General features: G+C 37.1%; 1 protein-coding gene and 1 long non-coding RNA gene across 7 annotated transcripts; one reads left to right on the forward strand and one right to left on the reverse strand.

The window, feature by feature from the left end:
- The first annotated feature begins 10,654 nt into the window (after positions 1-10,654).
- On the forward strand, positions 10,655-60,715 carry LOC139044378 (centromere-associated protein E-like). 6 transcript variants are annotated; one of them, XM_070503870.1, is made up of 27 exons: positions 10,655-10,754; positions 11,937-12,028; positions 14,057-14,146; positions 14,267-14,385; positions 15,295-15,414; positions 15,850-15,931; positions 16,100-16,167; positions 16,245-16,310; positions 26,807-26,858; positions 28,374-28,461; positions 28,810-28,939; positions 30,019-30,138; positions 31,268-31,426; positions 39,029-39,176; positions 40,057-40,145; positions 41,450-41,617; positions 45,962-46,081; positions 47,696-47,818; positions 47,901-48,066; positions 48,448-48,602; positions 49,781-50,095; positions 50,208-50,480; positions 50,634-50,792; positions 56,136-56,222; positions 57,820-57,978; positions 59,526-59,816; positions 60,278-60,714. In XM_070503870.1, the coding sequence occupies exons 1-27, from the start codon at positions 10,699-10,701 to the stop codon at positions 60,632-60,634; spliced, it is 3,852 nt and encodes a 1,283-aa protein (XP_070359971.1). In that variant the 5' UTR covers positions 10,655-10,698; the 3' UTR covers positions 60,635-60,714. The 6 variants fall into 6 exon arrangements, with proteins under 6 accessions (XP_070359971.1, XP_070359970.1, XP_070359973.1 ...); XM_070503869.1 differs by having other exon boundaries at positions 56,022-56,222; positions 60,278-60,697; XM_070503872.1 differs by lacking the exon at positions 57,820-57,978 and having other exon boundaries at positions 56,022-56,222; positions 60,278-60,715.
- Positions 47,666-49,781, reverse strand: LOC139044379 (uncharacterized). The gene is made up of 3 exons (XR_011501332.1): positions 49,648-49,781; positions 48,842-49,015; positions 47,666-47,803 (listed from the first exon to the last, which is right to left on the reverse strand). It is a non-coding gene; the product is annotated as an uncharacterized lncRNA (long non-coding RNA).
- Positions 60,716-64,369: the final 3,654 nt, after the last annotated feature.

Here is a 64,369-nt window from a genome sequence, read left to right on the forward strand (position 1 = left end):
GGGAAATAAATGAAATAGAGACTAAAAAAATCAGTGAAATTAAGAGTTGGTTCTCTGAAAATATAAACTAAACTGACAAACTTTTAGCTAGACTCACTAAGAAGAAAAGAAGACTCAAATACATAAAAACAGAAATAAGAGAAGCCGTAACTGATACCACAGAAATAGAAGTGATCATAAGAGACTACTACAAACGGCTATACACCAACAAATTAGAAAATCTAGAAGAAATGGATAAATTCTTGGACCATACAACCTTCTGTGACTGAACTATGAAAAAAATAGAAAATCTGAATAAACAGAACACCAGTAAGGAAACTGAAACGGTAATGAAAAACTTCACAAAAAATAAAAGTCCAGGACCAGATGGCTTCACTGGTAAATTCTACCAAACATTCATGGAAGATTTAATGCTTATCCTTCTCAAACTCTTCCAAAAAATTGAGGAGGAGGGAATGCTTCCTAACTCATTTTAAAGGCCAACATTACCCTGAAACCAAAACCAGACAGGGACACCACCAAAAAAGAATATTACAGGCCAGTATCTCTGATGAACATACATGCAAAAATTCTTACCAAAATATTAGCAAACTGAATACAACAATACATTAAAAGGATCATACAGCTCAATCAAGTGGGATTTATTCCAGGAATGCAGGGATGGTTCAAAATCTGCAGATCAATCAACATGAAAGACCACATTAATAAATTAAGGGATAAAAGTCCTTGATCATCTCAACAGATGCAGAGAAAACATTTGACAAGATTCAGCATCCATTTATGATAAAAAAAAATTCTGAATAAAATGGGTACAGAAGGAAGTACCTCAACATAATAAAGACCATATATGACAAACCCACAGCTAACATCATACCCAATGGTGAAAACTGAAAGATATCCTTTTAAGAAAAGGAACAAGACAAGGATGCCCACTCTCACCACTTTTATTCTTTTTTATTGCGATAACATTGGTTTATAACATTGTATAGGTTTCAGGTGTACAACATAATAATTTCACATCTGTATATACTACAGCGTGCTCACCACCAAAAGTGTAGTTTCCATTCATCACCATATAATTGACCCCCTTTGCCCATTTTGCCCCCACATCCTTCCCCTCTGATAATCACTAATCTGTTGTCTGCTTCTAAGAGTTTGTTTCTGTGTCGTTTGTTTTGTTTTGGTTAATCAGCTGTGGGCTAATATAGACAAATTTTTCATAGCTAAATTGCGAAGATACTATGCTGTATCTAATGAGATAATACAGAGTTCAGGAAGCTATACTTTAATTTAAATTGAGTGGTCAGGGAAGGCAAAGATATTTGTTAAAAGATAAACTGAGGCACATTAACATTTTTTAGTTTATTTGTGCAAAAATTGATTTGAATCAAGCATCATCTAATTTAGACTGGATTGCAATATCTTCAAGAGTTAAGGAGAGCTTCCTGAACATAGCCTCATTTGCACTTACTCCTAGCCAGGGGAGTAGAGATCTGCTGAAGGAAGTGAACTTTTTAAATCATGGATGCCTCCTGGCAATTCCAATTTTTGTCTGTGGCTCAGGACTGGAAAGTTGACAGCCATGGAGGTGAGTAAAACTTAAGGGACTGTAGACTGCATGGGTGGTTTTATTCTGGTTGCCTTTATCTTGTGTCCCTTTCTTTGTACAGAGCCTAGAAGCAAGGTCCCCTGGGTTTGGAGCTGTTAACCAGAAGCGGGGAAATGGACCCCCAGGTTTGGAGAGTCTGGCATGATAGAGAAAGGAGTCAGATTGTCCCGAGAAATGGAGGCATTGGAAATCAGGGAGAAGTTTGTGAGGGCAGGGTCAACACCACTGTGGCAAATCCAACAGCCATGTTGAGGTGGGAGTACCCTCCTCTGCAGTGGCCTGAGATGTGTGAACAATGATATTATTTTTCCAGGCCAGAGCAAGACAAAATGTGAACAACCGCAACAACAAAAATAAAGACATTCATGGTGTAAAAATTAGGAAAAGGAAGGTCAGAGAGGGGAGGAGGACTGGAAAGAGACGTTCTCGATCTGACATCTTGGGAGGAAGCATCTACCTCGATGTTGGCCACTGCTCTTCCTACTTAGTTTGATTTCGATGTCTCCAGCATTTGCACAGGACCAGATGTCAGGTGGAGCTTTCTTCGGTTGTGAAATGTGCACCCAAGTTTTGACACTTTGTAATTTGGCAGCAGAGTCATGGTCCAAGAGTACTTGGTAGGGTCCTTTCCATGAATCTTCCTTTTGCAAAAGCATTAGAGTAAAATAATATCTGTTTGGAAATGACAAAAGACTTAAAAATCCCCATGGTTAAAGATCTGATCAGAGTTCATTATAATGGAATTGACAAGGAAATTTTGTTATGTCTGTGACCTACGACATTTTAAGACAATTAGTGGAATTACAACTGATAACATTATACCAGGACATATCAGATTTTTAGGAATTTCATATGGCTTCTAGAACACATATTAATAACATGTGTCATACGAATATAATCTAAGAGTGTTTATCATCTGTTATTTGACAATGCTTCTGCTGTAATTTTTTTTTTTTAAAGATTTTATTATTTCCTTTTTCTCCCCAAAGCCCCCCGGTACATAGTTGTATATTCTTCGTTGTGGGTTCTTCTAGTTGTGGCATGTGGGACACTGCCTCAGCGTGGTCTGATGAGCAGTGCCATGTCCGCGCCCAGGATTCGAACCAACGAAACACTGGGCTGCCTGCAGCAGAGTGCGCGAACTTAACCACTCGGCCATGGGGCCAGCCCCTCTTCTGCTGTAATTTAACATACCAAATAAGCCTATTAGTTTAATATCTCTCTTTTACAAAGTGAAAGACAAATCTTTTGAGATTTTTCCAGGGGCCATCTGAGAAATTTCAAAGTTATGTTGCATTCAAAAAGATTCCACTTAGAGTCTGATTTGGGGAAGTTGTCAAAACATCTAAAAGTTTGAACCATTGACTTGGGATCACAAACCATTATGAAATAACACTTCATTATCCATTTAACCAAAGTGACAATAGAAAAATTTAAAGTCTAATACAGAAGGTTACATAGTTGTAAACAAAACTTAGCTTTTTTAATATTGAGAAGATTGGGTTTTCTTAAGTAATCAAAAACCTAATAAAGACAATGTGAAGCACAGTAAATCATTTTGGTAAGACACAAAATCTTTGCTTTCAAGCTTTCCAGTTAGATTTAACCAAAAGGTAAAACAAACAAACAAAAAAAACCCAAAAAACAAAAACTTTCACAACCTCTTATCAAGGGCAGACCATAGTCTAAGAAAACTTTGTTCTCTTAACAGAGTGAAACCAAATTCTAGTTTTGCACCAGTGCACTTTTGATATTAAAATTCATTGTTAAAAAACTTAAATAAATCCATGCCGAACACATAAAATTTCTTTCCCAAGATTCCTTTTTCTACAAACCTATAGCTTTTGATATCCATTCAGATTTTATCCTATGCTGTTTCCTCTTTCTCGTTCTGGAACAATCAGTCATTTTGCTTTCCTTACCTACTTTTCATATGCATTGTTTTCTTCCACTCTTGTTATTTCTAAATAGTTTTAATTAAATGTATTTATTAGAATTCTTGGCCTTTAGAATCCTTTATTCCTAGTGATAACTTAGAAGTAAGCAATTGTGGACTATTACACAAGCATTCTGTGAGTCGGCAAATTTGTAAACACATTTCATAATTTCTGGAAGTTTATCCTCCTCACAATGAATTTTTCAATGTGGCACAAAACATTGTGACACATTCCTTGCTAATAGACCACAATATCTTTAGTTACTTTGTAAAAGGAAGCCAAAAGTGGATAAACCTATGTTCAGTAATTAATGTTTCAGTATTTTATTTCATTTGGAAATGATCTAGACGTTCAATTAATACCCATTATTTAACATATTTCAGTATAACTTTAAGGTTTCAAGTTACCAAAAAAGATTTTGGAAACTATTTTTAAATAGATATACTATAAAGAATAATTATTGTTGAAAAGTTCACTTATAAACTTTTATCTTATTACATTTATTTAATTCATTTGCTTCCTAAAAATTATGCTTAGATTAGTCATTAAAACTTCACAAGATATTACACAGCTAATCATCATCTTAAGTTATCTTTCTTGCTGACAAATTCTGTAACAGAGAGCACATGAGCTTATTTGACTTTTGCTAAACCTAGGTAGAATAAAAGTTTTATATTTAATGCTGATAACTCTCAAGACATACCTGTTTTAATTAAACCAAAAAACTTAAACTAGCTTTTATTTACTGAAGATTATTCTAGATCACATGAAATTGAAAAACATTTGGGTTAGTTTCTATATTTTTGAGAGTACACTTGATTTATATAAACTCTTGTTTGCCTTTAAGCCAACTAAATAGAGCTCTTTACAAATTAATTTTGGCAATACCGATGCAGGGTTGGTGAGCCGAGGAGTCGAAAGAAAGATTTCTTGGATTCTCAAGGTCTGGCAGTAGTGTTCTTTTATTTAGAGAATAGTGTGGAATAGCATGGGGACAGGATCCATGGGCAGTCAGAGCTGCTGTGTGGGGACAGGACCCATGGGCAAGAGGAGCTGCTGCTGCCACTTCTGCTACAAACATGGGTGGAGAGTAAGGCTAAATTTAAGGCATAGGTATGTGAGCCATCTCTTTACAAGACAAAGGAAAGAACATGTAAAAAAGTTAAAATGTTATCAGTGCAGGTGGGGTCTGGCCATTGGGTGGTCCCACAACTTTTAGATAAGAATCAAATCGGATTCAGTAAAGGCCAGAAGCCACCACCCTAAATCAGTTACATGAGGTTGCCAAACAGTAACCAACTTAAGTCCTTGCCTTCCCCATTAAGAGTTCCCAGAGATAAGGCCATCCTGCCTTCTTCCTGACACAGAGAGGAGGCATCTTTACAGATGGAGGTTTCCCTTACAAATGTAAATGTTTCCCAACAAAGGGCAAGCAAACTCCTCTCCTGCTCCTCGGAGCCTGCTTCTCATCTTCAGTTTTAAAATTAACCAGCCTAAAACCCTCATTAATACCATCTGGAGGTAGAAAAAAATACAGATTTATAACATACATACATAGACAAACATAAACACGCAAACAGATCAAACAAAGATCTCCTAGCTTTTATTTTAAAATTTTAGCTGAGAGACAGGTATGGTAATGCAAGACTCACTAGTTTATAAAAAAAATCAGTTTCATCCAAGTTGTGTTTCTGGCAGAGGGAGTAAATTAACTGCTCAGATGGCTAAAGCTTTTTACTATTATTTGTGGAAGAGATTTTCAATAAGCCTAGTTTTCAAAATTGCCTTTTCTTTTTCTTTCTTCTGATATGAATGACCTTGGTTCCTAGAGAAGACCAGGTAGAATATTTACATTTCAAAAGGCACAGAGAAAGAATACAAGTTCCACTTAGAAGGACTTTTGTTTCTGAAGCCCAGATCCTTTAGAATATCTGCAAGCCTTCTGAGATGAATATCGGAGGTTTTGGATTGGTAAAAAAGAGAGATGGGCTTTGAATTGTTTCTAGATCCACATTTCTGTTCTTGTAAAGACTCAATTTGTAAGACAAGTATGGTTGTTTTTAATTTCTCAGAGAATGGGATTGCAACCAGATTAATATCAAGGAGGGACCCCATCTACCAAGCACATTATCCTCAGTTTGCTTCTTTATATCAGGGAGAAGATCATCAACTAAGATGGAAAACAAAAGATCCCTATGTTCTAGAGTTAGAGCTGTGTGTCTTTGGAATATTTTAGTAAATTCTTCCACAAAGATTTCAGAATGTTCTTCTTTCCCTCTGGGTATATAGTTTCATTCTAGCTTAGGGGAGAAGGCCTAAAAAAATTGTTTTCTATCAGGCTCTAAATATCAGCTTCTTATTGGGCCAACTTTTGACCATAGAGATACTTAAAAAAATCCTTTTGAATATCTTGTCAGATTTCAGCCAGGGCAAATAGTAAATATTCCTGGCAGTACTGAACAACTCCATGGACACAAGAGGTGTCCTCAAAGAGGAAAAAAAGATACTACCTTCTCAGGATCTCTCCTGATAATCACTCTCCAAGATAATCAAAGCAAGAAAGAAATAATTCCCCTGAGAGCTGGCAACAGTGGGTAGAATCCCAGCTGCAAGTGGAGTGCAACCCACATTTCTGTCCAGCCATGTCCAGCTGCAGATGGGGTGCAACCCACATTTCTGTCCAGCCATATCTAGCTGCAGATGGGGTGCAACCCATATTTCTATCCAGCCATATCTAGCTGCAGATGGAGTGCAACCTACATTTCTGTCTTGCCTTATTGTAGGGGTCCACAACCCGATGATTGCCAGGCCAATTTCTCTGGCCACTAAAGGAGACAAACAATAAGGCAATAGTTATCCCTAGGAGGGAAAGGATCAACAACCAATGGGTACCTGAAAGCAGATTCATACTTTCAGTCAAGATCTAATTCTTACAAATGTTTTGTCCTGCCAATCTGAGTTTGGAATAGAAGGAATAATGTGAAATTTTACCTTCCTCTCTCAACCAGGCACCACAGATAGAGATCTGGAGGGTGACTTTGGTAAGAATTCTCACCCTTTGGCAGCTTCTACCAGTTTTCCTGGATCCTGTCTGCAGGCTCTGGAGCGAGTGGGGTGTCCCAGCAGGCCTCATCCTGGTACCAGACACAGTAGAGGAGGAAAAATAATTTTCCCTCTTCGTGTTTTGTGTTTGGCTGAGACCCCTTTTTCACCAGGGCATCTTCTAAATGGATAATCTTAGCTAGGTTAAAAGTTCTCCACCATGGCCACTATAATTCAAGACTGTCTTTGGCAAGGTTAACTTACTTGCCCATCCTTGAAAGAAAATTTTATCCACTCAAGGCCTCACACTGGACCCAGTCCAGCTTAAGTCACGTCCAGTCCAGACCCAGACCCAGCCCAGGTTTTTTTTTTTTTTAGATTTTATTTTCCCTTTTTCTTCCCAAAGCCCCCCGGTACATACTTGTATACCTTCAGCTGCAGGTCCCTCCAGCTGTGGCATGTGGGACGCCACCTCAGCATGGCCCTACCAGCAGTGCCACCGCCGTGCCCAGGATCAGAACCGAGAAACCCTGGGCTGCCAAAGCGGAGGCGTGAACCCAACCACTGGACAACAGGGCCAGCCACCCCCTCCCCCGCCCCTGTACCGCCCAGCTTGTAAGTCGGACCCAATCTGACTCCCGTCAGTTTCCAGACCCAGTCTGGAAAAAGAAATGTTCAAATAAAGTTTGAAAACTCATAATGCAAGAGCTGCAGAGCTAGGATCCCAGAAGGACTTAACAACCACCTCCAGAGGCAGCGAGAAAGCAGTGAGCTCAAGGGGCTCCACACACACCCACCTGGTTGCTCATTTCTCGGGGGCAGGCACCTTCAGGGTCTCCCTCAGTTCCCTCATTTAACACCAGGACTGTCAACAGGTACAGAACTGTTAAAAGACAAACTTAGGGATACTTAAAAATTTTAAGAGTTTATTTGAGCAAAAATCAATTTGAATTGGGCAGCATCCAATGTAGCACGTAGAAAGGAGCCCCGAGAGGCTGTACAAGATGAAAAACCTTTATAGGCTGAAGGGAGTGGGGACAAGGAAGTTATACTAGGCAAGCAAATTAGTTATTGAAAAGTCACTTTCCTTTAGAGGATGGAAGGGGCCTATCAGGCAGATTACCTAACTAGTGCTGGTGGGGTGATTCCTGGTTGACTGGTGTAAAGTTCCTTCTCTGGGAAAGCTGAACCTGTAATTAAGTTAAGTCTTGGTTTGATGACGTGGGGCTTAGTATAAGTGACTCCATTTTGGGCCTGTTGTCTTGTTTTGAACAGATTAAAGAACTTCAGTTATGGAACTTCTGGAGAGGGAGGCTTGAAATTTGGATGCAAGCTATTGCTCTAAGTGGTAATTAAAATTTTTGTTGATTTACTTTTTTCTTGCCTGAAAGATTAATACATGCATATGATAAAAAATTTAAGTAGTACAAGAAGAAGCACAGTGAAAAGTAAATATTCCCACATCTGATCCCTGAGTGCCAGTTTGTCTCGCCAAAGGCAACTGTGCCATTTCCTAGAGTGTTACCCTCAAATTAATCTGTAGATATGGACCTATATGTATCTTTTTCTGTATTGCATATCTTTTTATATAAATAGGTACCTGCTATACAGGCTGTAGTATACTTTGCTTAAAATATGATCTTTACATAAATATCTTCATTCAATTCAAGAAGGTAAAGTGAATTTCTGAGGCATGTTAATTGCACATACTTGCATGTTGGTGTTCTCATTATTTTTTCCCCCAAACTGTATTCATTTCTGCTAAAGCTGCAGAGGGCACCGTGGTCCTTCCAGAGGGAGGCATGGCCTCACATAGTGTTTGGCAGTTCTTGATTATGGTGCAAATTTTAGGGGTCAGAGAGCTCCTGGTATTACAAATATACATGAATTTGAAATACTTACCTGTGCTCACTTACTTTATGAATTTCATATAAAATTAATTGCAATGTATATTTATATCATTCCATCCCCTTCAACAGGAGTAATTTTTGTTTAATAGATAAACAGTGTTTAATTTCAAAAGCACAAGTCTTTAATCTTGCAACAATTATCTGCAATGATTACAGACATAGTGTCCCTTTCCTTTTAGTCATGGTTACACAGGAGTTCAGTGGCAGATGGAAACTGTACTGGCTTGGGTCAGTCCAACTCCACCATTTATAAGCTATGCCACACTAGAAAATCATTTATCTTGTAATTCACCATTGTCCCATCCACAAAATGAGAAAATTGTATGAGAATATTTCTAAGGTTCCTTTCAGCTTCAATAAGTCTATGACATCTTCATAAAAAAAGAAACTTGCTAAAATTGAGTATGGATGAGTGTCAAATAGAATACAGATGTATGAGAGGAAGGGAAAAGCAACCTAGGTTACAGAGAAAATCTAAGGTAGTCAGAGTGTTGCAGAGGCTGATGGCAGTCCACCAAAATCCACTCTCCTCTTTCCAACCAGAAAGCGAGACTACATTCCCAGCTTGTGTTTGACAAATAAAAATGGCAAGCAATAGGATATATTGGAGTATATGAGCAAGCCATTTGGTATAAACCTAATTCGGCCTGACCTTGTTTTTTCCAAAAGGGCCTGACTGTGGCTGTTGAGCACGCATTGCATATCTGCTTAGACATTTCCTGTGGCAAGAACAAAGGCCCTCGAGATAAAGGTGCAACTTCCCCCCACATTGGCATTTCCTTAGGGATAAGCATCTTTCCTTAGGCTAGGAACTGATTGCTGCACTCACCTTTGACCACCCAGCTCACCTGTGACCACTCAGCTGGAGACAACAGACTGCCGCCCTGCTGCGTTCACTGAGACAGAAGACCTACCTGCTGTTTCCATCAATCGCTGTGCGGACAGAGCAGTCTCGCGACTACGGTAAAAGGGACATTTCAATCCTATGTGAAACATCCTCTCTGGGGGTATATAACCACTCTGTGCACCCCACTTCTTTGGTGCCCTTTCTTCCTTTGGGAAGAAAGGCCCTGGGTTATAATCCTCAGATTTAAGCTCAGAATAAACTCACCCAAATTTTCATTTATAGATTGATTATGGATTATTTTCCTTGACAATGTCAACCACTTAACATATTTATTGGCATTTAATGTGTTTTCAGTCATTTGCTACTGTCAACAATGCCACAACTGATAGCCTGATATACATGTCCTTGCACAGTCATTCAAATATATGTATACATTCTTAAAAGCAGAATTGCTCGCATAAAGGGTACATGCGCCTTCCAATTTTTGATATTGCCGAATTACCTTCCAAAATAGTTTTATTAAATCAATAGTGTTTTCTACTCCTAAACAACGAACAATTATTAGCAACTGCAGGTCATGTTTTTGGTGAGAGAAAGGAGATAATTCTTGATGCTTCTTAAATCAACTAAGAAAAGGACTGAAAGGAAATGAAATTGCCTAAAGAAAATGTTAATACTTTACTGGGATACATATTTAAAACAAAGGAAAACCAAGCACTATTTCTGGGAAAGAATTCAGAATCACTTTTCCACTTTCGCTAATAAAAGTTTGAGCTCATTACTAAGTGAGTTTTTCCACTCTTCAATAATTCTTTTCCTAAGTCAACCTTTTAGGAACTTACAGCCAATGGGAACAGGAGTTCAAACAAAAAGAAAGAGGAAAAACCTAAAACTCACAGTTTCTAAGGAGCACAAGATTCTTTTGTTTCTGGGCTGGGTAGTAACTTTCAACTCTTGTCGTTTTAAGGGTTTTTAGATTAAAACAGGAAAAAGTATGACTGTTTAAAGGTGGTAATTCTCTTTTGATTGTGGAAAAAAATTTCTCTGCCGTGTTTTCCCACCGATTGCGAAGTCTTCAAGGATGGGCGACGGACGGCGTTCGTACCGGCTGCCCGCCCTCCAGAGGCTTCCAGCAGACGGCCGTCGTCTCCGCTGCCGCCAGGACAGCCGCCCTCCGCGCCCCGTGGCCGCCTCTGCTCCAGACGCTGGAAACGCGCCTCCCCCGCGGCGAGCGTCCGGGGACGCAGGGGACGACGCGTGACGCCACGGGGCCGCCGCCCAATCAGACGCGGCGTCGCGGAAATTTTGACCTTTAAGGCGGCGCGGGCGTCGAGCCGGCCGGCGCTCGGCGGGATGGCGGAGGAGGCGGCGGTGGCCGTGTGCGTGCGCCTGCGGCCGCTCAACAGCAGGTAGGCCGTCGGCAGCTCGGCCGCTCGCCCTTGGTGCGCGGTCCCGGCCCGGGCGAGAGACGGGCCGGCCGGGGCTTCTCTCGACGCTGCGCAGCCGGCTCCCTGCGCGCTGGCCGCTGGCCCGGCCGCCCGGTGTCCCGGGGCGCGAGGCCCAGGCTGCTCGCTGCGCCCAGGCTTCGCTCCGGCGGCGGCTGGCTCAGCGTTCAGGACGCTGCGAGCCTGATATTCGCCCATTTGGAATTCTTTCCTTTTGGTACAGTGTAGACACTACCGTCGTTGCCCCGTGGATCTTACATTCTAGAGGAGGAGACACAGAGGTCATGAACCCTATAGAGAGAGCAGGAAGGGCAAGAAATGATGTCTGTTTGCTTCTCTAGTCTCTGCCCCTCCCTCAGAATACTAACACATTTTTGCATTTGAGAAATATGTGTTAAATGTTACTGTGTTAAATAAAGGGGAATATCAAGACGAGGACTTCCCTCTTGTCTAGGAGCTCATTATCTAATGCGTTAGAAGACAGCTCCGGAACAAAACCATCACGACACTGTGACAGGTGCTGTGACGGGCAGGTGGGGAGTGTGCCGGAGGGGTCATTAGCCCCACAGCGAGATGACGGCGTGGGAGACGGGCAGGGCTGGTGTCAGGAAAGTCCTGACACTTTTCAGGGAGAAAGAATAGTTACGTTACTTGATGGAAACGGAAGTCGGGGTATTCCAGGCACAGAGGGATTAAATCTCTTCTCTTGGGGGAACCTTCAGATAGTTGATTTGTCTTGAGTTAGGGTGTATATAGGAAGTCAGAGGAAGCAAAGGTTGAAGAGAGAAATAAACATGATCGAAGTCTCACGTGCCGTGTGTTGAGGATTTCGGATGGTTTTGAAAGATGTTAAGCAAGAAGGATAATCGGAGTTGCGTTTGAATGTATCTTTTCAGCATACAGTGCTGGGTGGGGGAAGGGCGTGAAGACCTTCCCAGGGACGCTCCGGTGAGAGGGCAGGAGGTCAGGGAAGCCCCATTGAAGAGTGGTGACCCCTTAAAGGTGGACTTTCCACATTTCTCCCAATTATAGTATAGGTCATTACCATCCTTTAAAATATTCTTCAGAAGACGAAATCTTTTAAATTATCTTTCATATAACAGACTTCAAAACTAGTTATAAAATGCACTGTTTTTATTCTTTTAGAGAAGAAGCTCTTGGAGAAGATACGCAAGTTTACTGGAAAACTGACAATAATGCTATTTATCAAGTTGATGGAAGTAAATCCTTCAATTTTGGTAAGCTTATAATAGCATCAAAAGTAAACATATTATCCTTTTCCTTTTAAGAGTACAAAAGGCTTATCCAGAATACTGGATTTGACATTAAAGATAAGACTAAGCCGTCTGTAAACTGCTTCAGTGGAAGATTTGAAAAATTGCTCATCCATCCTTTATGATAAGTAAGATAATGAATTGATGTTTAAAACACAGTTATAGTCATAATGCCTTATGACTGAAACTAACATTTTTCCTCTTATTCATTAGTGTATTTGTGGCCTAAGACTCCGTAAGCCCAAAATATGTTGCTTAATGTCAAGTCATCTTTAAGATCTTTCAGTTAGGTATATTCTTTCCACAATTATTTTCAAGAAAACTCTTTAAAGAATAAATAGTGAAGATATTCCTTCTTGGCTAGAATACAGCGGGTACCTACTGCCCCTTTTGTGGAGCTTGTCATATGGTGGGAAGAAAGACTTTAGACTACTAATTACACTTATGATGACATGGCTTTGTGGGAGTTTCTAGCAGGGGATCTAACTAGCTTAGGTACCCGGCACCTGTAGGATGAGCGAGAGCTAGCTAGGGCAAAAGGACTTGGAGGCCCTCAAGGTTGGCCAGGCTGATTTGTGTATTGATTTAGCACATTCTGTATAGTGCTGACCATGTGCCGGACACTGTTCTAAGCACCTCATATATATTAACTCATTTAATCCTCCTAACAAGCCCATGTGATAGGTACCTTCCCATTTTAATGAGGAACTGAAACGCAAATCACACAGCCAGCAAATGGAGGAGTCAGATCTGTGTTCCAGCCACACTGCCATGCTGCCACGTAGGCACCACAAAGCACAGTAAGGTCCCCTCAACAACCTTAGGAGTGAGAGTGATTAGGTTGTTGACTTAGTGTTATGCTAGAAAGCCAATATCTAAGCCTTTAGAGTAAAGATGTATAGAATAGAAAATGATTCCTGGTAAAGGACTATTTGATAGTATCAACATAAATTTTTAAAAGGTAGAACAGTATGTTCCAGAGATGATAAAACCAAGAACAAGGGATACACAGGCATTCTGACTCAAGTGCTGCAGGTTCTCAGTAGCTGTGTATGCTCACAAGGGGTTTGGACTCACCTACCTGTCTGAAGCAGCTGGTATTAAGATTTGAATCATCCTGCCATCTCTCCTTGCCCTGAACTCCTGACCCCTGGCAGCATTCAGATGGCACTTTGGTTTTCCATAGGGTTCTACCTGCAAGTGCAGATGTTGGTCATGGTGCAAGCCGTGTGAGCACTGAATTTCTCAAGACAGTTGATACATTTCCCTCCTGACTGACAAATCCATTTCTTGGGGGCTTTCTAATGTGAGCCCACCACTGAGAGAGTGGTCCATTTTTGATGCACCAACAAATGAGAGACCACATCCTGGACTGGTGGATTCATCATGGCAAGTGCTACCTAACCCCAGCCCTCAGCAGCCAGCCAACCAGCTGTTCTCTGTAACACTTCAGCTTGGCTCGGTGCTTTTCTTCCAATTGTCTGTGTTTCTTGGTTTAGTTTGAGCCAGGCCTTCTTGCTAGATATGTTATAAACACTAAAATTTCTCAAAGAATAGTAATAGTTTGCATTTCCTAAGTATTAACCATATGTTCACAGTAATTCTCTAAGGAAGATAATATATATTCACTTTACAGGTTAGGGAAGTGAGGCACAGAGACATCATCCACGTTGCCCGAGGTCACATAGCTTGTAAGTGACAGAACCAGGATTTGCAGGCAGTCTGATTCCAGATCCCCAGGTTCAGCCACTATGCCTCACTGCCTCTTGAAAGCACATAAGATAGCTGACTTGTGTTTTTTTGTGTGAGAACCAGCACATTTTACTTTATAGAGAAGTGTATTTTCAGAGGACCAATAAGTTGAAGAAAATATTGTGAGTTAAATATTTTATCATACCATATCCTGACAATTTTATTTCTTTGGGCAGCTACTAATTCAAAGTGAAAACACAGTTGATTTGTTTAGTTTAACTTGTGTGTTTTTTTTTTTAGATCGTGTCTTTGACAGTGATGAATCTACTAAAAATGTGTATGAGGAAATCGCAGTACCAATCATAGATTCTGCCATACAAGGCTACAATGGTTTGTATCCACTGCAGAAACGTTTTATTTAGTCTTGGGTGTGTGTTCAACAGTATTGATAGTTTTACATACTCTCGATGCTTTTTCAATCTTTGTGTGTGTGTGTTTTTGTGTCCCCAGGTACTGTATTTGCCTATGGGCAGACTGCTTCAGGAAAAACATATACCATGATGGGTTCAAAAGATTATTTGGGAGTAATACCCAGGGCAATTCATGACATTTTCCAAAAAATTAAGAAGGTAAATAGCCAAATTTCCGGTACATACGGGTAAAAGCAGTCACCTCTTGTCATGGTGGAAGGAAGCAGGTTTACAGTTCTCTTTCGATTATCCACGGGGAAGGAAGAAAGGCATAGCGTACATTTGCTTTCCCCACAGCCTTGCTTTAGAGCTTAGAGTCCTTTCATTCTTTCCCTTGAATCCTGAAGCAGTGCTGCTCCTGTCACAAAGCAGGCATTGAGGAACAAGAAATCTTAACCCTGCCTTTGAGGAGCTGTCCGTGATCGTTCAGGAGCAGGAGAGGGTAGATGTGGTGAGAAGACCAGGATAGGCAACCTAATCAGTTAAGGCGGGTTTTCAATTTGTTTTTTCCTTACTGTTTTAATGATTTTTAATGTTCTTATTTGAACATCTGTTTGTAGGGTTTTATTTTAAGCTTAGAGAGTTGGACTGGGCACCCTCTTCTTCGAATTTTATGATGCCATACTTTTCATTATTTCTGAAACAATGCTTTTATATTTCTTTTTTTTTTTTTAAAGATTTTATTTTTTCCTTTTTCTCCCCAAAGCCCCCCGGTACATAGTTGTGTATTCTTCGTTGTGGGTTCTTCTAGTTGTGGCATGTGGGATGCTGCCTCAGCGTGGTCTGATGAGCAGTGCCATGTCCGCGCCCAGGATTCGAACTAACGAAACACTGGGCCGCCTGAAGCGGAGCACGCGAACTTAACCACTCAGCCACGGGGCCAGCCCCAATGCTTTTATATTTTTGTGTTTACTTTTGTCAATATAGAACCATAGGATTTTTTTTGTTTGTTTTACAAAGATAACTTCTCAAAGAATATTTTAATGTTTATTATGAGCACATCAACATTCAGTATTAGGTTTTCATAACTGGGTGATCTCTGATGTTTTTACATATGTTTTCCCCTAGTTTCCTGATAGGGAATTTCTCTTACGTGTGTCCTACATGGAGATATACAATGAAACCATTACAGACTTACTCTGTGACACTCAAAAAATGAAGCCTTTGATAATTCGGGAAGACTTCAATGTGAGTAACAGTGGCTCAAACAATACAGTTACTTATTGGGATTATAGTTCATGAACATTAACCTTTACTTTCCATTATTTTTTAAAATGTCTCCTGTTTCTGTGATTTGTTTTTTGTTTTCTTTCTTAAATGTTTATGAGATCATCTTTTAAGTGATGTGTATCATTTTGAAATGTTGACAGTTGTAATATTTTTGTGTAAGGGCCTCAAAAGAACAAGATGGAAGTATCAGGTTAGAATTTGGTGTGCTTTGGTATAGGATATAAATTGTAAATATCATAGATTTACTTCTTATTTTTATACAGAGTAATATTCTCCATTTTCTACTTTTAACTTCTACAAATTAATTCTGTAATAGTTTGCACCTTCTCTTGAGATGCACACTTTTAAGTGACTTCTATTTCTCTACTCTTCCCATCATTAACCTTGTTTCAGAGGAATGTATATGTGGCTGATCTCACAGAAGAAGTTGTTTATACACCAGAAATGGCTTTGAAGTGGATCACAAAGGGAGAAAGTAAGACTTTATGCTGTATTTCCTCAAAACACTTGTAGAATAGTAAAAACTATTCACTTGAATGTATTTAGGCTTCAAATCACACTTTTCACTTTTAAGCTACAGTAAAAGTTAATGTTTTTCTTTGGATTTTAATATATGCCGCTGAAATATGACTCATTTTTACAGAGAACAGACACTATGGAATCACAAAGATGAATCAAAGGAGCAGTCGTTCTCATACCATTTTTAGGATGGTGGGTAATTCTCTCTCTACTTGGTCTTTCCAATTAAGAAGACACTAATTTTTCTACAAGTTGCCTTTTCTGTCTAGATTTTGGAAAGTAGAGAGAAAGGTGAACCCTCTAATTGTGAAGGATCTGTCAAGGTGTCCCATTTGGTGAGTATTGGTAAACCCTGCTAATGTACTCTATGGGCCAAAGCAAAATTTAATTCAGCTGCTGGATGTTTGGTTTCATAAGAACTGTTAACTAAATAGGGAAAAACATCTATAAATTGGTAGTTTATTCTTATCGGTAGCATGAGATAACTAGTTAAAATATAGGAAAAATTCGGGGGTCTTTCTTCCTGTTATGTTATGGCTGCCATCTCCTAAAATTTAGATGTAATGGTTGTAGGAGTTGAGGCCTTTCCTAACCAGTAACGAAAGAGGATTTGGGTTTTTTTTTCCAATCTACATTTAAAACTTAAAGTAATCTTGGAATTTGGTGATTTTTTTTTAACTTAGTCTCAGCCAGTAGAATTGAGACTTGTGAGATCAACAGAAACCTAGATGGGATGGTTAAAAAATAAATCACATATTCAAGTTCGTTCTTAAGTACAATAAAAAAATACGTTTTATATTATGAGCACAATGTTTTATGGTTTTTATTTTTTTTAATGAAAAAAAATTACATTTATTTAACCGATGGAAATGTTGCCACTGTTGACGATGTATTCAAAGTATGCATTCTGTAGATGGCACTCTCTTTGGTTTACAGCACAGGCCTTCCCATGCATCCTCCAAGTTGTGTTGGATCATATGCTGATTCACCCAGAGTTTCTTTTTGTTTTCAAATGGAGTGTTTCTTCCAATAAACTTTATTTTTCCCCCAAGGTAGTTTCTTTCTTTCTTTTTCTTTTTTCTTACTGTTCTGTTGGACATGCGTGTCAGTGAAAGCAAATTAAAATGAATTGAGGGGGTTTGCGGCATTCTACAGATCTGAAGAATTTATTGCAACAGGAGAAACCATTGTGGTCTTTCTTATCATTTAATTTTAACAGTCCGTAGATACTGGGACTTTTTGTTCCCCCTTAATTGCAATTTTTCTCCCAAATGGTGGGTTGAATTTATTTATTTATTTATTTATTTTTTATTGAGTTAATGATAGGTTACAATCTTGTGAAATTTCAGTTGTACATTACTGTTTGTCATTCGTGTTGTAGGTGCACCACTTCAGCCTTTGTGCCCACCCCCCACCCCACCTTTCCCCTGGTGGCCACTAATCTGGTCTCTTTGTCTACATTTTTAAATTCCTCATGTGAGTGGAGTGAATCAGAGATTATCCTTCTCTAACTGGCTTATTTCACTTAACATAATTCCCTCAAGGTCCATCCATGTTGTTGCAAATGGGATGATTTTGTTCTGTTTTGCATCTGAGTAGTATTCCATTGTATATATATATACCGCATCTTCTTTATCCATTCATCTGTTGATGGGCACTTAGGTTGCTTCCATATCTTGGCTATTGTAAATAATGCTGCAGTGAACATTGGGGTGCATAGGACTTTTGGAATTGCTGACTTCAAGCTCTTTGGATAGATATCCAGTAGTGGAATGGCTGGATCGTATGGTAGTTCTATTTTTAATTTTTTGAGGAATCTCCATACTGTTTTCCATAGTGGCTGCACTAGTTTGCATTCCCACCAGCAGTGTATGAGGGTTCCATTCTCTCCACAACCTCTCCAACATTTGTTAATATTAGATTTAGATATTTTTGTCATTCTAATGGGTGTAAGGTGATATCTTAGTGTAGTTTTGATTTGCATTTCCCTGATGATCAGTGATGATGAGCATCTTTTCATGTGCCTATTGGCCATCCGTATATCTTCTTTGGAGAAATGTCTGTTCATGTCTCCAGCCCATTTTTTGATCGGGTTGTTTGATTTTTTGTTGTTGAGTTGTGAGAGTTCTTTATATATTATGGATATTAAGCCTTTGTCAGGTATATGACTTGCAAATATTTTTTCCCAGTTAGTGGGTTGTTTTTTTGTTTCAATCCTGTTTTCATTTGCCTTGAAGAAGCTCTTTAGTCTAATGAAGTCCCATTTGTTTATTCTTTCTATTGTTTCCCTTCTCTGAGTAGACATGGTGTCCGAAAAGATCCTTTTAATACTGATGTCAAAGAGCGTACTGCCTACGTTTTCTTCCAGAAGCCTTCTGGTTTCAGGTGTCACCTTTAGGTCTTTGATCCATTTTGAGTTTATTTTGGTGAATGGTGAAAAAGAATGGTCAATTTTCATTCTTTTACATATGGCTTTCCAGTTTTCCCAGCACCATTTGTTGAAAAGACTTTCTTTTCTCCATTGTATGCACTCTGCTCCTTTGTCGAAGATAAGCTGTCCATAGGTGTATGGTTTTATTTCTGGGCTTTCAATTCTGTTCCATTGATCTGTGCACCTGTTTTTGTACCAGTACCATGCTGTTTTGATTACTGTAGCTTTGTGGTAAGTTTTGAAGTCAGGGATTGTAATGCCTCCCGTTTTGTTCTTTTTTCTCAGGATTGCTTGAGCAATTTGGGGTCTTTTGTTGCCCCATATAAATTTTAGGATTCTTTGTTCTAATTCTGTAAAGAATGTCATTGGGATTCTGATTGGGATGGTGTTGAATCTGTAGATTGCTTTAGGTAGAACGGACATTCTAACGATGTTTATTCTTCCAATCCATGTACATGGAATGTCTTTCCATCTCCTTATGTCGTCATCCAATTCTCTCAAAAAGGCCTTGTAATTTTCATTATATAGGTCCTTCACTTCCTTAGTTAAATTTACCCTAAGGTATTTTATTCTTTTTGTTGCTTTTGTGAATGGTATTGTGTTCTTGAGTTCTTTTTCTGTTAGTTCGTTGTTAGAATATGGAAATGCTACTGATTTATGCAAATTGGTTTTATACCCTGCAACTTTGCTGTAGTTGTTGATTACTTCTAAGAGTTTTCCAATGGATTCTTTGGGGTTTTCTATATATAAGATCATGTCATCTGCAAACAGCGAGAGTTTCACTTCTTCCCTCCCTATTTGGATTCCTTTTATTCCTTTGTCTTGCCTGATTGCTCTGGCCAGGACTTCCAGTACTGTGTTAAATAAGTGTGTACAGTACTGTGTTAAATAAGTGATGATACATGTCTCGTCCTGTTTTCATGGGGATGGTGCTCAGTTTTTGCCCATTGAGTATGATGTTGGCTGTGGGTTTGTCATATATGGCCTTTATTATGTTGAGATAGTTCCCTTCTATGCCCATTTTGTTCAGAGTTTTTATCATAAATGGCTGTTGGATCTTGTCAAATGCCTTCTCTGCATCTATTGAGATGATCATGTGGTTTTTATTCCTCAGTTTGTTGATGTGGTGTATCACGTTGATTGATTTGCGGATGTTGAACCATCCCTGTGTCCCTGGTATGAATCCCACCTGATCATGATGTATGATCCTTTTGATGAATTGCTGAATTCGGGTTGCCAAAATTTTGTTTAGAATTTTTGCATCTATGTTCATCAGTGATATTGGCCTGCAGTTCTCTTTTTTCGTGGTGTCCTTGTCAGGCTTTGGTATCAGCGTGATATTGGCCTCATAGAATGTGTTAGGAAGTGTTCCATCCTCCCTAATTTTTTGGAATAGCTTGAAAAGGATAGGTATTAAATCCTCTCTGAAAGTTTGGTAGAATTCCCCAGGAAAGCCATCTGGTCCTGGGGTTTTATTCTTTGGGATGTTTTTGATTGCTGTTTCAATCTCTTGCCTTGTGATTGGTCTGTTCAAATTGTCTGCTTCTTCTTGAGTGAGCTTTGGGAGATTGTAGGAGTCTAAGAATTTATCCATTTCCTCTAGGTTATCCATTCTGTTAGCATAGAGTTTTTCATAGTATTCTCTTATAATCCATTGTATTTCTGCAGAGTCTGTTGTTATTTCTCCTCTTTCATTTCTGCTTTTGTTTATTTGAGCTTTCTCCCGTTTTTTATTTGTAAGTCTGGCTAGGGGTTTGTCAATTTTATTTATCTTCTCAAAGAACCAACTCTTTGTTTCGTTGATCCTTTCTACTGCCTTTTTTGTTTCAATAGTATTTATTTCTGCTCTGATTTGTATTATTTCTCTCCTTCTGCTGACTTTGGGCTTTGTTTGTTCTTCTTTCTCTAGTTCAGTTAGGTGTAGTTTAAGATTGCTTATTTGGGATTTTTCTTGTTTGTTAAGATGTGCCTGTATTGCAGTGAATTTTCCTCTTAACACAGCTTTTGCTGTATCCCATATGAGTTTGTATGGCATGTTATCATTTTCATTTGTTTCTAGGTATTTTTTCTTCTTTAATTTCTTCAACGATCCATTGCTTGTTCAGTAGTGTATTGTTTAGGCTCCACATCTTTGTGCCTTTCTCAGCTTTTTTCTTCTAATTAATTTCTAGCCTTATAGCATTATGATCGGAGAAGATGCTTGTTATTATTTCAATTTTTTTTAAATTTGTAGAGGCTTGCCTTGTTTGGCAACATATGGTCTATCCTTGAGAATATTCCATTTGCACTTGAGAAGAATGTGTATTCTGCTGTTTTAGGATGAAGTGATCTATATATGTCTATTAAGCCCAATTGTTTTTTCATTTAGCTCCACTATTTCCTTGTTGATTTTCTGTCTGGATGATCTGTCCATTGATGTGAGTGGGGTGTTGAGGTCCCCTACTATTATTGTGTTGTTTTTAACATCTTCCTTTAGGTCTGTTAATAGTTGCTTTATGAATCTTGGTGCTCCTGTGTTGGGTGCATAGATATTTATAAGTGTTATTTCTTCTTCATGAAGTGTCCCTTTGATCATTATATATTGTCCCTCTGTGTCTCTCTTTACCTGTCTTATTTTGAAATCTGCTTTGTCTGATATAGGAATTGCAACACCTGGTTTTTTTTTGCTTGCTATTAGCTTGAAGTATTGTCCTCCACCCTTTCACTCTGAACCTGTGTTTGTCCTTGAGGCTGAGGTGTGTTTCCTGGAGGCAACAAATTGTTGGATCTTGTTCTTTAATTCATTTTGCCACTCTGTGTCTTTTTATTGGAGAGTTCAGTCCATTTACATTGAGAGTGATTATTGATTCATGTGGACTTAATGCTGTCAATCTGTTGCTTGTTATCTGGTTTTCCTGTGTTTGTCTTCCTGTGTGCTTTAGCCTACCCATTTAATACTGCACTTTCTTATGCTGGGTTTCTTAGCTTTTTCCTTATTTATGTTTTGTGGCTTTGTTGTGTTTTTTAGTTTAGTGTCTACCCTGAAGTTTGTATTTTGAATCTCGTGTATAATATAGTCTATTCTCTGGTGGTCTCTTACTTACTTGGCCTAGACTAATTTAGTCCCTTTGCTCTTCCCCTCCTAAATTATTATTTTCATTTCTTTTTTTTTTAAGATTTTATTTTTTTCCTTTTTCTCCCCAAAGCCCCCCAGTACATAGTTGTATATTCTTCGTTGTGGGTCCTTCTAGTTGTGGCATGTGGGACGCTGCCTCAGCGTGATTTGATGAGCAGTGCCATGTCTGCGCCCAGAATTTGAACCAACAAAACACTGGGCCGCCTGCAGCAGAGCGCGCGAACTTAACCACTTGGCCATAGGGCCAGCCCCGTTATTTTCATTTCTTATTCCAACTCGTGTTATGAGTTTGTAGTTAGAGTGATAAGATCCACTTTGCTTTGGTAGTTTCCTTACCTTTGTCCTAATGCTATAGGTGAATATTTGCTATCCTATTCTGGTTCTATTTATCTGTCTCCCTACTCTGTGGATTGTGTCCCCTTTCTCCCTTTTTTCTTTTTTCAGGTATGAGAGCCTTCTTGAGGATTTCTTGTAGTGGAGGACTTTTGGTTACAAATTCCCTTAACTTTTGTTTGTCTGGAAAAGATTTAATTTCTCCCTCACATCTGAAGGATATTCTTGCTGGATAGAGTATTCTTGGCTAAAGATTTTTATCTTTTAAAGTTTTGAATATGTCACTCCATTCTCTCCTAGCTTGTAAATTTTCTGCAGAGAAATCTGCTGAAAGTCTGATAGGAGTTCCTTTGTAGGTTATTTACTTCTGTCTTGCTGCCCTGAGTATTCTTTCTTTGTCTTTCATTTTTGCCATTTGTACTACTATATGCCTTGCAGTAGGTCTTTTCACATTGACAAATCTAGGAGATCTGAAAGCTTCCTCTACACACATTTCTCCCTCAATCCCTAGATTTGGGTAGTTCTCTTCTATAATTTCATTAAGAACACTTTCTGCTCCATTTTCCTTTTCCACGTTCTTGGGAATTCCTATTATCCATAAATTCTTTCTTCTCATTGAATCCGCTATCTCTCAGAGATTTTCCTCATTTTTTTTAACTCTTAGTTCTCTTTCTTCCTCTGTCTGGAGCCATTCGGCCTGTATATCTTCAATTATGCTAATTTGCTCCTCTCTGGTGTCTACACAGGCATTCAGGGAGTCCGTATTCTGTTTCATCTGGTCCATTGTGTTTTTCATCTCTAGTTATTCTGTTTGATTCTTCTTTATAATTTCAATCTCTTTTGTGAAGTAACTCCAGAACTCGTTGGCTTGTTTCTCTATCTTTCTCTCTATCTCATTGGGTTTTTTGATTATAGCTGCTCTGAACTCATTTTCACTTAGTTTACCTATTTCTAAGTTCTCAGGACTTAATTCTGTGTTTTTATTGTTTTCCTTCTGGTCTGGAGCTTTTATAAATTGCTGGATGGTAGAGGAGCGGTTTTTTCACATGGTGGTAGAATTGAGTTGCAGTTACAGCCTGTTGCCACTATATGGGGGTTGAGAGCCGCGTGTTTTGAGCTCTCCGCCTTCGGACAAGATGGCAGCACCCAGCATTGTTTGCCAGGGGGAGGGGCTGTTTTTCTGGCTCGCCGATCTGGATTTGGATCAGTTCTGTTTTCTGGTCTCCTGAGGCCCTGGGTTTATGGGGTCCCCACACACGGAAGCTTTCCCCCATCAGCGGGTTTCCACTATACCGGCGGCAGGAGTCCTGGGCAATCCCCCGGTCACGTGGCCCCTCCCCCACTCCTTCCCTCACCTGCGGCAGTGATCCCAGACTCTAGGGGAGGGAGCGAAGTTCTCTCCTACCCTGTTCCAGCTCCTCTGAGGCCAGCAGCAGGGTCTCTGTCCTCCGTCTTTTTGATACTCTAGGTCTCTGATCTCCTGGCATTAGGTTTATTAGCTGAAATTCAGTTTTTTTTCAGTCCTTTGTTGTAGTTTGGAGGGGAGAGAGTCCCAGGTCACCTCACCCCGCCATTTTGCTCCACCCACCCCGTCCATGAGCACAATGTTTTAGACTGTAAATCGCTTGAAGGGAAGAGTAATGTCTAATTCATCTTTATAGCCCCAACACATCGTATGTAGTTTATATTCAATACCTGTTTGTTGAATGAGTGAACATAAGCATTATGCAAACACTCCTTACCACATAAGTAAACCTCCCATTTCCTTCTTGCTGCGCTGTATCAATTCTCTCTGTTTTTGTGCTTCCTTCCTATTCCTTACCATTATTACTTTATTCTCTGTCTTCAGGACCTAAATTCTTTAGCTTGATGTGGGATACGATTTAAGATTATTCTGTTTGGGAGCTGGCCCCGTGGCCAAGAGGTTGAGTTCTCATGCTGCTTTGGAGGCCTGGGGTTTCGCCACTTTGGATCCTGGGTGCGGACCCAGCACTGCTCATCAGGCCACGCTGAGGTGGTGTCCCACATAGCACAGCCAGAAGGACCTACTACAACTAGAATATACAACTGTGTGCTGGGGGGCTTTGGGGAAAAGAAGAAGTGGGGGGGAAGATTGGTAACAGATGTTAGCTCAGATGCCAATCTTTAAAAAATAAAGATTATTTTATTTGAAAACTTCAGGGAAAAAACGAGTAAATCTATAATATGTTTATTCACTTTGAGATTTTGAAAAATCACTCAAGTATCTAATTCTAGTTCACCCCAGTTATTTTACTACACAGTATAATGTCTATTATAATAGCCTATTCTTTCTTCAGTTTAACAATAAAAAACCCCACAAAACCTAACTTCTGTTTTGTTTTCCAAACCTGGCCTGTGATATTTCACTGCAATTTTTAACTTTTCTCTTAATAATGTAGCTTTAATACTCTTGACATATTCAGTGATCCATTTGGTGACTTTTCTTGTGTTCTTTGATGTTCTATTATCTGGCGACCTTAGATATCATCAAGTCCAGCCCTCCAGCCTCCCGCTCACTCTAAGTATCTTCTTGGAAAGAAGTCTTCCCCAGAGTCATTTTCTGGCTCTTTGGAGGGAGTCTCTGAGTGTCTCCTGGCCTTTCTGGGAGAATAATATCCAGGTTCTCTTAGCTCTGCTCCGTCTCTGTTCCCTTCTGTGGCTTCTTTTCCCTACCTTTCTAACAAAAACTCAGGCGTGTTCTGTGGCCTTTCTTACTTCCCCGTTGCCCTCTGACATTTGGTTCACATTTGTCTTTTGATGACAGCCATATATTTATTTTGTCTAGAGCTCTGAGTTCTAATTCATATCTTCCTAAAGATTGTTATAATGGTGTGTCTCACTGATATCTCAAATTTTAGTGTGTCTAAAACCAAGTTATTTCTTCCTACCATGATGAATATTCCTTTTTCCAGTATTATCAGTGTTATCCTGGTCACCTAGGCTGGAAACCCAAGTCAGTTTCACCTCATCTTTTTCTGCCTTCTCTTTTGTCCCGTCATCCCCGTTTTTTATTGATGCTACCCTTTAGCATTCCATGGGTGTCATACTCAAGTCCTCATCTCTTGAATTACTGTATCATTCCCCTGGACCTGGCCCCCATGACCTGGTTTTGCTTCTTCAGTCTGTTATGCAGATTTCTGATGTCACTAAGCTTGTGTCGTGTCACTTCCTTGGACAAGATCTGGCCACTCTTAACCAGTCTAACTTGACGTCCTTCTGCTCCATGTGCGCTCCTCTCTTAAGGATAGGTTGGGCCACTTGGTATCTTTGAACACTAATGCTTATTCCCATCTTTATACCTAAGTTCATGCTGCCTTCACCACCACTTCACCCCTTTATTATGTATCTAGGCCATCTGTGGTAGATACTACACAGGAAAGGTGAGACTTCTTTGAATGTTTTAAAGAAAGAAGTATCTGAGACAGGACTCCAAAGCAGAAGTGTGTAATCACCTGCTCATCACTGGAGGTCTCCACAGAGACAAATAATTTAAATCTTTGACTTTCTTTTAATGCATTAAGAATATTTGCGGAGGCTTTACAGTGTTCTGAGCCCAGGACTGGGCTCTGAGATTAAAAGAGTAAAGAAGACATCCCTCCATACTTACTGTCTCCATGGCAACCTCCCTAGTCCAGGCCGCCTTGTCTCCATTCACATTCCTGCCCCAGCCTCCTAACTGGGCTCCTGGCTACGGTCTTGCCCCTCTCCAATCTGTTTGCCCCCCAGGGGCCCAGGTGACCCTTGAGGAAGTTCAGTCAAGCATGTCACTCTTGTCAAAGCCGTCCAATGGCTTCCCATTGCATCCCAAAAACCCGCTTCTGTACCCTATCTTGTCCCATCTCTCCTTCACCAACTCTGCCACACTGCCCTTTCCATTTCTTGAACACACCAAGCTCATTTCTGCTTTGTGACTGGTGTGCTGGTTGTTCTTTAATCTGGAGTATGGTTCCCTTGGTCTTTGCAGGGCTGGCTCCCTCTTCTCCGTCCTTCCAGATCTTAGCTGAATTGGGGGACTTCCCCTGCCATCCTGCCCAAAGAGCCTGTCCTGTCCTTTCCTCTTCCCACTTCTAACACTCTGTTTAAATTGTCTGTATTACGCTTAACATGCTATGTTTCTTATTTGTTTGTCTTTTTCTCTCCTCTCACTAACTTCCTCCTCCCCGAGTCCCACCCTGTGCAGAACATAAGCTGAGAGCAGGGTCCTCATTTGCCTGTTGCGCTGCCATATCCCTAGCACCTAACGTGCTGCCTGCAGCACGACAGGCAGTCAGTTCTTTCCAACAATATTTGTGAAATGGAAGAGAGGCCCATGGTTTTAAAGATGCTACAGTGTGGTCAGAGACGCAAATAACTAGCTCAACACAGTAAGTGCTATAATAACCAGTCATATCTATAAAGACCTCTGGGTACACCGTTGAAAGGTCAATTCATTCACGGTATAGGGAAGGAAGGATCAAGTTGACAAAGCTACACTGGGAAGGTGGCAGTTGCCTTTGGTCGTGAAGGAAGAGTAGGGGCAGACTAGAACATCAGAATCAGTGAAACACAGGGAATGGCAAAGGGTAGCTGTGCATGGTGTGGAGGGCATAGTCCGTAGTTCAGCCAGAGTTAAGAGTAACTGATGGACAGAAATGAGGCTAGAGCAACACAAGTGCCGGATTATAAAGAATCGTATTCACCATGGTAAGATTTCGAACTTTGTGTAGGAAAGTGAACCTATTCTGGCAGCATTATGGAGGAGGTATTATAAAGAAGGAACAAGATGTTGAGCTCAGTTTGACTCAGACAAGGGAAGGCTTAAATAGTGAGGTGAGAAACAAGGAAACAGATGGGGTGTTCAGATAAACCATGGGTTAAAAATGTTCTTCCAGTACTTTGGATTTTATTATTTCAAGTTACACTTCCTAAAGGTTTATTTTCATCTCCTGCAGAATTTGGTTGATCTTGCAGGCAGTGAAAGAGCTGCTCAAACAGGTGCTGAAGGTAATGAAAACTCATGAAATATTTTGGTCTGAAAGTCCTCCTGTTCTTTAACAGAGTAAAAGTGCCACCATGCATTTTAGAGACTAATAAAGTAATGATAATTTTGTGATAAAAGTCTTTAACAGAAAAAGCAGCTTCCTTATCTGGCTTATTATCTGCTTTGTGCTGCTGTAGCGTTAGTTAAAAAGATGAAACTCTGTCGTTGACAGGATTTATAGTTGGAAAGCTCCTGAGAGTCCCATGAACACCATAATCAGTAAGGAAATTCAGAAAAGTGGCAGGATACAAAATTAATCTATAGACATGAGCACCTCCTAACACAACAGCCGGTTGGAATATTTAATGTACGAAAAGACCCCCTTTGCAATAATGACTTAAAAGGCATAATACCTAGGAAGAAACTCAACAAAAATTGTATAAGACCAAAATAAGGAAAACATTAAAACAGACCTGAAAGAGGTAACCAAACACTGAGACAAATGAAAACGCATACTTAGATGGGAAGTTTCAGAACCATAAAGATGTCAGGCCTCTCTCTGTGTTAGTTTCCTGCAGCCTGACATAGAGACACTCAGCTGAGTGTGGCCTGTACCCACCACACCAGTGGATCCTCAGACCTGTGAACAAGAAATAAATGCCTGTTGCTTTAAGCTGGCTTGTTAAACAGCAGTATTCCAGCAATAGCTGAATAACGCACCTGTGCAATAACTGCTGTTCAGAAGGATTTGTTGCAGTATTTTTTGTGTACATGGCAGATTGAACACCTGCATGTCCCTCAGCAGGGTGCTAGGTCAATAAATTCTGATACATCCATACAATGGAATTCTATGCTGTAAAAAAGAGTGAAAAAGACCAATGTTTACCAATAAGATAGATGATATATTGCCAAGTGAAAAAAGCAAAGTGCAAAATAGTGTGTATAGTATGTTACTATTTATGTAAAGAAGAAAGGGGAAAAATTAATACGTATGAACTTGTATTTCTAAAAATCTCTAGAAGAATAAACTAATAATAGTTCTTGGTTAGAGCGATAGGAACTGGTTGAAAGGAGAATAAAGTGAGAGAAACCTTTTTCAGTAGACTTCCGTTTAAGACATGTGAGCATATTAACAGTTTAAAAATAAGGACTTTTGGTTGTGAACCTCTAGGAACTAACTTGGTTGCACGTCATTAGTTGCCTGTATTGGAGGTTTGGAAAAATAGATTTGAATTGAGGAGTTCGAGGAGCTCTTTTAGGACGTGGTGCAGACATGGGCTTTCCTGCATTCTTATTCTTTTCTTAGTCGTCTTTTTCGAGCTGTTTCTCTTGGGTGAGAGCCTTTCTGCTTCACGTGATGGGTGGGAGGAAGGGAAGGGCGCCTGTCAGCAGTGGGAGGAAAGGTGGGCGCAGATCTAATTTGAAGCACAGACTGTAGCATCTGACCCTGCAATTTCTAATTTCTCCCATAAATTACTAATAAGTTCATCATCTAGTACAGGGGCCAATTTGTTTTCTTATTTATTTAATAAATGCAGGTGTGCGACTCAAGGAAGGCTGTAATATAAATCGTAGCTTATTTATTTTGGGACAAGTGATCAAGAAACTTAGTGATGGACAAGTTGGGTAAGTTTGTCCCATTGTACATTTACCTATTAATGCTTACGTTTTTCATTAGGTTGAAAATTATGATATTTCAGTGACACTCAAATAAATGTACTGATACCCCTGTATGTTCAAAAGCTTCTGTGATTCTATGAGCATGCGTTGCTTCTTATATGTATGACCGTGACCTACTAAATTTACTTTATATTTTAAATATTTTCTAGTTAGTAGTTTTGCTCTGCCTCAAGTAACCAGTAAAGAATGAATTTTTTAAACTGTAGCAAATTTAAGGTTCTGCGTTAAAAATAAACCACTTTTGTTATATAAAAAGTTTTACTCTTTTTCTCCCCAAACTCATCTCTCACTAAGTGGTTTCATAAATTATCGAGATAGCAAATTAACACGAATTCTCCAGAATTCCTTGGGAGGAAATGCAAAAACACGCATTATCTGCACAATTACTCCAGTGTCTTTGGATGAAACCCTGACTACTCTCCAGGTGAGTTTGATTTTTATCTCGAATCAATATGGGGGAAATCATCTTTCAGAAGGAAAAATTAGCTACTAAAATTAGGTGTAATTTTTTGTAATTGACATAACATACCTGTTAAAATAAAATTGGTGTGTCTACTAAATAGCATTCCTTAATCTTCCCAAACTTCAATCATTCATATCCTGCCTCCCCAATTTTTGCCACATCCAACAATATTTTATTGAAATTGACTTGATTTTTTCTTAAATAACTCACTTTTTAAATTTAACTTATTATAAAAGGAAACTTTCTATCAGTCCCATAAATGAAAAACTGGTTATCACTTGGAACAAACAGAAGGTGACCCAAAAAATGGGTGTGCGTGTTTATAACAAAATAATTCTTAAGTTCCTGCTAACAAATTGTTGCCTGCCTTTGCTCTGAGCCTAAGGCCTGTATTTTCTGTTTTCAAAAGAAAAGAAGAATGAGAACTGTCAGTAGAATAGCTGTCTCAATGAAGGGTTCAGTGTTATTTAATGGGCACCCTCACGTACCCAGTTAAAGTTACTTTTGACACTCATGCTCTAAGAAACATCACTTTAAGTAGCTATTGAGCGCTGGATCAAGGTTCTGTCAGAGAAACAAAGGTAGGAGATAGCGTTCCTGGCTTCACAGAATTTATAGTCTTATAGTGAAGATAAGACCTGTCTTCCAGCGTGATTTCCTTGGATTAAAAGTTAAGTGGCTAATAAGTAGGACAGAGTTCAAAGGAAGGAGAGGTGCTTTTGACTGGAAGTGAAGCTTCAGCGCAGAGGGAGCATTTGCCCTGGACTTTGAGGAGTAGATGGATTCCAGTGAGCCAGGGTGTGTAGGCTCTCTGTTGGCATCTGTCTTCAAGATATTTCTCTGACCCTCCTGAAGACTAGTGGCAAAGGTAAGTTATGGACATTGTTACAGGGACGTAGAATGCTGTGTGTTCAGAAGCTGTAAGCCACCTGGGAAGCTTTTACTGATGTTTCTTTACAAAAGAAAATTACAAGAAACCTAAATATTAATTAAACTAATCTTTTGGTGTCAACGTTTAACACTCTTGTATTTTTTCCCAGTTTGCCAGCACTGCTAAATATATGAAGAATACTCCTTATGTCAATGAGGTGTCTAGTGATGAAGCTCTCCTGAAAAGATATAGAAAAGAAATAATGGATCTTAAAAAACAATTAGAGGAGGTATGTATGAACTGTGTATTTCAGTAAAGAATAGAGATGGATTTAGAATTGAGATCTGCCTACATGCCCAGAGACTCTTAAATCCTCAATATCTGAGTTCTACAATCTAAATTTAAAACAAATAGTTTTTAACTAAGGAGAAATCAACCCGTAAAAACTTTACTATAAACTGCAAGATTTGGTTTCTTGAAATTATTTTAGATTTTGTTTTTCATTTCCAAAGGGCAAAATTTGAGATTTTCAAATGGGCCAAGTAGAGATACGTTTTTTTAAGAGATAAAAACTGTCACAAATACAGAGAATTAGGTTAAAAAGAGAGACCATGAATAGTGTTTAAAACTACTTTGTTTCATTTTACATTATCTTGAATTCCTCTTCTAGCCCTAAGATAGCAATCTAATAAGATAGCATAATTGCTTGTCATTACCATTTGTTTGTTTAAACCATCATGGTCCCCAGTCTGTAAAAAACTTACATTTTACTGATCTTTTTAAAAATGACCTAAAATGTCAAATGGCGGTCTTAGAAGGATCTCTCTTCCTTTGCTATAGGTATTCAAGTCTCTGCTTTATGATTTCTCTGCCTATTTATATATTTTTAGTCAATTAATAGAATTGCTTTAACAGCATTGATATAATCTTATACATGGCATATAGAATAGTGACATGAGGAGAAATGTATATTTTACCCTATTATAAGTTTGAGAAATTATTGATTATGGTAACTGCATATTGGTGTTCTGCAGGTAGGGCATATTTTATTTCAATAAAATTAAAATTCTCAGGCCAGCCCTGTGGCCTAGTGGTTAAGTTTGTTGCACTCCACTTTGGCAGCCCGGGTTCAGTTGCCGTCCGCAGACCTACACCACTTGGCGGCCATGCTGTCCTGTTGTCCCATGTACAAAATGGAGGAAGATAGGCACAGATGTTAGCTCAGGGCAAATCCCTTTCAAGCAGAAAGAGAAAGATAGGTACAGATGTTAGCTCAAGGTGAATCTTCTTCAGCAAAAAAAAAAAGAAAAGAAAAATTCTCAAAACTCACATACAAATTTATATTTTTTTAAACTATACTTTCAAGGTTTTAAAACCTACCTACATTTATTAACGTAACCCAATATTACATTCTTTAGGTTTCTTTAGAGACTCGGGCCCAGGCAATGGAAAAAGACCAATTGGCCCAACTTTTGGAAGAAAAAGATTTGCTTCAAAAAGTGCAGATTGAGAAAATTCAAAACTTAACACGAATGCTAGTGACCTCTTCTTCCCTCACATCACAACAGGAATTAAAAGTAAAATTTAAAAGACAACAGCTTCTTTTCTTCTTCTTTTTTATTATTGTTTTTTTTAATTGCAGTAACTTTGGTTTATAACAGTATATAAATTTCAGGTGTATATCGTTATATTTCAATTCCTATGTAGATTATATCATGCTGACCACCAAAAGACTAATTACCATCACCACACATGTGCCTAATCATGCCTTTCAACCTCTTCTCTCCCCCTTTCCCCTCTGGTAACCACCAATCCAATCTCTGTTGCTATGGGATTGTCTTTTGTTGTTTTTATCTTCTATTTGTGAGTGAGATCATACAATGTTTGACTTTCTCCCTCTGACTTTTTACTCTCAGCAGCAATACCCTCAAGGTCCATCCTTGTTGTCACAATTAGCCAGATTTCATCCTTTTTTATGGCTGAGTAGTATTCCCTTGTGTATATATACCACATCTTCTTCATCCATTCATCCCTTGACGGGCACCTAAGTTGCTTCCAAGTCTTGGCTATTGTGAATAAGCCTACAGTGAACATAGGAGTGCATGTATCTTTACGCATTCACGTTTTGACGTTCTTTGGATAAATACCCAAGAGTGGAATAGCTGGATCATATGGTAGGTCTAGTCTTAATTTTTTGAGCCATCTCCATACTGTTTTCCATAGTGACTGCAGCAGTTTGCACTCCCACCAGCAGTGTATGAGGGTTCCCTTCTCTCTACATCCTCTCCAACACTTATTGTTTCCAGTCTTGTTAATTATAGCCATTCTGACAAGAGTGAGGTGATATCTCATTATAGCTTTGATTTGCATTTCTCTGATAGTGACGTTGAACATCTTTTCATGTGCCTGTTGGCCATCCGTATATCTTCTTTGGAGAAATCTCCATTCAGATCTTTTGCACATTTTTGAACTGGGTTTTTGGTTTTTTTGTTGTTGAGATGTATGAGTTCTTTGTATATTTTGGATATTCACCCCTTTTTTGATATATGGTTTACAAACATCTTCTCCCAATTGTTAGGCTGTCTTTTCCTTTTCTTGATGGCTTCCTTTGCTGTGCAGAAGCTTTTTAGTTTGATGTAGTCCCATTTGTTTATTTTTTATATTGTTTCTCTTGCCCAGTCAGGCATGGTATTTGAAAATATGCTGCTAAGACCGATGTCAAAGAGTGTACTGCCTATGTTTTCTACTAGAAGTTTCGTGGTTTCAGGTCTTACATTCAAGTCTTAAATCCATTTTGAGTTGATTTTTGTGCATGGTGTAAGGTAATGGTCTACTTTCATTCTTGGGCATGTGGCTGTCCAGGTTTCCCAACACCATTTATTGAAGAGACTCTACTTTCTCCATTGTATGCTCTTGGCTCCCCTGTCAAAAATTAGCTGTCCATAGATGTGTGGGTTGATTTCTGGACTCCTGGACTCTGGATTCTGTTCCATTGATCTGTGTGTCTGTTTTTATGCCATACCATGCTGTTTTGGTTACTATAGCTTTGTAGTATATTTTGAAATCAGGGAGTGTGACGCCTCCAGCTTTGTTCTTTTTTCTCAGGGTTCCTTTGGCTATTCTGCGTCTTTTGTTGTTCCATATAAATTGTAGGATTCTTTGTTCTATTTCTGTGAAAAATGTTGTTGGAAATTTGATTGGGATTGCACTGAATCTGTAGATTACTTTAGGAAGTATGGACATTTTAACTATGTTTATTCTTCCAATCCAAGAGCATGGAATAGCCTTCCATTTCTTTACATCTTCTTCAATTTCTTTCAACAATGTTTTATAGTTTTCAGTGTACAAACCTTTCACCTCCTTGGTTAAGTTTATTCCTAGATATTTTATTCTTTTTTGTTGCAACTGTAAATGGGATTATATTCTTAATTTCTCTTTCTGCCACTTCCTTGTTAGTGTATAGAAACGCAACTGATTTTTGTATGTTGATTTTGCATCCTGAAACTTTGCCGTATTTGTTTATTAGTTCGAGAAGTTTTTGGTGGGTTCTTAAGGGTCTTCTATATATAAAATCATGTCATCTGCAGCTAGTGACAGTTTCACTTCTTCCTTTCCAATCTGACCGCTGTTTATTTCGTTTTCTTTCCTGATTGCTCTGGCTAGGACTTCCAATACTATGTTAAATAAGAGTGGTGACAGTGGGCATCCTTGTCTGGTTTCTGTTCTTAGAGGGATAGCTTTCAGTTTTTCTCCATTGAGAATGATATTAGCTGTGGGTTTGTCATATATCAGCTTTATTATGTTGAGGTACTTTCCTTCTATACCCAATTTATTTAGAGTTTTTATCATAAATGGATGCTATATCTTGTCAAACGCTGTCTCTGCATCTATTGAGATGATCATGGGATTTTTATTTTTCATTTTTGTTAATGTGGTGTATCACGTTAATAGATTTGCAGATGTTGAACCATCCCTGCATCCCTGGAATAAATCCCACTTGATCATGGTGTATGAAATTTTTAATGTATTGTTGTAGTTGATTTGCTAGTATTTTGTTGAGGATTTTTGCATCGATGTTCATCAGTGATATGAGCCTGTAATTTTCTTCTTTTGTGTTGTCCTTGTCTGCTTTTGGTATCAGGATGATGTTGACTTCGTAAAATGAATTTGGAAGCTTCCTCTCTTCTTCAATTTTTTGGAAGAGTTTGAGAAGGATAGGATTAAGTCTTTGAATGTTTGGTATAATTCACCAGGGAAGCCGTCTGGTCCTGGACTTTTATCTTTTGGGAGGTTTTTGATAACTGTTTCAATCTCCTTACTGGTGATCGGTCTATTCACATTCTCTACTTCTTCTTGATTCAGTTTTGGAAGGTTGTATTAGTCTAAGAATTTATCCATTTCTTCTAGATTATCCAGTTTGTTAGCGTATAGCTTTTCATAGTATTCTTTTATAATCTTTTGTATTTCTGAGGTATCTGTTGTAATTTCTCCTCTTTGATTTCTGATTTTATTTATCTGAGCCTTCTCTTTTTTTCTTGGTGAGTCTAGCTAAAGGTTCGTCGATGTTGTTTATCTTTTCAAAGAATCAGCGCTGAGTTTCATTGATTTTTTTTCCTGGTTTTTTTTAGTCTCTATTTCATTTATTTCTGCTCTGATTTTTATTACTTCCTTCCTTCTACTGATTTTGGGCTTTGTTCTTCTTTTTCCAGTTCCTTTAGGTGCACTGTTAGACTGTTTATTTGGGATTTTTCTTCTTTGTTGAGGTAGGCCTGTATTGATATAAACTTCCCTCTTAAAACCGCTTTTGCTGTATCACATAGACTTTGGCCTGTCGTAGTTTCATTTTCATTTGTCTCCAGATATTCTTGATTTCTCATTTGATTTCTTCTTTGACTCAATTGTTGTTCAATAGCATTTTGTTTAAGCTCCATCCATTTGTGGCTTTTCTGATTTTCTTCCTGTAGTTGATTTCTAGTTTCATACCATTGTGGTCAGAAAAGATGCTGGGTATTTTTTCAGTCTTCTTAAATTTATTGAGACTTGTTTTGTGGTCTAATATGTGATCTGTCCTGGAGAATGTTCCATGTCCGTTTGAAAAGAATGTGTATTCTGCAGGTTTGGGATGGAATGTTCTATACATGTGTACTAAGTCCATCTGGTCTAATATGTCATTTAAGGCCAACGTTTCCTTATTGATCTTTTGTTTTGATGATCTCTCCTTTGGTGTAAGTGGATTGTTAAAGTCCTCTACTATTATTGTGTTGCTATTTCTCCTTTTATGTCTGTTAATAATTGCTTTATATGTCGAGGTGCTGTTATGTTGGGTGCATAGATATTTGTAAATGTTAAATATTCTTGTTGGATCATTCCCTTTATCATTATGTAGTGCCCTTTGTCTGTTGTTACAGTTTTTATTTTAAAGTCTATGTTTTCTGATATGAATATTGCTACCTCAGCTTTCTTTTCATTGCCATTTTCATGGAGTATCTTTTTCCATTCCTTCTCTTTCAGTTTGTGAGTGTCTTTCAGTCTGAAATGCATCTCTTGTATGCAGCACATATATGGGTCTTATTTTTTTTATGAAAGATGACAGCTTAAACTTGATATATAGGGAATAGAATTGGTATTCTTATATGCTTATTATATAGCTATGTGTTTCTTATCCTTTGATACAGTATATTTTAGGAAAGAACCTTTTGTGTATTTGCCTATACCTCAACAACACCTAGAACGTTCATTAAAAATACTTAACCCTGATTCCCATATGAAGAGATCCTAATTCAGAAAGTCTGGGATGTAGTCAAGGAATCTATTTGCACTATACTTCTTATGAAATTCTAATGAAATTGATTAGGTGATTGGAAACCACAGGTGTCTAGAGTATGTGGTAATATTTTCTATTTAATGAAACAGAAATAGTAATCTCAGGAAAATTTATCTAGACTATAAATCAACATAGTAATCAAAATTCTGGCTTCCAGTCTGTGTGCTTTTGTTTTTACCAGAGTAGGGGTTTATTTATCCAGCAGATGTTTTGGGGAGTGATAGTGTCATGGTTAAGAGAATGGCCTCTGGAGCTGGACTTTCTGGATTTGAATCCCAGTTCTGTCAATTCCTAACTCTCGACCTTGGGCCCTTTCTTAAATACTTTTTGCTGCAGTTTCCTTATCTGTGAGAAAGCTTGATCCTCACCTCATAGGACTGATGTGACAATTAAGTGAAGTGATATATAGAATGTGCTTAACACTATACTCTCCATACAGCAAATCCTCAATAAGTGTATGCTGTTAAGATTATTATTAATAGACGCTACCTTTAAGTCCACCATACCAGGTAAATGGAAGGCATCAAAACCATCTGTTGGCTCAGCCATGAGTAGGAAACAGCCCAAGGAAAGGGGTAGGGAAAAGTATGCTGGTTAGACATCTACATGTACAAAAGCTTGGAGTCGTGAGAAAACATATTTCTTGGACTTAAAATATTCTGGTGGCAGGGGCATTTAAACCACATTGTAGGATTCGAACATTGCATTATGCTAAGGATATGGGAAAGCCTTGTAGGTAACATGATTGGAATTGCTGTTTAGAAAGATGTGGCTACTGTGTACCTACAATTGATTGGGCCTCCACAAGGCTTGTGGCTCTGGAGATGGAAAAAAAATGGGTAAATTGGAGAGCTATTTGGGAGACAGACTCGACAGAACTTTGTGATTGTTTCAACATGGGGACATGGAAAGGGAGAAGGAAGCATCTAGAATGACATGCACACATTACTGGGCTTGCTGGATAGCTGGTAGCAGTATTTGTTGAGTTAAGGAACATTGAGTGAAGAGCAGTGGAGCTGTCCAGTGTTTTATTTGGGTCAGCTCTAGTTTAAGGTGTCAGGCAGTTGAAAATGCAAATATATGAAAATCAAGTGAAAGATCTGGGATGGAGATATCAATTTGGGCATTAACTACTGCAAATCCAAATTAAAGTCGTGAGAATGGATGAGCTTGCTCTGGGAGCATGTTGAGAATGAAAAGAACAGAGGGCCAAAGATAAGATCCTCCCAAACAACTTTTTAGGTAAAAGCAAAAAAGAGGAATGCCTAAAGGAGCCCAGGTTTAGCTCTAGAGTTAAGAAAGAAACCAGGTGAACGTGGTAAACTAAAAGAAGAGAATGTTGCATAGCGAGGTCACATTCTATGTCAGTGATGTCACGTTCTGCTGAGAAGTTAAATAAGACAAATATAGACTAAAACTTTTTGGATTTAGAAACAAGAAGCTCCTTTGCAAAAACAATTTGAGTTATGTATTGGGAATGAAAGCCACCTTGCAGTAGGCTGAGATGGCCCAAAGGCGTAGGATCTTGAATACAGTAGAAGGGTCTGGCCTTAGATAGAAGGAGAAACACTCCTTCATTATAACAAGGACAGAGGAAAAGGGTAGGAATCAATGCAAGTAATGCTTTTGTAAGTTTAGGCTTGTATTTTCTTTGTGAAATAGGAGGTTTAATTTTTCTTCTGTGGTGGCTGGAGATGGTAGAGACACAGTTTGTAGACCTGCTAAGGGTTTGAAATAGTCTCGCCTTTGTAGGGAATGGAAAAGAAAGCCAACGAGGGGGCAAGGAGTCTTGCCAGGCAGCCTTAAGGGCCCAGGTGATGTTGGTAGCCAGTCTTCTGGCTGTCCACACAGTGTTCAGGAGGCTAATAAAAGCTCAGATGGCAGTGTAATTCATCTGAGTGTACATTGTGATAGGATAGGTGTGGGGAACACAGAATGGGTCTAATAGTTTGAGACCATTGACCCAAAAATGTGATTGAACTGGTGATCTATAGAATCTAAGATGATGGGATGAGAGCCCAAAGGTAGCTGGCAGAAAGAAAACAGTGGATCAAGAGACTAGATGTCCCTCTTAAGCTAACTAGCTATAATGGGATTAACTGAATCACTGGGGTGGAAGGAGTTCTAGGTTTATGAGTTTCAGATGACAGGGTCCAGTGGCTTTGGGAGCGAATGGAGTTGAGCTGAAGGTCATGGGAATCAAGGATTTATATATGAATGTGCTTTTGCAGAGCAGGCTGTGGAAAGGGCTGGCCATTTCAAGCAGAAGCCATATATTCTGGGGACAACAGATAATCTTGACAGGCAACGCAGTGGAATGGGTGGTGGATAAGGTCTGAAGTTACAAGCATGGGCTCAGCCACCAATTGGCTGTATGACTGTACACAACTCATGTAAACTTTTTGGACACTCAGGCATCTATAAAGTGGATGTAGTAAGAGAGGATTGTTGAGAGGATCAAAAAAGATGAGATAATGCTTGTTCTAGTAAAGGGACAAGAGAGGAATATACCTGTAAAATATGGAAAAACACTTAGGCGGTGGTCAGAGAAAGAGAAAGCAGTAAAGCCAAGTGAGTGATGAGGACAGCTAGCTGGGTGGGACAAGAACCAGGAGACAGAGGTATCCCAGGAGGGATGAGGAAGAAGTAGAGAGACGAGGAAGAAGAGAACATAGAAACTAAAAGAAAATGTTGGCTAGAGAGAAGGAAGGAGTGAAGGGTTTGTTTTTGAAAAAATCAAAAGCAGAAAACAGAGGCTTGAGCATTCTTAAAGCCCAGTGGAAGAAGGTAGTGAAGACGACAGATGAACAGATACCTGAGGGAACAGAGTCCCAAGGGAGAACGGAAGGAACAAGATTAGGAGCGCTGGTTGGATCGTGAGCTTTATAAACTGGCAAAGAATTGGCATGGGAATGGCCCTGTGGAAGATTTACTTGCTGAGGGAAGTTCAAATGGGCTGCCTGTCTGTTCCTTCCCAGTTAAGGCTGGGTTCCCAGAAGTGCTTTTGGTCACTATGTTGGTGGCTGTGCTGTCTTCTGTAACACCAGATTACTTGAAGGATTGATACTTAACTAATTCCTTTCAGTAAATTTGCAGAAATTCTTGTAAGTAAGCCTTCAAATACAAAATGAAATTTAAATAATAGTTTCATCAAATTTATTATGAAGTTAACACTAATTTGAAAAGTTTGAATATGTTTTCTTATCTCAGGATGTCCTTAGACTGATAAGATATTAAACTAGGCTGAATAAGAATTCTACCAAGTCAATGGTTGTTAAAAATGGAAACTAGTTCCCTTGTTTTATGATGTTTGAGCCAGATGTGTGTGAGGTAATTTTGATTTCTTCTTCTTTAGGCTAAAAAAAAACGAAGAGTCACTTGGTGTGTTGGCAAAATTAACAAAATGAAGGATTCAAACTATGTAAATGAGTTTAATGTACCAGAGAATGTAACAACAAAGACACATAAGTCTGCTCTAACTTTAGGAGGAGAAATTGATGAATGTGAGTTCTTCTTCAACTACTTTTAATTATAAAAGTATCCCTATAAAGAGAGACTTTATTTATAACTCAGTTAATGTGATAAACACAGTTAAATAAAATGTATGTATTTTAGATGTGATTACGATGATAAAAATAAGTAATTTTAAGAAAGTGAACATTGATGAAGTTCTCTATTTTTTCCAGATCTCTTAAGAATGATGTGCTGTAGTTGAAACATTTGAGACAGATATTTTTATTTTTTGTTTTTGTTTTAATCACTGCTCATTAAGTTAGTACCCATATAATGTCTGGCTTAAACTTTGCTAATCTTGAAAGGGTAGCATTTACACAGGAATCTGTTGCAAAGTTTGTCTCTAACATTATAAGTATTTTTTAGGGGCATTTAAAAATCTGCTTACAATGATTAAATCTCAAATTTAGAATTTGTCCTTTTAACCTATACAGTCGCACGTTGATTAATGATGGGACGTGTTCTGAGAAGTGCATCTTTAGGCAATTTTGTTGTTGTGTGAACATCACAGAGTGCGCTTACACAAACCTAGGTGGTACAGCCTGCTACACACCTGGGCTCTGTGGTACTAATCTTGTGGGACGCCTGTTGTATATGCAGTCCGTCCTTGACTGAAACGTCCTTATGCCGTGCATGAATGTGTTGTACTAAGGATCCTACATTTTATCACTAATTCTAACCAGTGATCTTAATTCACACGAGTATATAAATGATCACATCTGTTTATATATTCTTGGCATTCATACTGTGAGCACATATTAACTAATTTGAGCTTATTACCTCAGATCAGAATTTTTTTAATCTTTAATTTGAGTTTTAGGAAACTTAATAACATGTTTATGGATAAATTTCTTTTCCCCCTAATTATAGCTCTCTATTCAGAGTCTGATATTTTCAGTAACACTCTTGATACATTAACTGAGACAGAGTGGAATCCAGCAACAAAACTACTAAGTCAGGTAACTTAAATGTATTTTACAGAACATTATCCTTTTACTCTTCTTTAAATTCATTTGTTATTGATGTTTGCTGTTGTGGCACATTTCTAGCTCTGACTGTTTCAGTAGTAGTTGAGGTTCTTATTAAGGCTTCCCCAACTTGTTACACTCCTCGTTGGTAACTGTGGCATACAGAGAGAGGCTAAACATTTCCTAAAGTATGGTAATAGGTAAACCTTTGCTTCTAGTTTTTACCAGCAGATCTTGGTATCTATGATTTTTTGGTAAGTTTCTGTTTTGCCTTGGGCCATCCCTTGAAGGTAAAAAGGGCTGATTTTAAAAGTATCAAAATTCTCAGGCATAAAGTAGAATGGTGTATCAGGGAAGGGTAATATTGCCAAATAATGCTGAAAAATGAAAGTAAATAAAATTATATAGTCTTATGAAAACTTTAAGAAATAAGGAATACTGTAGTGAATACTTTAGTAAGTTTAGATTCCATGTTTGCTTTCTAGGCTGCTAATATTCAAAGAAATATAACATAGTCATATAAATGTATTTGTTAAAGAAAATTTCATTTTAATTTTGAAATAAAATTGCAGTGATTCTTGGGAATTGTTATTATCATTAGCTAACCATTATAATTAGTTGTAATGGTTCTTATAATTAATTATTATGGGGAATTATATGCTTTTGTGTCCCTAAAACACTCTGGAAGGTTTGTTGTTTTTTTCAAATCCCTAGTGTTGGTTTAGTTTCTTTTAACTCATGGCTTACTCTTCCTCATGATGGAACAGAAAGCAGAAACAGGCCTCTGCTCAGCACGGTGAGGCCTGGCAGCCGTTGGAGTTTTAGAAGTCAATAAATAATGGCTCCGTGTCACTTCCTAAATTCAGAGCTGTCTGAGAAATTAAACAGGAGTCAAGCAGGTGGAGAATTACATTATTAGCTTTATTACCAAGGAGCTTAAGGATCTGTGGTCAGATGACTTCCCATTATGTGCCCTACTCCTACTCCCGACTGAATTTTAAGTCAGGCACAGGCAGAGCATTTGTTTATATGATCTTTCTTTCTTTCTTTCTTTCTTTTTTAATTCTATCTCTTTGAAAATAGTCTTCCTCTATTCTATGTTAGCTAGTTTACCAAAAGGCAGACCTTCTGTTATGCTGTGGATCAAGCTAGACCATTGGGAAGATATTGGAGAATGGCCCAAACTACCAAATGATTCAAGGTTAAATGAATTATTTGACTAATCCAGATTTTAGTTAACAAAACAAAGAACTTGAATCCTCTCTGACTTGAAAATCTGGTTTTGTTTATAATAGGAAAACTTAGAAAGTGAGTTGAATTCACTTCGTGCTAACTATGATAGTCTGGTACTAGACTATGAACAACTAAGAAGAGAAAATGAAGAAATGGAATCGAAATTAAAAGAAAAGAATGGTTTGCATGAATTTGAGGCTCTAGAAAGAAAAGCGGAAAAAGATCAAGAGGTAAAAGATGAAAAGATGTGGAAACACAAAACTAAACTAAAACTACACTTTGTGTGTGTGTGAGGAAGATTGGCCCTGAGCTAACATCTGCTGCTAATCTTCCTCTTTTTTTTGCTTGAGGAAGATTGTCCCTGAGCTAACATCTGTGCTGGTCTCCCTCTATTTTGTATGTGGGACACCATCACAGCATGGCTTGATGAGTGCTATGTAGGTCTGCACCTGGCATCCAAACCCATGGAGTGCACAAACTTAACCACTACACCACCAGGCTGGACCCTAAAACCACACTTTTAAAAGTATCATTTTCTTAAAGATGCTTATTTCTAAGGTTGATATATTGAAAACCCAACCATTTTCCATTTGTACACACAATTTAGAGAATTTAAGAAATAATCAGTTCATTTATATTGCTTTAAAAATAGTTAAATCATAATTGTTTCACTTGTGCTTGTGTGCAAGAAGAGGAAGGAATCAAAAACATCTTTGAGCAGGTTTGGTGAATCTGCCTATTGATGAATTAATCTTGAAGAAATTATTTCCTGATAATTTGTATGTTATCAATAATTTATTGAGTATACCAGAATTGCTGCCTAGAGCATAGCTGTTTCCTTCTGAGACCAATATGAATTTTAATATCTAGTGAATGTTTTATGTATGGATACTACATATTAATGGACTTCATTTTCTTTAGAAAGTATGTACCTAAGTAGTTAGAACATTATTAGAATAGCTGGGAAAGCTGATTTTGCATGTTTCTTTTTCCATAAGAGAGTTATTGTAAAAATTAGTATAACTAATATCAAGTAGTTTTAATGGAATTTTTAGAAATGAAACAGATTAGTTAAATTTTCTCAGTGTATAATGTTAGGCTACATGTTAAGAGAACCTAATCCCCAAATCATCAGACTTTGGAGACAGAAATTGTCCAAAAGATTCAAGAGATTTCTTAGTGCAGAGAGTCGTTTACTTAGAGTTTATAGACACGATGAAATTATTTTGCAGAAGTTTTGAACTCACTCATTTTTTGGGAACGAGAATCCATAGCTGTTATCATACTTGTGAAGTGATCTGTGATTCCCTCCAAAATTAAGAGCCAGTGTTTGGTGTGGTTAAAGTATGAGTTAATTTGCAGCTGCTTCTCAGATTTCTGTATGAATAGCCCAAAGGGACACAATCATTTTTCCTCTGTGTCATTGTTTAGTTTCTCACCCTCTTTTCCTTTTTAAAAGGAAAAAAGAATCCTGTGCCAAATATGTTATTTCCATTCTACCTACAAATTAGTTAATCCTACATTTCATAGGTATTATATCCTAAGACGCAAAAGTTTGTAAGTTCTCCAGAGTTTCATTTTACCTTTTTTAATATTCTCATATTGACAAAATGCAAAATGTCATGAAAAAAACAGTGGACTTCAGTCAGTAAAACTGGATTTTATTGAGAGGAGGTGGTCTGGCGTCGTGGTTAAGAACAGGTTCTCTGGGGCCAGACTCCATGGATTTAAGCCCCAGTTTTGCTGCTCCCGACCTCACTGCGGATTCAAGCCTGGCACGCATTATTGACAAGGCCTTGAGCAAGCACCGAATTTCATAGGGCTTCCTTCCTGCGCGTCTCCACCCCTGAGGTTAGATCAGGTGCTTGCCAAGGCCCCTTCAAACTCCAAAATTTCATCTAAGTTTTTGTGTATTTCTTATTATAAATAATATGACGTAAAATTAACTTCGGGCATAAGTGTAGCAGTAATTTCTCTAATTTTTTATTACGTCATTTATATGTTCAATTAGTAAAAACTGAAGCTCACTGAATTGTCACACTCAAAAAGATTACAAAATAACAGAATGTATGACTTGAATCTCACATCTGGATTTTTTTTTCTTTTTTAACCACAGTCAAAGGGGAAAATAATCCTATTCTCTTCAGTTTTTCTTGGACATAAATTGAAATTCTAGGTTCTGTAAGGTAACATAAAAGATTAAGTAATAAAAACTTATTCTTTTCAAAGACAGTTTTACAATATCCATTCCATTTTAAACTGAAAATATTGTAAGTTTATGTGTATGCAGTAAAATATGTTCCAAAACATATATTTTGGGGAAAAGTTTAACCAAAAAAGAGTAAAAGTCAAATTATGGCTTTAGGACCTATGTCATTGCTCTGGTTTGCCAAAGGGTTTCACCAAAAATCACCAAAGCTGTGGATAATTCTCAAGTGGGAATATCATAATATAGGATGTTTAAATAGTGATTTTAGAGGGAGAAATAAGGTCAGTATCATCAAGCTCAGGGAACAAGAGAAATTTCAGTCCTGCTGCTTAAGAAAACAATGCAGATTTCAGCTCTAAGTTTCAGCAGGTGAAATGAAATACTTAAGATCTTAAGACAAAAACTTGATTTATTTAATTTTATAATTTTCACAACTTGGAGATTTTTGTCTTAAGAACTTAAGTATTTCATTTCACCTGCGGAAAATTACAGCTGAAATCTACATTGTTTTCTTAAGCAGCAACAGATTAACTTTTGATCGTATTGTACACTTTATGCTCAGCATCTTAAACAATATGTTATTGGAAGGTTACACTCAGATCTTTACAAAAGTTGCTTCATCTTTTTCTGTTTATGAGAACCAATACTTCAAATGAAGTGCTATTTCAAATGAGAAGTGGGAGAATTTTTCCTTCTAAATCTTTATTTTCTAAATATTTTCCAAAATTAAGAATGATCATTTAGTTCTTTCTTTTTGGTAAATGTGCTTTTCTTGCACAAAAATTAGAAATAGGCAGCTTTCTTGCACGAAAGTTAGAAACAGAGAAGAAGAGGTAAAAGATGAAGCCAGTTTAAATTACAACCTATACAAATGTCTAAAACTTTGCCAAACAATTGGGCAGCCACTCACCACATGTGGCAGCTGGGCACTTGAATTGGGGCCAGTCTGAATTGACTTCAGTATGAAAAAAGAATGTAAAATATTTCATTTTTTTTATATTGATTACATGAAGAAATGACAATATTTTGGATATATTAGGTTAAATAAAATGTATTATTAAAATTAATTCTACCTGTTTTATTTTTTAATGTGGCTACTAGTAAATTTTAAATTACAAATTTGGCTCACATTATATTTCTGTTGGATGATACTGCCCTAAAATAAGAACGTCAACACTAGTCTGAAATCTGAAACTAGTTTAGGATGGAAACAGCCAGTCGCTTGCATTCTACTAGAATTTGCTTTTACTCTTTAAGGACTCATCTGATTATTAAGATTAAATAATTCTAAGGAAAAATATGTTTATCTTAGGAAATTGTAGTTTACTTGTTTTGAACACAAAAGTTTATGGTACTGAGATAGTTAATGCTATAGCTATTTTGATAGAAAGGAAACTTTAATAGAAATACTTATATCTTTAAGTATTCTTTATACTTTTAGACAGTTGGACAATGTAAAGCGATAACATCATCTTTCCAATATTCCCTGTGGAATAAACCAACAGGGTAGATAGTTGGTAATGCTGTGCATACCTCTGTAGCTTTGGTGAGCACCACATGGAACCAGCCTAATCCAAACCTGCATTCCAGATCACAACGCATTAACAAGCACGCCAGTGTAAAGCTAAATGGCTAATTCATGGGAAGAAAAAATCTTACGGGGTAAATACATTTATGCATTTAACTTACCCAAAACAAAAATCTATTCAGAGAATGTTTTTTAAAAGTTTGATTACAGTTCATCTCCTCCAAGTGATGCCTACTAATGTACTTTTGATGTTATTGTAACTTTATTAACAGATGATGTAACTGTTATTTGGGTTATGCTGAGGTTTTCTTCTTTGTTTTGTGGGGTTTTGGGATTTTTCGTTTGGTTAGTTGGGTTTGGTCTTTTGGGAGAGTTTTTGTATTTTTAAATAATGAGGTGCTCTGCTGCAGTAGCTTGAACAGTTATCTCTCAGCCCTTCTTACTGTGTTAGGTGATTCTGAAGCAGTGAATGAATGCTGTCTTTTTTTTTTTTGCTCTGTTTAACTATTGGTTTGCTCTGTTGCCTGTTCACATGCTCTTACAGATGCAACTAATTCATGAAATTTCCAACTTAAATAAAGAATTTAGTTAAGCATGCAGAAGTGTATAATCAAGATCTTGAGGTGAGCTTTTATGTTGATATTTCTGTTGATAAGGGACTAGAGCTATAAAATATACATCATATGTAATTGAACATGATTTCAGAAAAGAGAAGGAATTATATTTAAGTATCAACTTTTAAATTTTACTGTCTAAACTATTAAATGTAAATTCTTTTTAATCCCTTAGAATTTAGATCCAATTAAATTGTGTTTCACTCTCCTTTGATTCTTTTAGAATGAACTAAGTTCAAAAGTAGAGCTGCTTAGAGAAAAGGAAGACCAGATTAAAAAGCTACAGAAATACATAGACACTCAAAAATCAGAAAATGTGAACATGGACTTGTCATACTCATCGGTAAAAATCAGGTTTATTTTGTTGTGTAATCATGTTGGCATTTATAGTGTACCATCACCATCATCATAGCAAATGCTTACGTTGAGCCTACTGTGTGCCGAGCATTGTTGTAGTTGTTTTACATTTAGTATTTTATTTAATCCTATCACTAACCCTATGGGAAAGGGACTGTTGGTATCATTGCCATTCTACAGATAAAGAATCGCTCAGAGAGTTGAGGACATCATTCTTTGAGTGCATGTAAGTAAGTTAGGAGTGAGCTTCCATTAAAAACCAGTAATTCAAAAAACATTTTAATTTTTTTCAATTGTTTTATACAAATGCATGAAGAAGTATGTAGTTGATCTCAGCCAAGATATCAGATCTTGGCATTAAGTAACATTTGAATCTCATGGTGAAATTGTTAAATTTTTTTATTTGCTTTCAATCCACCTGATTACTTCAAGAAAGTATCTGTTTGATTCTAGTTTTTAACACCCTTTTTTAAAAGGCAACAGTTTCTAGCTAGAATTTTTTTCTTTTTTTAAAGAGTGGCACTTGAGCTCACATCTGTTGCCACTCGTCGTCATCATTTTTTTTTTCTTCTTCTTCTCCCCAAAGCCCCCCAGTACATAGTTGTATGTTCTAGTTGTGGGTCCTTCTGTCTGTGGCATGTGTGATGCTGCCTCAGCATGGCCTGATGAGTGATGCCATGTCCGCACCCAGGGTCCGAACCAGCAAAACCCCGGGCCACTGAAGTGGAGCTCGTGAACTTAACCACTCGGCCACGGGGCTGTCCACTAGCTAGAATTTTTTTAATCTTAGTTTCTGTTGTTCTTTTGTTTTCATTTGAACTTGTCAGAGTACTTTTTGTTACCTTCTATTAATCACAAATGATTCTTTTTAAAAGTGTTGTTACTGTTTGGAGGCCCTGGGAAGAAAGGTACTTTCATATAATCTTCAAGTGTCTACTGACAGAGTGGCAAGCAGAATTGCCCACTTTTTAAAAGTTGTTCTTTATTTCTTTCTCTTTATTCATTCATTCATTCATTCATGCATTAATGTTTTCCCAAGGACATATGGTTGAATTCATGTCAGCTAAAGTCATGTTAAAATGCTACTTCTCTTTAAAAATGACACAGTGGATCTTTTTATGTATTTATCAGTTATATTTTCTCTTCTGTGAGTTGCCTGTTCGTATCTTTTCTCTCTTTTTCTTTTGGATTGTTTGTCTTTTTTTTTTCAGTTTGTGATTTAATATTCTTAATTTTAACTATTAATTGCTCACCTGTCATGTTTTGGAGAGAATAATTTAAAAATACGTAGGAAACTTTAACAGGCTAGCTGAGCAACAATTGTGTTAATCTTTTTTAAACAATAACAGATTTCTTAAATTACAGTACTTCTATATATATAGTGCTTTTATAATTTGGAAAAAGATAACCAGAATTTTTAAAAATATTTTTATTTTCGAAAATGTCATTTCTTTTCATCTATCCTAAAAAAAATTTGGTGATTAACGTATTTTCACCATTTTTGATTTGTTAGGAATGACATCTGTGTGTGTGTTCTCTAAAGTCTTTTCCAACTCTAAGAAAGTTAGCTTTCAGGAAATCCTTTTTGTTGTGTGTATAGGAAAACATTCAAGACCTCAAACAGATGAAACAGACTCTGTTCGATGCTGAGGCTGTAGCCCTCGATGCCAAGAGAGAAGCAGCCTGTCTCAGGAGTGAAAATCTGGAGCTGAAAGAGAAAATGGTAAGTGATTTTTGTTATATTTATAATAAAGCAGTTGTAATGATCACTACATTTTTGTGAATTTGTATTGTTTCTCTCATAGAAAGAACTTGCAAGTGCATGCAAGCAAATGGAAAATGATATTCAGTTATATCAAAGGCAGTTGGAGGCAAAGAAGAAAATGCAAGTTGATCTGGAGAAAGAATTACAATCTTCTTTTAATGAAATAGCAAAACTCACCTGCCTTATAGATGGAAAAGTTCCAAAAGGTATTTTATAATTTCAGACTTACCTCTTTGCAAATCCAACTGCCTAAAGGATTTTGCACCTCCATTCCAATGATTAAAAGTCCATTGTTCTCTGATGTTTGTAAGTAGCCTAATATTAAATTTCAATATCATTTGGTGTCAGTATTTATAAGTGTTTCCATGGACTTCAAATTATAAAGGTTTAAGAATTATTTTTCAAATGAATTGGACCCGATCTTGAAAAAGGCGATTCAAGAACTTTTAACAATTGGATTACCTGTTGACCAACACTGGTTCTTTCTTTAATAAATTTTATATAATCTGATTAAGTAATCTAAGTTTGTATGTAATTTAAATTGTCCCAATAACTGCAAACTGTTTAATTTACCAAAAATATCCTAGATTTGCTCTGTAATTTGGAATCAGGAAGAAAGATTACTGATCTCCAGAAAGAACTGAATAAAGAAGTTGAAGAAAATGAAGCTTTGCATAAAGAAGTTAATTTGCTCTCAGAGTTGAAATCTTTACCCTCAGAAGTAGAAATGCTAAGGAAAGAGGTAAATATGTTTTTAAGCAAATAACTCTTACTTTGAAATAAAAACCCTTGCAATATTGCCTTAAATATTTTGCCATAGTTTGTTTTAAAGTAACAGTGAAGAGACTGTAAACATTTGACCCTGCTTGTTAGGAACATTTTCAAAGAATATGTAACAGTATACTTAGTAATGAGATCCATGTAGGGGCCATTTCTATAGTCCTCAGATGTAGTGCTTTTCAACAGAGATTGATGGCCCACCCTTAGTCTTTATCTTTTTTGGTGCTGTTGCTGTGGTCATATCACTATGTTGAATAAAGGAGAGTAAGGAGGTAAAGAGGGTGGCATTGATGAAGTTTTAGAGGTTGACGTAAATATTGCAGCCTAGTGAGCAATTCCGGAAACCTTCTGCCAGCCTTTCCTTTTTCTGCCTTTCTGAAAGAAATAAAAAGGACAAGAATTTGAGTACTTACTACATGGTGAGCATCATGCTAAACAACTTTAGCAACGTTATTTAGTCATCCTAAAAACTCTTTAAAGTACATGCTGTTTTTTAGCCCAACACATAGTTATGGATCTAAAAGCTGAGTTACACAGACCTGCCTCCTACCCTGAGCCTGTGGTTACAAGAGCTCTACTGTCTCGCTCCCTCTCCTTTGTCTCAACTTTGGCTCTCCTCTCTTTTTCCCACTTCCTTCTCCTTTATCTTTCACAATGATTAAACTATTTATAAGCTGGATATTGTTGGTTTAAATTAATTACTTAAATAATAGTTTAAATTTAAGTTATTTAAAATTTAAATTATTCATGGATTAAGTTTCTGGAAATCTGAGCTGCATTCAAAGCCTTTAGAAAGAAAATAATAAGTCAAATTCTAAGAAAAACCATAAGATGCCTGAAACACCATAAAGTTAGAAAACACTTTAGAATGATAGATAAGGAAATAAAGACATCCTAATTAAGTGTTTCTTCTCCACTCAATCCTTACTAGAACCCAAACAAAACTTTGATGGTAAAGTTAAGCAGGATAATATATTGTTATAAAGATGTGACAATAAAAATATTACCTTTCCTCAGTCAAATCTGTGCTTAATTTCAATGTCTTTTTTCTTTTTTGCAGATAAAGCTTTTCTTTTCCTGATAACTGCTGTAGTGGATCTTATATTGCTAACATAGCTAAATTTTATTTCTTTTCCGTAGATAAATGACAAATCTGAAGAGCTCTGTAAAATAACATCAGAAAAAGACAAATTGTTTTCTGAAGTAGTTCATAAAGAGAGTAGAATTCAAGATTTACTTGAAGAAGTTGGGAAAACTAAAAGTGACCTAGCAGCTAGCCAGTTGAATTATAAAAGAACTGATCAAGAATTCCAAGATTTTAAAAATCAACATGTTGAAACTGAGCAAAAGTATAAGATGGTCCTTGAGGAGAATGCAAGAATGAGTCAGAACATAGGAAATCTCTCTAAAGAAGCTCAAACACTTGGTTTAAGCTTGGATGCTTTGAACATGGAGGTTGGTACAACACACCCTCTATGGAAATGGTCTTTAGTTTTCTGGGGTTTGGCTTCTATATAGATGCCACAGAATGCTCTGCTTCTCACAGTAACTTTTTCTTATTTTAAAGCTTTCTTACAAAACCCAGGAACTTCAGCAGAAAACAGCTGAGAGTCAAGAAAGGTTAAATGAAGTGAAAGAGCTGAAGCAACAATTAGAAAGTAGAGATTCTAGGCTGCAAACTGTCGAAAGGGAGAAAGCACTGATTACTGAGAAACTTCAACAAACCTTAGCAGAAGTAAGAACCTTAACCCAAGAAAAAGATGGCCTGAAACAGCTCCAAGAGAGCCTGCAGATTGAGAGGGACCAGCTCAGAAGTGACATTCAGGACACCGTGACCATGGTGAGGCTTTGACAGAGTAAACTGAAAACTCAGAGCCTCTTCAAGACGTTCAGGAGCCATCAGTTATTATTTATGATCAAGCAGTAACTATAAAGTTATTTTCATTGTTTCACATTATTCTAATTGAAATTGTGTTCCCTTTCTCTGACAAAGAACATAGATACCCAAGAACAATTACGAAATGCTCTTGAGTCTTTAAAACAACACCAAGAAACAGTTAACACACTGAAAATGAAAATTTCTGAGGAAACTTCCAGGAATTTGCGTATAGAGGAAAACATAGGAGAAAATTCGGATGAATTTCAGGAAAAGGTAAAGGGTATTTCTGTTCGAGTTTTCATATACTATATGTGAGCTTTCTCCTTAACTTCAGACACTTAAGTACATAATGGTGACCTCAATCCTATTGATTATTCACAGTGAATAACTAACAACAGTTTACAAGATTAGCCCTAGTGTCTTTGAAATAACTTCAGATATAACTGCTTACAATCAGTTGGAAAAGGAAAAGGCAAAAATGTTAGTTCAAACTTTGAGCTGATATTTTCCGAGGCCTGGTGTATTTTAAACATCTTTAAAAGCCCCTTTGAATTCTAAGAATGTAAGAAAGATTGAGTGCTTATTATTACTTATGGGTAAAATATTTGTTTTATATCAGATTTTGTGTACTAGTTGAGAGTTCACTATCGATGTGTGTGTCGTGTTCATGTCTGTTTCTAGAGCTGTGCTGTGCTTAAATCTCAGCTTATTCTAGGCAGCATGGTTCGTTTTGTCCTGAAACCTGGGGAGAAGAGCTGCTTTGTTATTTAATTATATACAAGAAAGGCTAGGATGCTAATGATGATTTTTTAAAAGGGAGGTATATTAGTCTGCCATCACAAAATATCATAGACTAAGTAGCTTAAACAACAGAAATTTACTTTTTCCCAGTTGTAGAAGCTAGAGGTCCAAGGTTAAGGAGCTAGAAAATTCAGTTTCTTGTGAGCCCTCTTCCTATCATGCAGATGGCACCTCTCCTCACATGGCCCTTCTGTGTGTGAGCCGAGAGAGCTCTGGTTCTCTTCTGCTTCTGGAGTGGACACCAGTTCTATGGGGTTAGGGCCCCAGCCATATGATCTCATTTAACCCTAATTACTCTCCTTAAAGGCCCTCTCTCCAAATACAGTCATTTTGGGGCTTAGAGCTTCAACATGTGGATTTTGGGAGGACATAATTCAGTCCATAACGGGATTGCCTGTAATTTTATATAACTGATTTATTTACAATGCATTTCTACTTTTCAAAAATACCTTTTATATGTCAGAATTTTTTATACTATTTTTCATTGTTATTATACTTAATACTATTTAATCCAGAATAATTACTACTGGGAATTTAAAACGTTCACCAATAGGAGAATGGTGAAATAATCTTTCATACATCCATAGCTTGGAGTAGTAGTCATTCATATATATATATATATGTATAAATTTATTTTTGTTTGTTTTGTATCTTTAATTGTGGTAAAATATACATAGCATAAAATTTACCATCTTTATCATTTTTAAGCAAACAGTTCAGTAGTGTTAGGTACGTTCACGTTGTTGTGCCACCAATCTCCAGAATTCTTTTTATCTTGTGAAGCTGAAACTCTATACCCACTAAACAATTCCTCATTCCCTCCCTCCTCTAGCCCCTAGCAACCACTTTTCCACTTTCTATCTCTCTTAATTTGGCTACTCTAGGTACCTCACATAAGCGGAATCATGCAGTATGTTGTCTTTTTTTGACTGGCTTATTTCATTTAGCATAGCGTCCTCAAGGTTCCTCTATGTTGCAGCATACATCAGAAATTCCTTCCTTTTTAGGGCTGAATAATATTCCATTGTATGTATATACTACATTTTGTTTAACCATTCACCCATTAATGGGCACTGAAGATTGCTTTCACCTTTTTGCTGTTGGGAATAATGCTGCTATGAACATGGTGTACAAATATCTCTCTGAGACCCTGCTTTCAATTCTTTTGGATGTCAGATTTACTGGATCATGTTTTTTATCTTTTGAGGAACTGTCATACTGTTTTCCATCATGGCTGTACCATTTTACATTCCCACCAGCAGTGCATAAGGGTTCCAATTTCTCCAAGTTCTCACCAACACGTATTATTTTCTCCTTTTTTCACAGTAGCTATCCTAATAAGTGTGAGATGATATCTCATTGTGGTTTTTATTTGCATTTCCCTAATGACTAGTAATGTTGAGCATCTTTTCATGTGCTTGTAGGCTATTTGTATATCTTTACAGAAATGTCTGTTCAAGTCTTTACTCATTTTTAAATTGGATTGTTTGGTTTTTGTTGTTGAATTTTAGACATTCTTTATATAGTCTGGATATTAACCCTTTATCAATTGTGTGACTTGCATATATTTTCTCCCATTCCTAGGTTGCCTTTTCACTCTGTTGATTGTGTCCTTTGGTGCACAGAAATTTGTAGTTTTTATGTAGTCCAGTTTATCTCTTTTTGCTTTTGTTGTCTGTGCTTTTGGTGTCATATTCAAGAAATCATTGGCAAGATCCACTTTATGAAGTTTTTCTCCCATGTTTTCTTCTAAGCATCTTACAGTTTTAGTTCTTATGGTTAGGTCTTTGATCTACTTTGAGTTAACTTTTTTATATGATGTAAAGTAAGGGCCCAACTTCTTTCTTCTGCATGAGATATCCAGTTTTCCCAACACCATTTGTTGAAGATACCATCCTTTATGATTGAATGGTCTTGACATCCTTGTTAAAGATCATTTGACCATATGCAAAGGTTTATTTCTGGGCTCTGTTTTCTATTTCATTGGTCTATATATCTGTCTTTATGCCAGTACTGAGCTGTTTTGATTACTATAACTTTGTAGTAAGTTTTGAAATCAGGGTGTGTGAGACCCTCAGCTCTGTTCTTTTTTCAAGATTGTTTTGCCTGTTTGGAGTCCCTTGAGATTCCATATGAATTTCAGGGTGGATTTTTCTATTTCTGCAAAACACTATTAGGATTTTATAGGGATTGCATTAAATTTGTAGATCGCTTTGGGTAGCATTGACTTCTTAACAATATTAAGTCTTCCAATCTGTGAACATGAGACGTCTTTCCATTTATTTGTGTCTTTAATGTATTTCAGATACATTTTGTAGTTTTCATTGTACAAGCCTTTGCCATCTTGGTTAAGTTTATTCCTTAATATTTTATTCTTTTTGATGCTTTTGTAAATGGATTGTTTTCTCTATTTCCTTTTTTAATTGTTTATTGTTAATGTATAGAAATGTAATAGAGTTTTGTATAGTCATGGAATTTCTTTAAAGTAGACATTATCTACAATTGGAAAATTTCCAGGATACATTATTAAATAAAAACAGATACATACTAAAGAACAATTCAGTAAGATCCAACTTATGTAAAGAAACCTCTATATACCTTTATATACTATTACTCTATATAATGAGCTTCTTTTTTCCCATTTACTCTGGGGTACAATATTCCTGCCTTGGAAAAGGAGCTTTCTCTTCCTCTCTCCCTATGCTTCAGTCATTCTTTCCTAGAAAGCATTTTCACTTGCTCTATATCTTGTATTCTCAGTTTATCTATATTTTGGGTCAACTATGGGCCAAAGGCACTTGACCTTGATTTAAAATTTATAACTTCCACTTTTATAAGGGGAAAGGTTTTTCAATAGTTTTTTGAAAATAAATGCACAGTCAGTAGCCGCTTTTAAACAAATGCAAAATGCAGTCACAGGGCCCCATGAGAAGGAGCAGTAGAGGCGGAGTGAGGGAAAAGGAGAGTTACACTCACTGGACCAGCCAGTCTGTGGTATTAAGTTCATGCTGGAATCATCTGTGTTGATAAAAGGGTCTAACTGGAAATTCTCCTGGGCCATTCTGTTCATCAGGGTTTCTGAAATCTGGGATGCAATGCTGAGGTGAGCTTGGTCTTGTGAAATCGTGTTCATGCTGGAATCACCCATGAGGATAATGCAGTGGGTCTAGGGATTTCCAGATAAACCTGTTTATCAGAGCACCAGAGGGCAGCCTATGATAGCCTAGTAGGTCTATCATGAAGCCTCTAGGAGTGCCCGTTTTCAATCCTGCTTGATGTGTCTCTCTCTGGAAATGAGTTTCTCTAGTGTGTCTCAACAGAAATTTTAAACTTTGTGATTAGTAGGCTTATTCTCATATAAAGGACACAATTTTTTTCCTTATTTAATAATTAGACCTATTAGATTTGCTCATAACCATGGTAGCTGGAATACTTTCTAGGCTGAGTTCAGTTTTGCACTTTGTCTCAATCTGCTTTGTTTTGTGTACATTTCCATATTTAGGAGTAAAGATGCAAGATTCTGAATTATAGTAGCTGACTGACTAATCCCAAAGACTCTGTGTTCCTGCCTTAATTTCTCCTGTAGTTGTAGTTAGCTCTCTGCTCATCCTTGTAGAAGCTCATGCAGATTGCCAAAAAGAAGGGGCTAACCAAATGAAATATGGTTTGTCTGTATCCACTCTAGAGAATTGAGCAACTACTAAAAATTATAATTTGGAGATTATGTAACAGCATGGGAAAATGCATATCATCTAATCTAAGTGGGAAAGAAAAACTAAAAAGGATCTTATATGTAAAGTAGTCATAATTGCAATGTTAAAAAAATTCTTTTAATAGAAGAAACTCTGGAAGGAAATATTCCCAAATTCTAATAGTGGTTGTGTGAAGTTGGTGTCATTGGATGATTTTTTTTCTTTTTCTTTTTTTTCTAATTAAATATAGATTATTATAAAAACTTTTTAAACATCTGTGACCAATATTCAGCTGAGTGTTTTTACTGGGCTAGTATAGGATTATATGGTGATACCCTAATTTCATACTGGTAACATCAATCTTTGTCTCCTTTTACCAAGGAGTCCATGTATCAGGTTACCTTTGGTTAAGACTTATTTATGGATAAATGGATTTATATAACATGCTTTTCTTAAGCAGTATATGAAAAATATGAAAAGGTGAATTATGCTACTATAATATGAAATATGTTTCTAACAAAACTCTTTTGCCCTCTTATCTATAATAAAACTCTGAAAATAAAGATTTGTTAGTAGTAGGGCATAAGTTATGGTTTCCAGCTTTTGAAGGAAAGAAATAAAGAGGGAGAGTTTAAGCTGGCTTACTCCTTCATAAAGCCAGGTTAACCCATCGTACATGAAGATAGTTGTGAATTATCTATAGCTGTCCACATAGCTCTTACCAGTGAACAGGCACAAGAGCACGAGCTCTGGAACCAGACCACTTGGATTCAAAGTCTGATAACTTCTCTGAGTGACCTTGGGCAAGTGACCTACCCTCTCTGGGATTCAGTTTCCTTGCCTGTCAAACGGAGATAGTAATAGTGCCTACCTTGTAAGGTTATGGGGAAGATTAAATGTGTCACTGTGTGAAAATAGTGCCTGGTACATAATAAGTAATAGAAGTTTGGCTATTTTTATTATTAAAACTGTTACTAAGAAATTCTTCTCTAATGTATTAATATTTTAGATGGTTGGCATAGATAAAAAGCAGAGTTTGGAAGCCAAAAAAACCCAAGTGCTGATTGCAGATGTTGATAATGAGCTAACTGAACAACAGAGAAAGATATTTTCTTTAATACAGGAGAAAACAGCACTGCGACAAATGTTAGAGAGGGTTACTGCAGAAAAGGAGCAACTGAAGACTGACCTGAGGGACAGTATTGGAATGGTGAGATTCAGCAATGTGTTTTTGTCTTTGTATGTTTTAGATTTTTACAACTTTATTGAGGTATAATTTCCATGCAATAAATGTATCTGATGTGAGTGTCCAGTGTGATGACTTTTGACAAATGTCTCTACTTGTGTTCTCTCCACCCCAGCAAGTTCCCTCCCACCTCCACCCAGGCAATCCTGATCTCATCCTCTGCCCCACATAGTCACTGTCCTGATGTTTTCCACCTCAGCTCACTGTCTCTTCTAGAACTTCACACAAATAGAATCACACTGCATGTGCTCTTTTGTCTCACTTCTTTCTACACTCCTTTTTACTGCTTGGTAGTCTTCCAGTGTATGAATAGGCCACAATTTGTTTAGCCTTTCTCCTGTATTGATGGAAATTTGAGTTATCTCTACTATTTGGGTATTTTGAATAAAGCTGCTATAAACATTCTCATACAAATGTTTTTATGAACATATATTTTTTATTTCTCTAGAGTATGGATCTAAGTGAAATAGCTGGGTCATAGGGAGATGTATGTTTAGCTTGGTAAGAATTTACTAGGCTGATTTCCAAAGTATAGTTGCACCGTTTTACATTCTCATCAGCACATTAAGAGAATTCTGATGGCTCCACATCCCCACCAACACTTCATATTATTGGTGTTTTTAATTTTAGCCATTTCTATTGGGTGTAACCTTGTTTTGATTTGCCTTTCCCTAATGACTAAAGATGTTGAGCATCTTTTTATGTGCTTATTGTGTATCTTTCTATAAACTGTTCTCTCAGTGATGTGTTGTATAGATTTCAATGTACAGATCTTGGACATATTTTGTTAATTGGTTCCTAAGTGTTTCTATTTTATTTATGCTGTTGTAATTTTTCTTAAATTTCATGTTTAATTGTTAATGTTTGCCAATATTTTCAAACCTACTTTAGTTTTTGTTTCTATATGTGGGGGCAATCTAATGTGTAATAGATTGAAATTAATATTTTCAGAAGTTTGCTATGGATCACAGTAGACCCTGACCTTTTGTGTAATTTTCCATGTTTCTTAGGATTGTCTGTTTGGTCAAAGAGCTGAATGTAAATAAGAGTACAGACAAAAGTTGTATTTTCTTCTCGGTATCTGTCTTGTAATGTTTTTTGGTCTTGATACTTGAGAATGTCACTCTTTAAGCATAATAACTAAGATTAGTCCAATTCATGCTAGCAAAGGACGGCTGCTGTTTTGAGCTTGCTCAAAATCAAAGCCATCCCAGCATATGAAAAGCCTATAACCTGCAGTCTCATCGTCTATCGATGAAAGCTTAGAAACAGTCTCTTTTGGCTTCAGGGTAGAAAACAAGCAAACCTCTTATGATGGAATACTAAATCCAGTTCTAATTCTCGTGGTAGGAATGTAAGTTGAGCAATAAAGAAACAGCATAAGAAAGCAGATTCTTGGCATTTACATGATCAAAATAGACTCACTTTCTTTTTAAGTTAGTCTTTTCCAATATAGTTTGCCATGATTTCTCCATTTTCAGGCTGAGGTAAATGCTGATTTTTACCTGATTTCCTAAATGTAAGCTAGTGTCATTTAATCTCAACTTTTTAAAAATTCTAGACCATTGAAAACCAGGAAGAATTAAGAATTCTTAGAGGTGAACTTAAAAAGCAACAAGAGATAGTTGCACAAGAAAAGAACTGTACCATAAAGAAAGAGAAAGAGCTTTCTAGGACCTGTGAGAAACTGGCAGAAGTTGAAGAAAAGCTAAAGGAAAAGGTGAATTTTTAAAGTTATCTTCCTGGCCATATTTCCTGACTAAACTTTTTTTTTTTTGGTGATAAATTTTGGTTCTAATAGACCTAAATTCCAGAAATAGAATGTACCTCCCAAATGAACAGCTCTCAATGCTAATATTTTGGACAGTTTGAACTCACACTAGGATCTTAGCTAACCTCTTTTGTGTGTATTATATTATCCTAGAGTCTTTCAATGAGAGGGGGCCTTGGTTCATCTAAACTACTCATGATGTATTCATTCATTCATCAAATATTTATTGAGCATTACCGTGGGCCAGGCACTGTTCTGGGCACTTGATATACATTAGTCAGTAAAACAAAGCTCCTGCCCTTATATAGAGCTATATTAGTCATTCTCTAAACTCTAAGATTTGTCACTATTACCATCTCTTAGATGTTTGCAAGTTCCTGAATTATTTCTTTTTTAGAAGTAAGGTGCTGTTGTAATATAATTGTGTAAGAGCTAAGACTGTTAGAACAATTGTACTGCTCTAGTAATTCTAAAATGGACCCACTGATATCTTTCTGTTTATCCTAAGAACAGTGCTACATGCATTATAAATAGCGTAGTGTTTCCATTGTGCTTCTGTGGAATGTTTTTTTCCTAATATATGTTCTCTTAATTCTCATCCCTTTCACTATAACCTAATTGAATTTACTAAAACCTCCTGTCTATTTCATACTCCTCCCAAAGAGGTGATATCAATAGGCTTATGTAAAAGTTAATGCCTCAGTGTTTGTGTGGGCCATCCCCTAAAGACCTTATTGGAACTAAAAATAAATTATCCAAAAAGGTTTTAAGAGATGAGGAATTACAGTTTATTTGCCAGGTACATCTATATATTTAGTCAGTCTCTTTTCTTTTTAAATTTTTCGCATTTTTACTTTGCCTCCTTGATTAACCAAGTGACACTATGTTAGTTTCTTAGGACTTCTGTGTCAAATTATCATAAACTTGCTGGCATAAAAACAATGGAAATTTATTCTGTCACATTTCTAGATTCTCGAATTCCAAAATCATGGTGTCGGAGGACCATGCTTCTTCTGAAGGCTCTAGAGAAGAGTCCTTCCTTGCCTTGTGCTATCCGTGGCTCCCGCTGTCCTCGATAGTCCTTGTTCTGTAGCTGCATCACTTCAATCTCTGTCTCCATCTTCACAGGATCTTCTCTGTGTCTCTGTGCGTCCTTTCCCGTCTCTTATGAGGACATTCTCATTGGATTTAGGGCCCAACCCTAGTCCAGTAGGGTATCTTCTCAATCCTTAACTAATTACATCTGCAAAAACCCTCTTTCCAAATCGGATCACATTGAGGTTCTGGGTAGACTTGAATTTTGGGTGGGACCCTCTTCAGCCCAGTACAGACACTATGCCTAGAAGCTGCTTTACTTTCAGTGCTGCTTGTCTGTTTCCACTAGGGTAGTGTGCAGGGCTGTGATAATGATTCTCTCAGTTTGGCAAAGTACATTTTACATAAGAATTTTAAGATAATATGGCAAAATGGTAATAATAAAAACTTTATTTCTTAAGAGCCAACAACTCCAAGAAAAACAGCAACAACTTCTTAGTGTACAAGAAGAGATGAGTAAGATGCAGGAAAAGATGAATGACGTGGAGAATATAAAGAATGAATTAAGGAACCGAGAATTAACGTTGGAACGTATGAAAATGGAGAGGCTAGAGTTGGCTCAGAAACTCCGTGAAAATTATGAGGACATAAAATCCATAACCAAAGAAAGAAATGATCTACAGAAATTACAAGAGTCCTCTGAAGTAGAGAGAGAGAAACTTAAAGAATACATAAGAAGAATTGAAGTTAAGGTCAGTTAGACCCTTTTCTTCATCTGTTGTGTTTCCTTAAAACTGAGCCAATTGGGAAGGGGGGCAGTGTTGAGATGATGTTGTTAAAATATTCTTTAAACTTCACATGCTAATAAAGGGTCTGGAAACAAAAGAAGAACTCAAAATTGCTCACATGCATCTGAAAGAACACCAAGAAACTATTGATAAACTCAGAGAAGTTGTTTCAGAGAAGACAGATGAAATATTAAATATGCAAATACATTTAGAAAACACAAATACTGCCTTAAAAGCACAGGTATTTTTTTAAAGTTGTTATCTGAGTAGCTGAGAGTTTGAATCAGGTCTTTTGTGTAAAGAAACAAGATATGAGTTAGCCTAAAATTGGAGACAAGTAAAGATTTGCCTATTAATTTAGAAACTATTATTTAGCTTTTTATCAAATCTATCTATATCATAATTTATTGTATGCTTATCTCAAGATCCAAGAACTTCAGGAGAAAGAACATCAACTTCTTAAGGCAAAAAATGATCTCAAGGAAAATATGCATCAAACAGAGCAATTGAAGAAGCAATTAGAGGCCCAGAATTCAACTCTGGAAACTATAGAAACAGAGAAGTTCAAATTGACTCAGAAACATCTTGAGAACCTTGAAGAAATAAAACTTGTTGCTAAGGAAAGAGATGGCCTCAGAAGAGTGGAGGAAACCCTCAGAACGGAGCGAGAGCAGCTCAGGGAAAGCCTGCGAGAGATGGAAGCTACAGTAAGCGATACTCCTTCCCTCCCTCGTGAGGAAGCGTGGGCTTTGCTGACAGCAGTGAGCCCTGCTTTCACATGATGGTGCTGCTGGTGTGAGTGAACTGATAGAAACTTTTAGGCACGTAACTTGGTATTGTTCTTGAAAATTGTAAATTCTGTAAGCAATATTTTCTTCATAGACTTTATCCTACATGTATACTTAATCAATTGTTAAGATAAAGAAATATATATATATACATACACATATATACACCACAGTGTTGTTCATTGTAGCAATTTGTAATAAAAAATGGGATACAATCTGAATGTCCATCAGAAGGAAACTGGGTAAACAAGAGCAATATGTCAGAATACTATGCAACACCTAATAAAAAAATGGAATAGATTTGACCGTCCTAATATGGAAAGCCCAGAATGACTCTTAGGAGGAAAAGCAAGCTGTAGAATAGTGCACATATAACATGTTTGCCTCTGGAAAGTGGAAGCAGGCTGTGGGAGGTGGGGACAGGGAGGAAAAGCTTATCACTTTCTAACAACAAAAATACAGAGTAAGAAGTAATAGTTTTATTATTTTTACTAAGAAAATATGTTATTTTCATTAAAAAAATACTAACATTTTAACATTAAGATATGTCACTGTTCTCAAAATTTCTCTAATGATGAAGAATCTGGAAAAACAAGAGGAACTAAGAATTGCTCACATGCATCTGAAGGAGCACCAGGAAATTATTGATAAACTCAGAGGGATTGTTTCTGAGAAGACAGATGGAATATCAAATATGCAGATGGATTTAGAAAATTCAAACACTAAATTACAAGAAAAGGTATGGGGGGAGGGGAGGGTTATTTGATTGGCTGTCTGACTTATTTGTGCCTATAATCCTCTGGGGATATGAAATAGTTTAGCCACATTGGAAGACACGTTGGCAGTGTTTACTGACACTGAACATGTACATGCCTGTGGCCCAGCGATTATAGGTATGTACCTGAGAGAAAAGAACGCATACTTCCACATAAAGATATGTACAAGAATGTTCATAGCAGCTCTAATCATAATAGTGGAAAACTGAAAACAACTCAGATGCCTTTCACTGGGAGAATGGATTTACACCTTGTGGTTTATAAGTTCAAAAATAGGCAAAGTCACCTAAGATGACCAAGGTCATGATAGTGGTTGGCTGTAGTAAGGGGGCACACAGGAACTTTTTGGGGTGCTAGAAATGTTCTATATTTTAATCTGGGTTGTTATTACATAGATGTAAACATATGTCAAGAATAATTGAGCTATACACTTAAGATTAGTGCACTTATGTGTATATGTACATGAGTGCATCTATATACATGTGTATATATGCACAAGTATATATATGTATCTATATGTACACTTGTGTGTATATGTACATATGTACACACTTGTGTGTATATTATATATACACTTACGTATATAATCTCAAAAGAAAATAAATTCTGTGTGGAATTATGCAGAATATTAATGAGTGACATTAGAAGCCTATTGTCTTAATCAATTTAGAAACTATTCTTTATACTTGTCTTAAAAACCATCTGTATCCTGACATGTTATTTTATGATTATCTTGATAAGATCCAAGAACTTAAGGCAAATGAACATCAGCTTTTTAAGTTAAAAGAAGATGTCAGTGAGACACAGAAAAAAATGTCCGAGATAGAGCGATTGAAGAAACAATTCAAGGCCCAAAGTTTAACTCTGGATAAAATAGAAACGGAAAACTTAAACTTGGCTCAGAAACTTCATGAAAATCTTGAAGAAATGAAATCTGTAATGAAAGAAAGAGATAATCTAAGAAAAGTGGAAGAGGCACTCAAACTGGAGAGAGACCAACTGAAGGCAAACCTACAAGAAACCATAGCTAGAGTGAGTTATACTCTTTCTTCCTGTCCAGCACACATATTTTTAATACAAGAAGCTTCCTTCTCTTTTAAATAAATGATACTGTTGGTGAAAAAGTAAATGTTAGAGCCTTTTAGGGAGACAGTTTGACAATATCTTATTAAAAATTTATCAGCATATACGTTTGTTACAGCAATTCCATTCCTAGGAATTTATCCAACCAATATATTCACACATTTGGGCAGAAATACAACAGCATTCACTGCAGCATTGTTTGTGGTAAACAAAAGCTAAAAGCAATCCAAGTGTCCGCCATAAGGCACTGGCTAAGTGGGGTTTGTCTGTATAAGGGAACACTAAGCATAAGAATGGGACACTTTTTCTGTGACGTTGATCTAGAAGGGTGTCCAAGGGGTCTGAAAGGAGAAGAGCAAGCAGCCAGTTCAACAAGGAGCAGGACTAGGATGGGCGAGGTGAGGGACAGGGTCTGTACTCTCTATCCTTCCATACTGTTCTGATTTGGGGGTGGTGTGTTGGTGGTTTTTAACTGTGAGAATGCATTTTTTTACTTTAACTAGTTCATCATTAAGAAAAGATAATGTGCCTTTATATTATCATATTTCTCAATTTCTTCTAATAATAAAGGATCTGGAAACACAACAAGAACTGAAAATTGCTCGTATGCATTTGAAAGAACACCAGGAAACTATTGATAAATTCAGAGAGAGAGTTTCAGAAAAGACAACCCAGATTTCAAATATTCAAAAGGATTTAAATAAGGCAAAAGATGAATTACAGGAAAAGGTATTGTTGTTTTATTCTTTTGGGAGTAGTTGTGTCCAAAATTATTTGTAGACTCAGCAAGGAGATAGAAATAGATATATAGACATAGATATGTGCTTGTATGTAACAAATAGACTATTTTCCGTCCTTGAAGGAGTTCTGTTTGCATTCTAACTTGTTTTATAATTATCTCAAGATCCGAGAACTTCAGAAAAAAGAGCTTCAACTTCTTAAAGTGAAAGAAGATGTCAGTAAAACTCATTAAAAAATGAATGAAACGGAAGGATTGAAGAAGCAGTTTGAGGCCCAAAATTTATCTATGCAAAATGTGGAAATGGATAACTTACACTTGACTAAGAAACTTTATGAAAGCCTTGAAGAAATAAGAATTGTAGCTGAGGAGAGAGATGAGCTAAGGAGCATAAAAGTCTCTCAAAAATGGAAAGAGACCAATTCAGAGAAACCTTAAGAGAAATGATAGCTAGAGCGAGTTCAGAATCTACCCCTATCTAGTAACTATTTATAAGAAACAAGCTTTTTTGAAAAGGGTAGCAATGTTTTTACTTTTTTTTTCCGGGAAATTTCTACAAACGGAGGATAATGGGAAAACTATTACTATAACTTTTCACACAAACAGGCAAGTACAGTTTTAAAAGAAGCTAAAATCTATTTCAGAAAATACCATTTTAATTCTTTATTTTTAAGAAAAAATTTGTTAAATAAGCAGACTATTTTCTTTAATGAAATTTTAAAAGAGTTTTTAAACCAAGAAATAGCATTATTCTCAATGGAGAAATAGTTGAAGGATTCGATTTACAAAAGATTAAATAGCCCATCTCTCTATCTCTACCTGATAGGGTTAGACGTGGGCTCTTGTTAGTGACATTAGAAGGGAAGAAGGCAAGATGAATACAAAAAAAGAAATTGAACTGAATCCTCTAAAAAGTAATGTAAACTTCAGATCAATAAGAAAGTTTATGAAATCTATAAAAATCTTTTTCATTCTCATATTTCAATAGTGAAGAAAGAATAAAGTGGAAAACAGTATCATTTGCAATCTCAATAGAAACATCAGACACTTGGGAATCATATTTATGTGGACCCTAACTAAATTTATAAAGAGATTTAATTCATTCAACCAATAATCATTGAACAATTAGTC

This window comes from Equus asinus, unplaced genomic scaffold, assembly GCF_041296235.1.
Source record: "Equus asinus isolate D_3611 breed Donkey unplaced genomic scaffold, EquAss-T2T_v2 contig_803, whole genome shotgun sequence".
NCBI classification, from domain to species: Eukaryota; Metazoa; Chordata; class Mammalia; order Perissodactyla; family Equidae; genus Equus; species Equus asinus.

Bases quoted from the DNA above. Each gene is read 5' to 3' on its own strand.
- LOC139044378 (XM_070503869.1), top strand. From the start codon at position 10,699: ATGGCGGAGGAGGCGGCGGTGGCCGTGTGCGTGCGCCTGCGGCCGCTC. The intron at 47,819-47,900 runs GTAAGTGATTTT...TTTCTCTCATAG, and splicing joins TGGAGCTGAAAGAGAAAATG to AAAGAACTTGCAAGTGCATG. The intron at 57,979-59,525 runs GTGAATTTTTAA...TTATTTCTTAAG, and splicing joins AAGAAAAGCTAAAGGAAAAG to AGCCAACAACTCCAAGAAAA.